The sequence below is a fragment of the Pipistrellus kuhlii genome, unplaced genomic scaffold (genome assembly GCF_014108245.1).
Source record: "Pipistrellus kuhlii isolate mPipKuh1 unplaced genomic scaffold, mPipKuh1.p scaffold_m20_p_12, whole genome shotgun sequence".
NCBI lineage: Eukaryota > Metazoa > Chordata > Mammalia > Chiroptera > Vespertilionidae > Pipistrellus > Pipistrellus kuhlii.
Genome location: NW_023425427.1, coordinates 10,729,407 through 10,800,405, shown reverse-complemented (window position 1 = coordinate 10,800,405; position 70,999 = coordinate 10,729,407). Strand labels below are relative to the sequence as shown.

The following is a 70,999-nucleotide window of genomic DNA, read 5'->3' as shown; positions in this document are numbered from 1 at the left end:
TATCCTTGGTCATGTGGTTTGGACCCCCTGACCTTTACTCCTTAGAGATAACATCTGAGCCTCAGATGTATTTCAACTCCAGGCCCAGAAAAGCAGCAAAACCAGACCAATAACCCTGCAGCTGACCTCAGGATTAGTTGCATTGAGTAATGACCCTCTTCTCTGGCACCGGCCATTCCATTAGTGGAGACATAGACTCAGAAAGGACACACCTGGAGAATTGTTGAATCTTCTATTGAGATCTCCCCCTAACTTTCCACCCTTAAAACCCTTACGACAGAGGACCCAGCAAGCTCTTCCTCCCAGAGCAGCCTGCATCTTTCCCTTCCCCCTACTCTTTACCCCTCCCCTTTCCCCAGGTGTGTTACCATTAGCTTCCTCACTCCCAAACTCCAAGGGCCCTTCCTTTACCTCTATAACTTGTTTCATAAGCTCATTTCTTCTAGGAATTACTTCTTCTACCTCTGATTTTATAAATAAACTAGAGGCCTGGTGCATGAAATTCGTGCATGGGGGGGGCCCTCACCCAGCCTGTACCCTCTCACAATCCCTTTTGCAATTTAGGACTGCTGGCTCCTAACTGCTTGCCTGCCTGCCTGATCACCCCTAACTACTCACCTGCCTGCCTGATCACCCTAACCACTCCATGGGGGCAGGGCCACCTGGGGCAAGGGGCTATGGTCATTCGGGTCTCTGGTCATTCTGGTCATTCCACCATTTCGGTCGCTGGGCTTTTATTATATAGGATGTTCTCTTACAGATGGAGTTTTGGCTCTAAATTCTTGCTAGAAGAATGGTATAAAAACTAGCCCAAACTCAAGTACTGAGGAGGTTGCTGAACCCAGGTTCAGTCTGCCCCCACTGGTCCAACATCTGCTGTCTTCAACAGAGCCATTCAGCCTCTCCGAGAGGGACAAAGGAGACACTGCTAGGTTGTCTGCAGCTCTTTGGAACCTAGGGAAGAAATTGAGTCTGGGGAGACAGGTAGGAAAATAATTCCTATCTGCTCAAAGCTGAAGTAAGCACGTAGAGACCTTAAAAGTGAGAAGAGGGTCTGGAGGCCTGATATTCAGGAAAAAAAAAGATAAGAAGCAGATCAGGGGAAGGCCCGAGAAGCTCATTAGCTCTGACAGACCTTGGGCTATGGGTCAAAACAACTATATTTTTATACATCATCTTATGTAGACAGAGTGATTAAATGGCATAAAAGGAAGTGATTCAAGGTGTCCTTAGTCAGACAAGATGCTCTGCTTTTCTTTAGTAAAGGTTCCTTTTGAAAAAGTCTGACACTTTCATAGATATTTTACATCACAGTCAAGCTAAGGATGGAGAACATAACTTAGCAGTGTATGAAAAGACAATTACACTACAACCAAGTAAAGATTTACCTCAAACAATGCAAGAAAATATCTTCATAGTATATATCCTATATCCTTTTGATATTGAAAAAACCTTTCATTAAAATATATTACCTGGTCCTTAATTGGGGGAGGAAACAGTGAAACACCAGCCCTGTGCAAACCTCAGCCTCCATCACGCTGGTCTTCCCTCTCTCCAGCTTCTGGTTGGCAGAGGCAGGACAGAGGGTGGAGGAGGAGAGAGGACGAGGTATTCATGGTATTCCCTCTCCCCTCCCCTCCCTCTGCAACCAAAGCTCACCTCAGGCAGCCCCTCTGATGGCCACACCTTGCTGGGTTCCAGTAGCACTGGGGATACCAGAGGAAACTTGGAACCTGCCTTTACCCAGCTATCTCTTTCTGGGACCCCATTTTTGAGATAAGCTGTTCTGAATTTTTGTTTCTTGGTGTTGATTTTTCCTTCCTGTTTTTGGACCTTTCTTCCAAGTAAGGGCAAAATCAATCAATCACTTGAAACACAACATTTTCTGCACACATAGATTGGCATTCCATTCTCAGTTTTCAAAATAATGAGTTTCAGTTATACCCACAAACGGTGTACAACAGAGTAAGAGGCACTCAGTCAAAAAGTCCCTGCTTCACCTATTACAAGTTGATTGTTGAGTTTTCCTTCTGTGGTTTCTAAGGAAGCACACATTACCCAAAGGCCTAAGACAATGGCTACCACCGAGCATTTTCTCTCTCTCTCTTTCCAGAAATAAAGGAAAGATACAGACATCCCATTCAGAAAGCACTGAAATCATCCAATGAACTTTGTTCCCTTACAAGTAAACCCCTTATCAGTCTCTTGCAGAGATTCTAAAACGCTTATCTTGATAGACCAGATTATGGGGCTGACCCACTCTCAATGCTGAGTAGGAATCAAATGGGCATTTCTCTTCTGTCAGCCACCCCCGCTTCGCCAAATCCAGATAAATCAATTAATGGGATGCAGAGCCGCTGTCTTGCCTTTCTCTGCCCCACGCTTACCACCCCGAGCTTCCCCCCGAATCCTCAGCGCCCTGCTTAATACCATCTGAGAGTCCTTATTGACAAGAGGCTTGTGCAGGTGCAAGCGTTCAGGCCGGCAGCACCCGCGCGATTGTGCCCTCTCCTCCCCAGCTCCAGACGCCCCTCTTTGTGAGACACTTTCCTTTTCTTTGCTTTTCAGCCCAAAGACGCCCCTCAGCAGCTAGCCTAATCGGATTATGCTAATTTCTGCTTCATGAACCCACGCAGCAGAGCTAGATCTGCAGAGGGATAGGGCCAGGAGGAGAGGCGCAAAGACTTTGTGGACTTAGCTGGGAAGCCTGGCCCAGAAAAATGCAAAAGGAAGGTCCGCCCTGTGGTTAGCCACACAAAGCTGCTGCTCCAGGCTCTCAACAGCGTAGAATAAAGGCGGCAAGAGAGGGCACAAAGAGGACCAGTGGCAAGGCTGTTCTTCCCTCTTATGAGTACGGTTCCTCTTCTTCCTTCTTCCCAATTTACTCACATCTCCTCTCTTGGCTGATCAATGTAGACATTTGGAAGGTCCAATCCCACAGACATTTATTGGCACCTCCTACCCTTTAAGGGTGATACGTGGTGCTACGGGCTGCACTAACGTGGCTAAGGCTGCGTGGTGCCCTCCAGAATCTCTACTCTGGTGGGAAAGACAGTTCGGGTACAGCAATCAGAAAGCACCCATGTTAGGCGACGGCGGTTTCTCTACTTGTTCTCTTTGCCTCGTGCTAGTCATCTTCTGCAATCTTTCACAGATGATTTTAAAAAGCAACTTATGTTCACATAAAGCTTTATGTTTATTGAAAATATATTACGTAAGTATGTAACTTAATCCTCATAGCCACGGTCAAATAAATAAAACCGATATTTTCTATCCCATTTTCAAGTGTTGAAATGGAGACTTAGAGACCTTCAACAGCTCATCCAAAAAGAATCATCCAGTTAATAATTGGGCTTCTGATTCTGAATCAAGTGTTTCCTGAACCCCCTCACCCCCATCCCCAGCAAGTTGCCTCACACAAGGCTGGAGGGATTCTGAGGAGGCCCACTACTGCATTCTAACACTGCACACAAATGTTAACATTTTACATTAATAGCTTTTTAAAAAACAACAACAACAAAACACCATCATGCATTGTGAAACTGGAAAAACTAGTTTGAATTTTCAAGTGGGTGAGTGAGATTGTTCATCTGGAATAATCCAGACAAGTGCTTTTTATAACCTCCAGCTCATTTTTAGCCCTTGACTTTCCTGTCACTGTTCTTGTGTATTTCTGCCATTCAGCTGCTTCCTTTCTTGGCCAAGACATCCACAAATGCTCCCTGACTTGGTCTCTCCCACCCATTCTGGAGTCAGACCCTTTCACGCATCAGGTTCTTGCTGCCTTGGGTGGTTAGCACTTGGCACTTTAGCTAATTAGTTTCTAAGCCCATCATACCCTTGGGTGACGAAGCCCTAGCAGTTGCAAAACTTTTCCCTGGAGATTGCCACATACCGGGCTCTGTCACAGTTTGCAGAGGAACTTGCCTTTCACTTATTCCAAAATCCTCATTCCCTCTGGGAGCTCACACTGAGTTCTTGTATCTGGTCTGTAATTCACAGCTGATTTACAGGCTGAAAGGATTGACTGCCCTGAAATTAAAGAATGAGTGAGGGCTTCTCAGCTCCCAGGTTCATTTCACCACCTCTCCCTCACCAGCACCCCTAACATAGCCCAAATATGCAGCAAAATCGGTCTCCCTCAAGAGAAGAACACAAACAAAACTAAAAAAATAATAATAATAATTTTATAATCTCATAGCCTGTTTAGGGTAGAGACTGGAAGGGCAGAGGGTTAGAGGTGGAAGATTTCAGATGTGTTTAAATAAATAATTTCTAGAAAAAATTACTACTCAGTTTACAATTGATTTAAGATAGGTTTTTGAAAAGCTTGCAGCGGTAGTTCTCAATTAGTTTCCTTAAATGGTTGAATATTATAGGCCAAGCAAGTTCAGACTTCCTTTTGCTAATATGGAGCAATCTAAACAATAATGAATATTTAAATACCTTAAACTTGGTGTTAATTTTGCTGAAAATGACTTTTTGTGTGTGTCATTGTAATTATTCCCTATTGGATTTTTAGTGCTTTAGCTACATTCTTCTGTCATATTCTCATAATGAACTAAGGGTTAAGGTAAATGTGGGCTGAAGTCTTAAGACTCTGCCAAGCTAACTGCCTTGACCTCATTCAAATCAAGTATTACAGACATGGCTCTGAAAAAAAGATGAGTTCTTTATGAAAATTGTACTGAAATAGATTTTTTTTAAACTAGAAGATAAAAAAATGTGGCTATCAAAAACACGGATGAATAGGAAATGTTTATATGCTATAAAGTAAAATATTTATAAATTATACTAATATATATTGTTATACTAGAAAAATTTTTTACTGAATTCCTTCTGGCATTTCCCCCTGCTTATTGCGTAGATCTCATGCTTTCCTAAAGCCAGCACCCAGCAAATCTTTGTGTGTGGAATATCATGTGGATGATTCTGCCCACTACAGTTATATAGTGGAGTACAGTCTCTAAGAGATGCTGCTGTTGAGCAAAGCACAATCAAGACAAGACAAAGACTGGGAAAGGAGTTATATGTCAGGTTAGAACACACAGGAGACCAAAACAAAATCCTAATACCTTTTTGTTTTGACTAGAATCAGTTTCTAGCGTAGCACAATGGAAATTATAACATATGGAATAAAAAATGCAAATGCAACATAAGAATCATATTACACTGTCACACTTTGGTTTAAAGCCAGAAATAGGTAATAGAAAAAAAAATCAAAGGAAAAGTATCAATTAGATGGCAGAAGAAGAAGCTCTAGTCTTTTCTTCTCCTACCCCAAAACAATTTAACAACCATCCATCAATGAAATTACCTTCCTTAGAGCTCTGGAATCCAGGTGAGAGGTTACAGCACCCCAGGGAGCACAGAAATGAGAAAAGATGCAATGAAGGGGTAAGAAAAGCACTGCCACTTTGCACATGTCACACCTCTCCCAAGCTAGCACAGCAAAATGCTGAAAGAGATCCCGTTGGCTCACGAGGGAAGAGAGAGCAAATCGAGTGCCTGATTTCTCCAGCCTTTCAGGGTGCTACTTGTGAGTCTCCTTCTGTCGCATCTCACCTAGAACACTGAAAGAATCTAGATAACTGGAGTAGCTGAGAATAAAGGAAAGAGGTGGAGGCCCTCACCAACCAGTGCTCAGATCTCAACAGCTGGCCTGCAAACCCCAGGAACAGTCTGTTCTTGATGCTGGTGGACTCTGGCAGCAGGCACACCTGTAGATCCTGCCATCTAGTCCACACAGAATCTCTGGCTGGGCTGATCAGTGGAGGACTTTCCCTGACAAAGTCAATCTGTACAGACTGGGAAAAAATGACTGCTTTCTTCAAATGTGCAAACACCAATGTGAAGATCAAGAAAATAAATACCACCAAAGGAACAAAATAAAGCTCCAGTAACTGACCCCAACCCCAAAAATGAATTGCCTGACAAAGAATCCAAAATAGCCAGGACCGGTTTAGCTCAATGGATAGAGCGTCGGCTTGGGGACTGAAGGGACCCAGGTTCGATTCCAGTCAAGGGCATGTACCTTGGTTGCGGGCATATCCCCAGTAGGGGGTGTGCAAGAGGCAACTGATCGATGACTCTCATCGATGTTTCTAACTCTCTATCTCTCTCCCTTCCTCTCTGTACAAAAATCAATAAAATATATTTAAAAAAAAAAAGAATCCAAAATAATTATCTTATAGGAGCTCAGTGAGCACAAGAGTACACAGATAGATAACTAAAGGAAACCTGGAAAACAATACATGAACAAAATGAGAAGTTCCACAAAGATATAGAACTTCATAAAAAAAAGAACTGAACACATTCTAGAGCTGAAGAATACAGCAAATAAATTGGAAATTTAAATAAACAACTTCAATATCAGACTCAATCAAGCAGAAGAAAGAATTAGCAAACTCAAAGACATGGCATTTAAAATTATCCAGTTGGAGGAACAAAAAAATAAGAATGAAAAAAAGTGAAGAAATCTTACAGGACTCATGGTATATCTTTAAGAGAACCAATATACATATGTTGGAAATCTCAGAAACAAAAGAAAGAGAAAGGGACATGAAGCTTATTTAAAGAATAATGGCTGAAAACTCCCCATTCATCAAGAGATGACTAAATAAAGAATGTGATACAAAGAATATTATTATTATTTTAAAAAATATATTTTATTGATTTTTTTACAGAGAGGAAGGGAGAGTGAGAGAGAGTTAGAAACATCGATGAGAGAGAAACATTGATCAGCTGCCTCTTGCACACCCCTACTGGGGATGTGCCCGCAACCAAGGCACATGCCCTTGATCGGAATTGAACCTGGGACCTTTCAGTCCGCAGGCCGACCCTCTATCCTAGGGGTGTCGAACTCAATCAGAGAAGGGGCCAAAATCTAAAATCCAGCCTAAATCGCGGGCTGAATGGTTTACTGAACAGTCATAAACTGTCATTGTGATGGAAACGCAGCGGAGTGCAGTGATGACAGCGCGGTGCGGGCCACATTGCAAGGCCTGGCGGGATGGATTTGGCCCGAGGGCCTTGTGTTTGACACATGTGCTCTATCCACTGAGCCAAACCGGTTTCGGCATGAATATTATTTAACTAAAAAAAAAGAAAAGAAATCTTGTCATTTGCAACACCATGGATAAGTCTTGAGGGCACTCTCCTAAGTACAATAAACAGAGGACAATTACTCCATGATATTGTTAACATAAGGAATCTACTGTGTTTCCCTGAAAATAAGACATCCTCTGAAAATAAGACCTTCTTACAGGTTTCCTTCTGAGTGAAATATAAGGCATCCCCCCGAAAATAAGGCCCTCCCTAGGCTCTGTCTCAGAAACTTTGTGAAATCTAACTGCAAGAAGTTGTGACTTGGGTGAAGAATTCATGGGAGAAAATCACTGACAGTTGCATTGCAAATGCACTGCGAGCAGGCTACCTTGACAAGAAGTACTCATTTAAAGACAGTGCTATTGCTAAACATGAGAGATTTGGTCCACTGATTCTGAAAGAAATGGAGTCACAAGAAATTCACCAGGAAATTCAGAAATTGGATTGTTATGATGATGTTCCAGAAGATGATGACATGATTGTCATTGAATAAATGAGTAAATTCTTAATACTGTAGGATTCACAGTTTGTCTGGTTTGTGTTGACAACTACCATACCGTATACAGGTAATAAATTTCCTTTATTTTCATGTAACAATAAATGTGTACCGTATTCTTCTTCATGGAAAAATAAGACATCCCCTGAAAATAAGACCTAGCGCATCTTTGGGAGCAAAAATTAATATAAGACACTGTCTTATTTTCGGGGAAACAGGGTACTAGTAAACTATCGTAGTCAATCACAGGAACAGAGAGTAGAATGGTGTTGCCAGGGGCTAGAGGGAGGAGGAAACAGGGAGTTATGAGTCAAAGGGTACAAAGTTTTACTTATAAAAGATAAAGAAGTCCTAGAGATCTACACTGCAATTTAGAGCCTATTGTTAACAAGAATATGTTACATACTTAACATTTTGCTAAGAGGGTAGGTCTTAAATTAAGGGTTCTTATCGAAAACACAAACAAAATAAAGAGAATGGGAGGCCCCCCCAGCATGCTTAATGGGTTGAGCGTTGTCCCATGCACCAAGAGGTTGCTGGTTCGCTTCTTGGTCAGGGCACATGTCCAGGTTGTGGGTTCGATCCCCAGTGGGGGGTGTGCAGGAAGCAGCCAATCAATGTTTCTCTATCATCAGTGTTTCTATATTTTATTCCTCTTCCTTCCTCTCTCTCTTAAAAAAATCAATAAAAAACATTAAAAAAAAAAAAAAGAGGACGGGAGAATTTTTAAAGGTGATGGGTATGTTTGTGACATAGTTAGTGGTAATAGTTTCACGGGTGTATACTTATTTTTAAATGTACCAAGCAGTATATATTAAATATGTACAGCTTCTTGTATGTTGAGCATACCTCGATAAAATGTTTGTTTGGTCAGTTTTTTTAATTTATTATTTTAAAATATATATATTTTATTGATTTTTTACAGAGAGGAAGAGAGAGGGATAGAGAGTTAGAAACATCGATGGGAGAGAATCATCGATCAGCTGCCTCTTGCACACCCCCCACAGGGGATGTGCCCACAACCAAGGTACATGTCCTTGACTGGAATTGAACCTGGGACCCTTCAGTCCACAGGCGTGCTCTATCCACTGAGGCAAACTGGTTTCGGCTGGTGTGTTTTTTTTAATAGGAAAGGTCATTAGTTGCAGATTTAGTGGTTTGGTGTATTGGGACTTCTTAGAAAGATATGGAGGTATTTACCAGTTTTTGTCTGTCTTTCACTGATCATGAAGACCTAACTCTCTGCACTAGTAGGTGTTACTAACTTTCCACTATGGTGTTCTTTCCCGCAGCTCTATGCCAGTTCTCCAGGCCAAGTAGTCTCTAATCTTTGGACTTTCTGGGAAGGGGTAGTGGAAGGATGCCATATGTTTGAGGTATTGCAGAAGTTGGCAGCAAGTTTTCAATTTCACTCTTTGTCCACTTTCCCAGCTCCCTATCCTCGTCAGCTAAGAGCTACAATTGCCTTGGGGATCTTTGAGCTTTTGGCCATTCTGAAGGACATACAACATGACCTGTTTTCTGAGCCTAGTTTTTGGTAGATGACTATGTCATGGAACAGGGGTCATATGAGGTACCAATAGACATAGCAGTGAACCTTAATATGATGCTGGGTGAATCATGTATGGAATACTTGGCCCCATGCTTCTGGGGGGGCGGGGGATAATATAAAAAGGAGCATGAGAAGTAGGCTGTTCTAAAAATAGTTCATCAAATAGTAACTGACTTGCCTAAAGGACAGTTGTCCTTCCACCTACTTTACACAGAAATTGTTAATATCTGTTCATGAGCATGAACTTGGCCTTTTAGGAGACAGCTGTTCCAATTTCTAGACTAGAGACCTGGTCAAGTTCCAATTTCTTATTTTAGTTGGAAGCTGGACACACAGTGAATTAAGACCTGGGAGAATGTCTACTATTCAGTGGCCTAATTTGCTGCCGTGTGATTGGCTAGTAGCCTTCCAAAGGAGATCCTTGCTTCATAGCCACCGATGGCAGGCAAAATGCTACAATGTACAAAATGGGGACTCTAGAGCATTTGCTAAATAGCTATAAAACAAACAAACAAAACAAAACAAGGTAAGTCATGCTTGCAGTGCATACTCCCATGCAGCTCTTACCTATCTAGCAAGCAACTCATTATGCATTTCCAGTTTCCTGGGCCAGCATAATCTATTGACATATCAAATAAAAATATGTACCAAACGAAATTTGTGTTTTTCCTCCTGTTTCCAGCCGAAACTGGTTTAGCTCAGTGGGTAGAATGTTGGCCTGCGGACTGAAGGGTTTCCAGTTCTCTGAATGTAACCAAAATCCTACTCACCCATTCCCCATATCCAGATCTTTGACAAGTGGAGTTGACATCCTTATTCTGTTACTGCTGATTTTCCCCCACTCGGGTCTCTGCTCCTATTGTCCTCAGCCTCCACTCCCTTTTGCTTGGGCCAGTGAATACCCTCCATCTTCCCTGTCTCTTCTTAGCAATCTATTCCTAATTTTGTTGCTTAATTGCACCTCCCACTGTTAAACCTAGATTAGCATAATGGTTGAGTTGGATTTCTGGCTCTGATTTGTACTGCTAACATTTAGTGATCAAGAACTTAAGACTCTGGAGCCAAACCTCCTGACTTATGGTCTGCCTTTTAAGGACTTCTTTTCCAACCTCATTCTCCCTTTGTGGTCTACCCAAATACCTCCCACGGTCTCTACCCCAGCTTTTAAAGGCCAGTTCACCTAACCACTTCCCTGAAATAATCTTTTTCTCCTAGGAACTGCCTTGGCATGGCTCCTATACTTCTCACTACCTGCTCTGTACAAATTAAATAATTAAAAAAAGAATTTCTCTTGGGAGAACATAAGTTTCTTGAGGGCAGGATATTAATTATATTCTTTTTTTATATCTCCAATAAGTCATGGTGTGATTTATGCAGCTATAAACCTGTAGTTGATCAAGAAATATAGGTGAATGACATCAATTTGCAGGAATAAACCCAACTCCGAGGGTCCTTCCCTTTAGACTGCAGGTGTCCAACATCATCGGAAACAATAGATGAAAATGGGCGGATATAATGTATGCAAATGAAATCTTTAAAAAAGCTGACTTAAAAAATATTTCTTGAGGCTCCCACAAAGTTTTTGTATATGTGGGTTACATATATCGATAACTAGCGTATTAGAAATTATAACAGGAAAATTTAAAATAGTTCTTGATTCACTTAAGAAAACAATAAATGCACTAAATGTTAACATTAACAATGTTAAATGAATTCACTATTTATGTCTTATTCATCATGGCCTGGCACAGCTCCCAGCACCTAGAAAGTGATGGCCCCTTATTAGGAGAACCAGCTCAGGCCGCGCGGAAACAGCCAGAGCGCTCTCACCCCGCCCACCCGCCGACCGCCCCGAAAGCGGCTCTCGCCCCTCGGCCCCGCCCCTGAAGACCCTCGGCCACGCCCCTCCAGACCATAGACCCCGCCCCTCCAGACCCCGGCCCCGCCCCTCCGCGCTGGGACGCGGGTGCCAGGGCGCATGCGCAGGGCTCCCAGAGCGCTGAAGAGCGCGCCTGAGGCTGCCCCGCCCCCAGCTCCCACCGCGTGAGCCGGGAACCCGTCACCCCGGCTGCTTGGGTCGCCGTGGTTAGGTCGTCGTCATGGCCTCTTCGTGGGACGAGATGACCATGTCCTTTTCTCGCCTGCCCATGTTCCCTTTTTTTGACATCGCCCACTACGTGGTATCCGTGATGGCGCTGAAGCGTCAGCCGGGTGAGTGCGGGGCGCCGCGGACCGGCCCCCTCAGGTGAGGACGGCCGAGCCGCCTCTAGGCTGAGAGAGTCCCCTGGTCGGCTCCACCGACCCCTCCGGTGCAGGCGGGGAAACTGAGGCCGGGAAGGGCTCCCGGAACCGGTGCCTGGGATGGGGGGGGCATCAGTTCCAGGAGCTGAACCTGGGACCCTTCGGTCCCCGCTTCCTGCAAAGTGGTTACAAGTCCCTGGGGACACAGCTCCGGGGAGCGAGGCCGACTTAGTTGCTTGGAGGAAGGATAGTTTCGCATCGCTTTCCTTTTGGGAAAGTGTATAAACACTTAAATCAAAAAGCTCAAGTTGGGCACACCAGTCAGGCATGCCTCGCTTCACTGCGCTTTGCTTTACTGGCTTCCTGATGGGGCGTGTTTTGTTTTGTTTTATAGACTGAAGGCTGGACCTCACACCCGCACCCCAACAGAAGCCTTACCCTTAGCTTTATTGCTTTACTTGCCTTATTGCGGTGGAGGTCTGGAACCTGGGCTTGGGTCTTGAGGATTATTCTGTACCTCTTTTTTTTTATTATTATTTTTTAATATGTTATTGATTTTTTACAGAGAGGAAGGGAGAGGGATAGAGTTAGAAACACCGATGAGAGAGAAACATCGATCAGCTGCCTCCTGCACACCTCCTACTGGGGATGTGCCCGCAGCCAAGGCAGATGTCCTTGACCTTTATGGAACCTGGGACCCTTCAGTCCGCAGGCCCTCGCTCTATCCGCTGAATCAAACCAGCTAGGGCTGTGCTGTACCTCTTATAGACCACGGTTTTTTTTGTTTTTTTTTGTTTGTTTGTTTGTTTTTAACTCTTGTACCTCACGAATATTTTAAATTTCACTGAAGTTTATAGCCCAGTCTAAATCATTGTTTGGTAGGAGTTTTGACCTGGAAAAAGGGAATCTTACTGTATTAAGATTAAGGACAGATAATCTGCACAAGATTTGACAGATAATCTGCTTCCTGATTTGAAAAGAAGTACATTTTTCTCCTGCCCTATTCAGTAGTTGGTATTTTCTCGTGTAGGCTAAATCAGAGATTCTCAAAGTGTGGTCCAGGAACCCCAAGGGTTCCTCACACTTGCAGGTCAAAATTATTTTCATAATATGCAGATGTCTTTTTCACACTCATTTTCTAAGTGGCGTTTTCCAGAGGCTACATAACCAGTGATACTGCAACATTAAATGCAGAAGCAGATACATGACTTCCGCTGGTATCTGTTTGAAGCTAGACCTTAAAGAGAGTAGTAAAATGTAAAAGTGTGGCTTTTCCCTCTAAATGGTTTTTACTTTGGAAAATAGCTATTTTTTCATGAAAAAATACAGTATTTATGTTAACATTTAGTACGTTTATTATTTTTAAAATGAATACATAACTACTTTAAGTTATTTTATTATAATTTCTAATATTCTAAATTTTGATATATGATACCCATATAAGCCAAAGATTGTTGAGGTTTTAAATATATATATTTTTCTTTTTAAGGGTAAACATTTTAATTTTAAGGAATTTCATGGTGCACATTTTCAGTGAGTCACATAAGAAAGCAAAAATGTGCCTGGCTGGCATGGCTCAGTGGTTGAGCATGGACCTGTGAATCAGGTCACAATTCAGATTCTCAGTCAGGGCACATGCCCAGGTTGCTGGCTCCATCCCATTAGCGGGTGTGCAGGAGGCAGCAGATCAATGATTCTCTCTCACTGATATTTCTGTCTCTCTCTCCTCCTTTCCTCTTTAAAATCAATAGAATATATTTAAAAAAAAGAAAGTAAAAATGTCATTCTCCCCTTATCCTAGAAATAAATAAGGGCATAAAATTTCTTTTTAAATCACATTGGAAGTTTAGCACTAGCATCCAAAATGAACAGAAAAGGAGGGGAAAAGCATTTACTATATATTTCAGATTTCTTTGGTTGGGATTCTCTCCATGTGGTATTACTATTTCTTCTTTCAAATCATATTACTGAAACAGTAAAAACCATGAAAAAAAATATAAACCTAGTGGTTACTGAAACTGGGGAGGCTGCTTTTTTGTCTTCAGGGCAGGCATTCCCAGAAAACTAGCTGACATTCTCCCTTTTGTGTTGGTTTCGTAAACAGTAATCATAAACATTCTAATGTCCACATCTTGTTTTTTTTAGTCTTTTTTTTTTCTTTTTGCCTATTCTTTCACAAAATACTTCGTGCATCTGGCTAGTCTTCCTCTTTATTGTTTGCATATTTCTTTGGTGTTGGTAAGGTCATGTTCCGCTTTTTGTTTTACTGCTTGAATGGTCATTATTTCTTTAGGTCACTTGCTGTTGGTGAAGGTTTCTGGGGGGCCTGGTGTTATGAAGCACTGCTCTGGCTAGGTGGCTGGAGCAGGGTTCTCAGAGGGCACTTCACCTGCCTTGGTCTCTTTGCCATCTGGTGAGGGAGCCTTAGTAGGATAGTTGTATGGGCACCAGTATCCGCAGAGAGAAGATGGCTGGTTTGTACCGTTAGCCGCTTGTTGATTCTCTTTCTTTTCAGCCTCTCCCACAGCTGGGGCAGGTCATGGGTGAGGAGGTCCCTTACGCTACCTTGGACAGTAAGTTGGATTTCCACGAACAGGTCCCTCTGGGACACTCCATCTTTCATCTCTCTGCTAGCATCACATCCAAGGAGATATGGCGGTTCCCTTCTTTTCTTTTCCCATGTGACCTGTGCTGCTTAAGCAGATATCAAGGTATTTAATGAATTTGTTTGTGTTTTTATTTCTTGATCTGCATTCTGTTGGGATGAGGAAAGACCCATGAGCGATGGTCAGAGGTCTGTTCCACGTGGAGAGGCAGGAACCACCACCGGTGCTGACATTCTTATGGCCCTTGTAGGTAATTGACTTTTTTTTGTTTTGTTTTGTTTTTGCTGCTTTTAAGTCTCTTTCTTTGTCTTTAACCTTTTACATTTTAATTATGATGTGTCTTGGTGTGGGCTCTTTGGGTTCATCTTGGTTGGGACTCTGTGCTTCCTGGATTTCTATGTCTATTTCCTTCAACGAGTTAGGGAAGTTTTCCGTCATTTTTTTTTCAAATTGGATTTAAATTTCTTCCTCCTTATTCTGGAACCCCATGATGCAGATGTTGGTACACTTGAAGTTGTACCAACTTCAGAGGCTCCTTACACTATTTTCATGTTTTTGGATTCATTTTTCTTTTTGCTGTTCTGATTGGGTGTTTTTTGTTTCCTTGTATTCCAAATTGCTAATTTGATTCTCAGCTTCATCCATTCTACTGTTTATTCCTTGTAAATCATTCTTCACTTCAGTTAGTGTATTCTTCATTTCTGATTGGTTCTTTTTTATGGTTTCCATGTTCTTTTTTATGCTGTTGAATTTCTTTGCAAGTTCATCCACTTTTCCCCTAAGTTCATTGAGCATCCTTATAACCAGTGTTTTGAACTCTGCATTTAGTAGATTGCTTGTCTCCATTTTTTTCTCCTGGAGATTTGTTCTGTTCTTAAATTTGGTACATGTTAATTTTTCTCCTCATTTTGACAGCTATTTTATGCTTGTTTCTATGTATCAAGTAGAGCTGCTGTGTCTCCTGGACTTGATAGAGTGGCCTAATATAATAGGTATTCTATAGGGTCCATTGGGACTGGCTCCCCTTTTACCCCATCCAGGCATTCCAGGTGCACCCTCTTATGTAGGCTGTATACACTCTCCTGTTGCAGTTGAGCCTTGATTGTTGTTGGCACATCAATGGAAGGGATTTACCCCCAGGTTGATTGGCTACAAGGACTGGCTGCCACCACTGTGGAGGATCAGTTGTGCTGGTGCCCACCCCACAGTGCAGGACTTACTTCAGCAGTGCCTGCTAAGTCTACCTCTTGAGTGTGTTCTTTATGGAGGTGGTTGAGTAGTACCTTGACAAGAAGCTGTCCACTGGGTATGCTGGCTCTGGGGTCTCCCAAGTGGTATAGGCCAATGTCAGCTAGTGCCTATGTTTACCCTAGGGCCACCTGGTATTAGCTACAAAGTGAGCTGCTGATGGTTGCTATTTATGCTGGGCTTGGAGGTGCCCAGGTGAGGTCAATCTGTAAACCAAGGTTGGCTGCCTGTAGTGCCAGGCCTGTAGCCAATTAGCGAGGGGTAAGGGCATGCCAAGGCCAAGTGCTACTTGCTTGAGAGATTTCAGGGAAGTCTAAAGCATGAGCCAACACATGCCTTTTGTATGGAAAAGCCACTGAAAAAAAAAGCTTGACTGAGCTCCCGAGTTGGGTGGGATGGAGTCTCAGGAAATCAATAGGGCAGGGTGAACCGTGTTAGCCAGGTTGATGGAGACTCAGATATGGTGCCCTCCTGCTGGCTCTGTGGGGGAAGAATTCATAAAGTGGCCTCTGTTAGCACTTCTGTCTGGGAGAAAGCTGGCTCTCCAGTTCTTGCCTTGGCAGATACTTTAGTTCTTCCCTTTGTGTCCCTGGTGTCTTTCAAGCTGCTGCCCCCATGCTAGAACTCAGTAGATTCAAAGCTAGCCTATTTAAGAGGAACTGCTTGGGGCTCTCACAGCCCTCCCTGTCACTCAGCCACAATCCCTGCTGTTCTTTACAGCCAGAAATTATGGAGACTTATCTTCCTGGCACTGGAACGCTGGCCTGGGGTGCCTGGAGTGGGGCTGGGACCCCTTGCTCCTCAGGGGGCATCTTGCAGCAGAGATAATTGTAATTTTTATCTACCAATATGGATAGCCCATTTTTCTCTCTGACCCTCATACTAGTCTCAGTGTGTCTTCTTCTATATATCCTTAGTTGTAGGACTTCTGTTCATCCAGATTTCAGATGGTTTCAGTTTAGTTATTTTTTATGTGGTTGTGGGAGGATGGGAGTACCGTATTTATCTATGCTGCCATTTTGATCGAAAGCCTCTCATAATGAAAATGTTTTGATGTTAAAGTTCATATATGTATGTATATTAAACATTTTATACTTTGAATTATATAGATTCATATGCCAATGTGACAAATTTTGCTGAGAGTTTTCTATTGAATTATTATCATAAATATTTACATTCCAGATAGGACAGAATTTTCTTTTCTTTTTAATTTTTAGTTATTAATAAAAAAATTTTTGAATCTTCCTTCATCTGAGGATATGTTTTTATTGATTTTTAAATAGAGAGGCAAAGAGAAAGAAAGAGAGGGAGAGGTGAGAGAAACATTTATTAGTTGCCTCCTGTAAGTGCCATGACCATGGATTCAAAGCTACAACCTAGGTATGTGTCCTGACAGGGAATTGAACCTGCAGCCTTTTCGTATACAGGACAATGCTCTAATTAATTTATCCATTCAACCAGGGCATGAATTTTCTCTTTTAAATGTCAGTATATTAAAAAATAAAATAATGTATTCTAATTAACATACTTGTTTCTTAGGTAAGAAATACATATTTGTTTTAAAAATGTGAAGAAATTAAAAATACCACATAAAAACTATTTTTTGTTATCAAATATTTTTTGTATGCTCTAGAGCACATGTGTCAAACACAAGGCCCGCGGGCCAAATTCGTCCCGCCAGGCCTTGCAATGTGGCCCGCACCGCGCTGTCATCACTGCACTCCGCTGCGTTTCCATCACAATGACAGTTTATGACTGTTCAGTAAACCATTCGGCCCACGATTTAGGCTGGGTTTTAGATTTTGGCCCCTTCTCTGATTGAGTTCGACACCCCTACTCTAGAGATATGCAAGGTGTTTCTGTCTAACTTTCTATATTTTCATACTTTAACTTCACATTAAACTAATTCTGAAACCAGTATCGTATAACAAAGAAACATAGCATCCAAAGAACTTCATCATAAATTCCTCTTACTGTAAAATGTGTTAACATAGTGTGTATACTGAAAAGAGTGTTATAAAAAGACCAATTTGAGTTAGAGAAATTTTTCCAGGTGACATATTTTGAAAATTAGGACTGAAGTGAGGGGAACAATCTCTTCAGCTCTGTTCTTTTTTCCCTAAAAGATCTTAGTTTCAATGATTTAAGACTGGCTGGTGTTATGAGTACTTTTTCAGTGCCATGATGTGCCTTTCTCATCCCAGCTTTGCAATAAGAGCTCAAAAGAATTATATTGATAGCTTAGGCTCAGAAAACTGAGTCAGAAGTAGCCTAAGGGTTGCATTTTGCATACCTCTTTTTTTCTGCTGTCAATGATCAATCCATTCAACAGATAAATCAACAGAGTCTATGCCATGAACTAGGTAATAAATACATGTTTTTATGTATATTCACTCATCTTAACTTACATTCCCTGTAAGTTATGCATTATTCCCATCTTATGAAAGTTGAAATTTAAGCTTAGAGAGGTTAGAGGGTGTATAAAAAGATCACAAAACTGGTGTACAATCATAGCAGCCTTTCTCACTTGTGATACAATTAAGGGAAATTAATTGTAATGTGAAACAAACAAATGAACAAACAAATAAATAAATAGGAAAGCAAACAAACTGTTACATTAACTACAAAGGGAAAGTACTGGAACCAGGACTTATTTGTGGGTAATTAAGCTCTAGATGACATACTCATAAAAAAATATGTTTTTATTGATTTTTAGAGAGGAAGAGAGAGTGATAGAGAGATAGAAACACTGATTGGCCATCTCCTATATGCCACCTACTGGGGATTGAGCATAATCCATGTGCCTTGATCGGGAATTGAACTGTTAACCTCTTGGTTCATGGGTTGACACTCAATCACTGAGCCACACTGGCTGGGCATAGACTCCATACTAGTAAATACTCTATATTGTTTTTCACCATGAGGATTGCTCAGTATGGCAGCTAGTGTCCATTGACCAGAAGATTACACTGTGCTGATTAACCATGTTGTAATCAATCATCACTGTATGTGGCAATACTGAACAGTGCCTATACACGTTCAGTATTGCCACAATACTGAACGTGTATAGGCACTGTTCAGTATTGCCACATACAGTGATGATTGATTACAACAGTTAGATAACAAAATATATGTATTTAGGGAAATAGCGGTATTAGCTTTAAAAACTGCATGATTGTGTGTCATCAAAATAACTCTAAAAAATTCTGTGATTTATTGCTTCACTGAGATTGACATCCTGTCTTTTAGTAAGTTTATTGTAACTAATTTTTCTTCCAGATTGGAACAGGTCACCATTTCTTGCGTTGTCACCAGATGGGTATCATTAAACCTTGGCATCACTTCTCTTGTCAGGATGTGTATACCACAGAAAATTCACATCTGCCAATTCATGTTCATTCCTGGGCACATTTTGTTGTGTGGAATGGTGGGTTGCACTATTTAAATATTTATATCTCTTTTGTTTTTTTCTCCTGAGTACATACGAATGCATTCCCATGTTATACATGTAGGATGATGTTACTGCATTTGCATATACATTTTCATAGTACTGAATTTGCTTATACATTTTCATAGTTACTTTGTTGTTCATTTTTGCATAAATGGGCTTTCTCCTAAGAGGTACCAATAGTTAATAACTTGACCACATATTATTGCAGACCTAATTTTATGTATTACTTACATGTGTATGTACCTATAGAAATATTTGGTTTTCTGGTTCCTCCCTCTCCCATTAATGATTTCTTCCTATACATATTATTTATATACATATGTTTTTCTTTTTGTCATGTAAAGTTGCTACTTCTTTAGGATATGACATAATGTATTAGAATTTTGTTTAAATATGTGGATAATAAATGAACATTTTATTTTAAATAATTCAAATACAATTAAATAACATAATCAAAATAAATTTAAAGCCGCATTGATCATCTTCCCTAATCCCAAGCTTTTCTCAAGTGATAAAAGTTAATATTTGGTTTATTGCACACCTATTCTGGGCATTCGGTGTATCTGTATGTCCCTAGAAATTTAATTACAAGAAAAAAACTGAAAAACACATTCACATGAATAACATGTTACTGAACAATGAATTGGTTGTCAATGAGAGCAAGGGAGACATTAAAAGATACCTTGAGAGATATGAAAATGGAAATACAACCACCCAAAATCTATGGGACACAGTGAAAGCAGCTCTTAAGAGGGAAATTTATAGCAATACTAGCCTACCTCAAGAAATAATAAAAGTATCAAATAAAAAAAAGCCCAAAATAAAGAAAAGGAAGTAGCCAAAATTGGTTTGGCTCACTGGATAGAGCATCGGCCTGCAGACTGAAAGGTCCCAGATTCTATTCCAGTCAAGGGCATGTACCTTGGTTGTGGGCACATCCCCTGTGGGGGGTGTGCAAGAGGCAGCTGATTGATAATTCTCTCTCATCGATGTTTCTAACTCTCTATCTCCCTTCCTCTCTGTAAAAAAATCAATAAAATATATTAAAAAAAAAAGAGAAGGAAGGATATACAGATTAGATAATATATAGATTAGAATTGAAATAAACAAAATAGAGTCTAAAAAAACAATACAAAATATCAGTGAAACCAAGAGCTGATTCTTTGAAAACATAAACAAGATTGACAAACCTTTAATCAGATTCATCAAGAAAAAAAGAGGACCCAAATAACTAAAAAAATCAAAAGTAATAACTGACACCAGAGAAATAAAACGGATTATAAGAACATATGAATAACTATATGTCAACAAACTGGATAATCTGAAAGAAATGGATGGATTCCTAGTTACTACATACATTCTTCCAAAACTGAATCAAGAAGAAACAAAATCTGAACAGAATACAACTAATGAAACCAAAGCAGTGATCAAATACTCCCAGCAAACAAATGTCCTGGACTAGATGGCTTCACAGGTGAATGCTACCAAAAATTTAAAGAAAAACTCACACTTATCCTCTAGCTAGCCAAAAAAATTCAAGAGTGGGGAAGACTTCCACAGGTCATTTTATAAGGCCAACATTATTCTAATTACAAAATCAGATAAGGACACTACAAAGAAAGAAAATATAGGACAATATCACTGATAAAAATAAATGCAAAAATCCTTAGCAAAATATTAGCAAACTGAATCCATCAATTCTTAAAAAGATCATATGCCATGATCAAATGGAATTTATTCCGGGGATGCAAGGTTGATACAATATCCACAAATCAGTTATTGTGATGTATCATAAGTAAAATTAAGGATAATGATTGCTCAGTTTGCTCAGTGATTGGAGCATTGGCTCATGGACCAAAGGGTCTTGAGTTTGATTTCTGGTTGGGGTGCGTACTGGAGGCAGCCAAACGATGTGTCTTTCTTATGTTGATGTTTTTCTCTCTCCCCTTTCCTATCTCCCTCTCTCCACTCTGAAAAATCAATGGAAAAAATTCTTGGGTGAGGATTTAAAAAAAAAAAAAAGATCATATGGTCATATCAATAGATGCAGAAAAAGTATTTGACAAATGCAACACCCATCTATAATAATCTATAATAATATCTATAATAATAAAAGGTTATATGCTAATTAGACTGAATGTCCTTTTGGATGAAGCTGTGGAGGGGGGGAGGGGGGCCTAAGGCAGAGGCAGCTGCTGTGGCTGCGGGGACCGAACCCTTTGCACAAATTTCATGCATTGGGCCTCTAGTTTATGATAAAAACTCAGCAAAGTGGGACTAGAGAGGAACATATCTTAACATAATAAAGGCTATTATATAAGACAAACCCATAGTCAACATCATACTCAGCTGGAGGGGGAGGGTGGTGGAACCAAAAGTGTTCCCTTCAGATCAAAGAACAAGACAGGGTTGTTCACTTTCACCACTCCTATTAAACACTAGATGCCCGATGCACAAAATTCATGCAAGAATGGGCCTTCCTTCCCGCGGCTGCTGGCATTGGCTTCCCTCCAGCACCCAAGACCGGACTTGCTTTCCTCTGGCCTCCAGCAGGCAACTGGGACCTGGGCTTTGCTCCAGCCCTGGCTTTGTCCAGAATGATGCTGGAAGGACATCCCATTTAATTAGCATATTATCCTTTTATTATTATAGACTAGAGGCCCGTTGCACAATATTTGTGCAAAAATAGGCCTGCCTTCCCCTGGCTTCACTCCCAGCTGCCTGGGAGCTGGCACGTCTTCATTTCCCGGCCTCCCAGGAGCCAGCAAGTCCTTGCTTCTGTCCAGAGCCCTGCTCCAATAGCTCCCTCTGCAGCCCCCCTTCCCCTCACAGCAGGCGTCATGCCCCTCCCAGCGGCTCCGTGTCTGCATATGCAAATTAATCTCCATCTTTGGTTAATTTGCATACTCACTCTGATTGGCTGTGGGCATAGCAGAGTGATGGTTAATTTGCATGTTTCTCTTTTATTAGGTAAGATAGTACTGGAAGTCCTAGCCTCAGCATTCAGAGACATTTTGTGATGATGTAGATATCTGTTCCTAATCAACTTTTGCCTTTGGGTTTATTTTATTCTATTTCTAGCCTGTCATGTTGAAAGCTTTATTTATTTAGACTTTCACTTTTTTTAAGTACTTAAAATTATACATTTTTAGTAATATATATTTTTGACATTCAACTGAGAGTACTTATCGTAGGGTTGGGAATGAAAGGAAATATTAGGTGTGGATATTGTTTATACTATTAGGAGACTGGTGGTTAGAGCCTGAACAGAGTATTTTAATGTTGCCCCAAATCACCTATGTCTTAACAAATGTTTTTAATCTTGATTTAAATAACAGAAGATATTCATAATGATTGTGATTGTCATACCCATGAGTAATGATAAATTTTGAAATTAAAAAGTTGCTATTTTTTTTTTTTTTTTAGTACCACTGGTACTTTGAGAGTTATTTAATACAGTGTTTTTCAACCTTTTTTGGGCAAAGGCACACTTGTTTCATGAAAAAAATCACGAGGCACACCACCATTAGAAAATGTTAAAAAATTTAACTCTGTGCCTATATTGACTATATATAAAGTAATTCTCTTGAATAGGAATCAAATAAACACAAAGTATTTTATAATTACTTTATTATGAAATATTAAGTAAACAAAATAGTGAAAAATTATAAAATTCTTGTCTTGTCTGCACCTACGGCACACCAGGCAACATCTCGCGGCACACTAGTGTGCCGCGGAACAGCGGTTGAAAAACGCTGATTTAATATACAACTCCCTCATATCGTTTTTACTTTACCATTTCAGGAGCAGCGGCGGTGGCATGGCAGAATCCTATTTCAAGTTGGTTTACTGCTATGCTTCACTGTTTTGGTGGAGGAATTTTATCCTGTTTACTGCTTGCAGAGCCTCCATTGAGGTTTCTTACAAACCACACTAATATATTACTGGCATCTTCAATCTGGTAAGTTGCCTTTTGGTCAACTATTAGATATTTAAAACGTTGTTTTGTAAATGATTAGTAAATGGAGTTTTTTTCTTTAAAAATATTCTATGTTATTGAAAAGTTAATGCATATGCAAAGGAAAGAGCTCAAATAATCCCAAAGGTTTTATGTGAAAAGTGTGTTTCTTTCTTACCCTTCTTCTCTCCTATCCTCTCCCAGAGTCAGTTATTGTTACCATTGTCTTAATGTATCTTTAGTGGAAGCATTTCAAGTATGAAAGACCATCAATTATTTGGCCCCAAATAGTTTATCCTATGAACGTAACCCATACACACGGACATACCACAGGGGAAAATCAAGAATGCGACCACTGTATTCCAAAGTCATACTCTGTTGGATTTTTGGGAGCCTTATCAGATTTAACATTGATTTGTTTTGAATATAGTTATGAAGTGAAGAAAAAGCAATCCAAATTGCTTTGGATTCTTACAACGCAAATTCATTGTCTTGCTATCTTCTCTCTTGCTAACATTTCCTAGAAGCTTCATATTTTCTTTTTTTCAGACAGAATGAAATAGCACCTCTCTTTCATGATTATCACATCATCCTTTATTTTTCTTCTTAGACTGATTACTACCTGACATATTATCTGTTCATTTCTTTTTATGTTAGTTTGTCTTACTCCCGTAGAATAACAGCCTACCAGAGCAGGGATTTAATTTGTTAACCAGAGGCCTAATGCACAAAATTTGTATAAGAGTAGGCCTTCCTTCCCCTGCTGCCAGCATTGGTTTCCCTCCGGGACCAGGTTCCCTCTGGCTGCAGGCACCCTAGACCCAAGCTTCCCTCAGAGGGAGGCCCCATCCACCCGACGCTGGTTGGTGGCTTGGGCCTTTCTCTTTGGGGCGATCGTGGGGTAATGGCTGGGTCCCCGACAAATCGCATCTCACCTGCCTTCCTTGGCTGCCCTGGCACCAGTGGGTGTCGTAGCATTGTCCTGGATGGTCATCTGGATGGTTATTCCACTGCGGCTGTTCAGTTGATTTGTATATTATACTTTTATTATATAGGATAGTGTACTAGGTACAGTTGTAGGTTCAGTAACTACATTGCTAAAGGAATGGATTTTTGTATGTTGTTAGTTAAGGGATTTCTGTATTTGAGTAGCAAGGAATTTTAGATCATGGCTAGTTGATGGCTTCAATGAAATAAACTTGCTTTTCTAAAAATAATATTATTTCATGGCTTAAACTAAAAGGGATGTTACACATGGAAAATAAGAAATGCATTTAAAAATATATTTTGTATTGATTTGAGAAAGGAAGGGAGAGGGAAAGAGAGAAAGAAACATCAACGATGAGAGAGGATCATTGATCAGCTGCCTCCTGCACGGTCCCACACTGGGGATCCTGCAACCTTGGGCATATGCCCTTAGCGGGAATAGAATCACGACCTCCTGGTTCATAGGTCAATGCTTAATCACTTAGCCATGCCGCTGGGCAGAAATGTATTTTTATTTAGTGAATTAATAGTATAGTGTTTAATTATTTGTTAATCTCATATCTTTGATTATTCCCCTTAACATAAGAGAAAATTTAGACTTAGATTTTTTAGACTTAGTCACATGCATTTAGATTATGATTTTTTATTTTTTATTTTTTTTTAATGAGTGAGAGAGGGAGAAGCATTGATGTGAGAGAGAAACATCAATAAGTTGCCTTCTTCATGCCCTCTATTGGGGATCAAGCCTGCAACCCGGGCATGTGTCCTGACTGGTAATTGAACCAGCAACTGTACTATGGTTTTCCATACTATATGCACTCTTCTTAATCCTTACTTAGTCTTAGATTCATATCTAACTATGTATTTGATGCTTATCACCAATCCTTATGTCTTTGTCTCTCTTGTAATTTTGGTTGTCCATAGCTTATTCTCTAGTTGATTCATCAAGAACAGTAGTAGTCCCTAAATTTTCACATATCCATAAGTTTTTATCTTTGGTACTTGAAAGTGAATTTTATTGGATAAAAGTCATTGGATCACATTTTCTATCTTTGAATACTTTAAATGTTACTCTGTTTTCTTGAAAAATCTGATGATCATTTAATTTTCTTTCCCTTATAAGTCACATGCTTTTTTTTCTAGATGCCCAAAAGATTACTCTAATAATAATAATAATAATAATAATAATAATAGATTCCTCTAATAATATTTTAATTAAATTTATTGGGGTGACATAAGTTAATAAAATTATATATTATATTCACCACCCCATATTATTTCCTTCCATTACAATTTATTCCCCTTTTACCCTCTCCTATTTTCCCCTGTCCCCTTTCCCTCTGGTAATCATCATACTGTTGTCTGTCTGAGTTTTTTGTATTTTTTTTTTAATTCCTTCACTTTTTCCACCCAATCCCCCTTTCCTCCCCTCCCCTCTGATAACTACTAGTCTGTTCTTTGTATTTATGAGTCTGTTTCTATTTTGCTCGTTGGTTTTATTCATTATATCCACATGTAAATTAAATCATATGATATTTGTCTTTCTCTGACTGGCTTATTTCCTTTAGCATAATATACTCCAGGTCTTCTATGCTGTTGCAAAAGGTAAGATTCCCTCCTTTTTAATGGGTGAGTAGTATTCCATTGTGTAAATATACCTCAACTTTTTTATCCACTCACCTATTGATGAGTACTTGGGCTATTTGTATCTTTGAACTAGCAACCATACTATACTTTTCCATACTATATACTATTGTAATAATCCTGCAGTGAACATAGGAGTGCATATATTCAAAGCCTAAAAATTTAAACAAAATATGTCTTAGCATTGCTTATTCTGGGTCAGTATTCTTAGGTGTGTGATATATCTTTTTAGTAGCTACACATTTATTTTTTAATTGAGAAAGTTATTTTAGTATTTGTGCTCTTCTCTTTTCTTCAAGAACTCCTATTATTGGTATATTATCATTATTCATAAGATATGAATGCTTTTCTTTAGTGAACCTTTTATCTTAAAATTTAAAATTTTTTCTTTTTTTGTATTCTGTATTTTGAAGACCCTGTTATATTTATTTATTTTTAGTTTTCTTCCAGTTTGATCTTCATTTGTGAAATTATTTTTTTCCTTCATGAGTATTTTATCTTCAGTTCTCGGTTTTTCTATCGATAATTGTGATGTGTGTTGTTCTTTTATGTATTGTTACCACTTTCATAATGTCTTTAGCTTGTTTTAAAATAGTAGGTTGCAGTTTTGATATTTTTATGGACATATTTTCTTGAGTGATTTCTGTAGGGATTTATTGTCTGCAGGGATTTATTTATTTTTTTCTTATAATAAATTTGTATGGGATTTTACCTTAATCCTTTTCTGTTGATCACTTTTATGGGTAGTTTTATTTAACTTTTAGCATGAGGTGGAATTCAGGGAAGTTGTTCTGACTTTGTAGAGCTCCGCCTCTCTTGTTTGTATCCAGTGTTCTAAAGAGGTTGGCCTGCATTCTGAGATTTCCTAGGTCTTTTCTCCTGCCCCAGTTTAGTCTGGGTCTCCTCTTTCTTCTGCTGTTCTACTCTCCTCGGTTTTGATTTTACACCAATAGTTTCTTCTTAGTGCGGGGCTTGTTCAAGAATATAGTCTGGGTAGATCAGTTTTGGAAGTCCAAGGTGATTAAATTGATTCAACCTCATTTCAGATCTTCTTATTGTGGACCTTTTGTCTCACACAGTGTTAGAGGTGCCAGAATCCCTCCTAGTTTCAGCTACTGTCAGTGTAATTGGCCCGATAGGCTTTGCAGTGACTACACATTAGGTATTTTGGAGTTGTTATTAGTAGGTTCACTAGTTGCCACCTTATTGTTTTGTTTTTCCTTTCAAACAATGCACGCCTTGTGTGTGTTGGTGAATTGTCTCTGCATTTGGGGATTTGAAAGGGTACCTTGCTGCATAGTTTGTTTTAGGTGTTATGGATGGGATTTTGGTTTTGTTGTCTGGATGCCTTGTCTGTTTTTATGTGGAGATTTGAAGAGATCAAAATCTATGTGGCTCCTGCTGCTACCATCTTCCCAGAACTCTTGCCATTAGTTTTGATGTTCCCTGTGTGGTAAGTGTACTCTATGATGTTTGCACAACAGAATTGCTTAACGACACATTTCTCAGAACATATTCCCACTGTTAAGTGACGCATGGCTGTATATAGTTTTCTGGGATTGTTTTCTTCCCTGAACATTATTTTACTAAGATTAATCTGTATTTTGTATGTAGCTATAGTAAATTCCCTCTCACTGCTACATAATTTATTATATTAATATCTATATTTTATTTATTCTTCTGCTGGTGAGCATTTTAACAATTCTAGTTTTGTTGGTCATTACAAAACAACAACAATAGCAACCACTGTATTCTATTTACTATGTCCCATAAAGTTTTCTATGTGCTTTACATATATTATCTCTCGTAAACCTCACAAGAAACCTGCAAGATAGATACTATTTTATTCTCTTTTAAGGGTAAGGTGAAGCAAAAAGGGTTAAATAACTTGCCCAAGGAGCCAGAATTAAAAACGTAGGGTATCTAGTCCTTTCGTCTGTGCTAATGTAGTAGATTGTTTTGGATTCTGGAAATATAAGTATTATCTCTGTTCTCATAGACCCTTAATTATAAAACATGATACTTGTTTAAAGACACATTGTATTTTACTATTTTTTAAGGTTTTAATGTTGAGAACATATAATCTTTGTTCATTTGATTTTAATTTGAGAGATAAAGTGATGTTTGGAATGTACATTAAACTCTAACAAGTTAAACTAAGGGATTCTATGAATGCACTTATTGGAAAGGTCATCTTTTTTTAGTACAGTAGCTGGTGGTGCTCACATCTGGAGATTAGCACCATCTACTGGCAAAGGGAAACAACTGTTGTGAGGACAGTATACACTTTCATAGGATTTTTCCTTTTGAAACTGTTTCTGGGGGAAATAAACATGTTGTAATTTTTCTGTGTGTTGATTATTGTATCCCTGTTTGTTTTCTTTAAACTTCAAATATTTATTATATATTGCATATTTGCATAACTGCATTTTTATGAGGAAAAATACAAGAAAATATATAGTTTTATAGTCATTCTGCAATAGTCTTTTTCAAATCATATAAGGTTATTATTTTTTTTTTTAGAGCAATACGAGCAGAACCTAAGGTGTCCAGTTGTGCTAATATGAACTGTATTTAGTTTATAGTTCTGTTTTGGCTTGGTTAAGTAATACTATCTTTATAGAAGTATGGAATTAACAGTAGAATGAGAACAGTGGCTAACCAGGGGAAGCTTCTTTCTGCTCAACTCTTGGTATTAACTTAATTTCTATTTTAATCTTTACTTAAATTGGTTTAGCTTTCATTTGTCAGTGGCTTAGCATTCTGTTTGTATCTTGTTTCAGATTAACTTCTATTGCTTAGCACTATTCTTTGTCATTTTTTTTCCTCGTCATTAATTGAAATGACTTAAAAGTGGATGAGGAAAAAAAAAAGGATGAGAAATCAGTTGCCCTTTTGTTCCATTTCTTATTCAATATGTTCCATTTCTAATTTTCTGATATGTTTTATATAGGCACTTTACAAGTTAAAAGTTTTTAAGATGTGATAATTTTAGTTATTTGTGAAATGATCATTTTTACAGAAGGAGGGATATAATCATTGCTTAATGAGTTTTGGTTGAGTGTTTCGTTAAAGAAATTTTAAAAAGCTAACTTGTGTTATAGAGCAGGAATGGTTGTTCAAGGAATCCTTAGTCAGATATGTTCACTTGTAAGTGTACTGAACACATTAAAAAATTGTTCTTTTTGCCCTGTGACTACTTAACACTTGAAATAAGAGCTATTTTTTTGTTTTAAATGTTAGCTTATTATAGGTATATTTTAAGAGTCTCATGCTCTACCGACTGAGCTAGCCGGGCACTCGCTATAGGTATATTTTAGAGATACATGGAATAAAGACTTATTTATTAAAAATAGCAATAATTACAAATTTTGGATTGTATGACCTAATGTTACATAGTTGAATATAAAAGATCCAAGATGCCGAAACCGGTTTGGCTCAGTGGATAGAGCGTCAGCCTGCGGACTGAAAGGTCCCAGGTTCGATTCTGGTAAAGGGCATGTACCTTGGTTGCTGGCACATCCCCGGTGGGGGGTGTGCAGGAGGCAGCTGGTCGATGTTTCTCTCTCATTGATGTTTCTAGCTCTCTATCCCTCTCCCTTCCTCTCTGTGGAAAATCTATAAAAATATATTAAAAAAAGAAAAAGAAAAAGAAAAATTGATGAGAGAGAAACATCAATAAGCTGCCTCCTGCACACTCCCCAATGGGGATGTGCCCACAACCAAGGCACATACACATGACCAGAATTGAATCTGGGACCCTTCAGTCCCCAGGCCGATGCTTTATCCACAGAGCCAAACCAGTTAGGGCTGTATTATTTTCTATATGAACCCTACATTTGCCTCACCTTGTGTATTATCAAAGAAAAATGTATTAAGAGGGATCTATGTTTAATTATAGGAACCAATTGCTTTAGTTGTACAGAGCCATTAGAATTTAGTCTGAGCTGAGAATATTAAATAAAACTCCCAGAGTCAGGGTATATGGTACTATTTGAGTGGGACCTTGAAGAAAGAGAAGGAATTGATAGGTGGAGATAGAAAGAATTAAAAAAAGAAGAAGAAGAAGAAAGAATGCCTCAGGCTGAACAACCCATAGCATCTTGTGTAGGGTCTCTGAAGCAGTATTTTGGCAAATAGATTTCATATTCCATGCATAGTTTTGGGAATTCTTACTTTATGAACCATGAATTGCAATAAGATTATCGACTTCTTTTTTAAGAAATATAATACTTCTTTCATACAGTGTTTCCATACCACTCCCTTAGAAAGAGGATAAGTTCTGTTTTAAGCACAAAATTGTCAGCTAGAGAGTATTTTTAGGAATGGGAGGGGGGAAATGTAGAGTGTTTTCCAATTTAACACTACTGCTAAACTGTTTGAACAGATGCTTAGAACAAATGAAGCTTCAAAAAATAATTCACCTGAGGAGGAGTGAATTATCTTAAACTAGTATCACAATTTAATTGGTTAAAACTTAATCTTGCTCAACTGAATTGAAGAACAAGCTTCATATTCTTTCAGCTGTATGAAACATGTTTTTCTTTAATACAAATCTGTATCCTTGAGAGCTATGACCTTTCTTGTACAGATTGCAGTTTATGTACTGCACAAAAGAGCGCAAGTGAAGATGTTTGGGCGTAGAAATGCAATCCTTGCTCAGCTTTCCTGGAGTAAAAGGCACTCTACTAAGAGGAGCCCTTACCCTAAAGTGATTATACATTTGCTTAATTTTTTAAATGTATTTTTATTGATTTTTTTACAGAGAGGAAGGGAGAGAGATAGAGAGCTAGAAACATCAATGAGAGAGAAACATCGACCAGCTGCCTCCTGCACCCCCCCACCGGGGATATGCCCACAACCAACGTACATGCCCCTGACCGGAATCGAACCTGGGACCTGTCAGTCCGCAGACCGATGCTCAACCGCTGAGCCAAACCGGTTTCGGCTGCTTAATTTTTTTAGTGGATTCAGTACTGAGCTTTTAGAAGAGTACAGGCACAAATTAGGAACTCAGTAAATACTTTTTGCATATACAGAATATTCAGAAGTCCAAGCAAGATGAAATTTCCCTCGGACCATGACTTTTTGGCAGATCATTATATGTATTTCATGGGATTTTTAAAAAAATTGATTCTACTCAATCTGTAGTCTTCTTAAAGTAAAATTCCATGTTTATATGGAATTTATATTTATGTTTGTTGTGTTTTGCCAAATTGTTATTGCTGACAAGCTGTATTGTTATTTTTGTTCTGATTCCATTTATAAAAATATTTAAATTTTAATTTCAGGTATATTGTTTTTTTTTGCCCATGTGACCTAGTTTCCCAGGGCTATTCTTTCCTACCTGTTCAACTCTTGGCTGCAGGAATGAAGGAAGTGACCAGAACTTGGAAAATAGTAGGTGGAGTCACACATGCTAATAGCCATTACAAAAATGGCTGGTTAGTCATGATAGCTATTGGATGGGCCCGAGGTAATATTAACAGTATATGTTCATAAATGTTCTGTCTGTTATTGGTGTACTACAACTACTGAACAGTTCTCTAGTTATATTAATGAGGACCATATACTTTAATTATGTCTTTTTGGAGGATGGAATCCTTGTTCCTGTTAACTGTTAAAGTTAGTTCAAAACTAGCATTTTTTACTAGTAGTAGCCATCAGCCATTATTTTGAGCCCAACTGTCTTACAATATAAATTTTTAAAAATTTATTTATTTTTTATTAAATTATTATCTGTGTACATATTTTTACAATTGGTTTTTGTAAAATTTTATAAATTTAAAAAAAATTTTATGATTGGTTTCATTAGCAGCCCGAGAACCGGAGGGATTCATAATTAATTAAGGTGTAGTGCCATCATAAATAAACCAAGTTTACATAAGAAATTATGTGCTGCATGTAAAAAAAATTGTGTTTTTTAAAATTTTGAATAACTGGAAATGGTAAATATGATTGATTATGGGTTCATATTTACTTTGCATTGTTTACCTTTATTGTTGAGTTCTTTTGTATGTAGGGATTGAACAAATTTCTCCAATCTCCTATTATAGTATATTTTACCTAAAACTAATATCAGGGAAGGAAATAGTAAAACAGAGGATTTTATTTTTCAGATCTGAAACAAACCTCTAGCCACATCTGTGTGCCTAAGGACCCAATTTTAATTTAATTATTGGACAATAGACAGTTGCCATATGCTGAAAGGGAAGAATTCCAATAATGTCAGTACCATTAGTGTACAAGGCAACTTTTTTCTTTCCCAAAATTACATTTTGGGGGTCCTCTCGGGATTTTAAGTCAGGAAGTAAAATTATGATTTTGTTTTAAATATTTCTCTAGAAAATTTGGCTAAATATTCTTGTTTTATTTTCTTATTTTTAGGTGCAGGAGGTAGTATTATCACAAATTTTGAGCTATTGGTAAAAGGAGATTGGAAACCACAAGCTGATGAATGGATGAAGATGTCCTAGTGAGTTGATATAAACTATACTGAGAATCTGGCTTTTTATCCTTAGATCCTACCAAATTTATTTTTGGAAACATTTTGTGGATTCTAGATATGGATGAAATATAGGTGAAAAAAATAAATAGTGATGATAATGGGAAGAAAAATAGGAAACTTTATTCTTTCAAAAAGACTGCTCTCTCAAATGTAGTTTTAAAATATATATATTGATTCATTTATTTGTGGGTTCCTTTTCTTAGGAAATAAAATAGAACAAAAATTTCTAGATTGTTATAGAATTGTGAGAAGAGTATGAATTTATGGAGAGAGAATTACATAGGCACAGACTTCTCTAAATGGAAATGAATCAGTTGCAGGCTCTTGGTATTTTCATTAATGAAATCACCTAGATTTCAAATTTACATAGTTCTGTAATTTAAATGTTAAATTTAAGAGAACAAATCGAAGCATTGTCATAAAGCCCTATTAGTTGCTTTAAAAATGAAAGACGAGTTTAATTGTACATAACAATAAGAAAAAGATTAGAGGAAATAACCCACGCTCCACTTGTTGGATGCTTGCTACTTTTTGTGTCCACTTAAGAAAATCTAATTGTTAGATATTCTTTAATGACATTGACCCAGTATTAAATAAGTCACAAATGTACCCCTAATGTACCTGATAATGAAACAAAGAAGTGCAGTTTCCGTTCCCACAATTCAGGAAGGGAAAGGATTAGTGAATAGTGGCCATAATAAGCAAGGCAAGGAAAGACTTCGTGAGAAAATACACTCATTAGAATGGATTAGAAATGAAGGTGAAAAAGCAGTATGGATGATGAGGTATGTTTGAGAACCAACAAATTTCAGGATATATAATTGGAAAGTACTCTTTAAAGCTTGAATTGAGGCAGTTCAGAAATAGAACAAAGAAGGTTTTAGATGATAATGGTAAGTTATAAGTCAGGCATTAGTGTAATTAAGGGGAAATTTTTTCTCATTTTGAGTGCATGCCTTGAAATACTTTTATAAGCCATTTTGAAACCAAAATCAAATTATGTTTCTCCTCTGTTCAAAACCTTACAGTTATTCTCTGGAATGGCCAATAAGGCCCTCCAAGATCTGTCTCTCCCCCACACCCAATTTGCTTTGACTTCATCTCTAGTGCATAGCAGAGAAAACCTATTTGGTCTTAGAGAATACATATATTGTCATAAACAGAATTTTGGTAGATGTATGAATATTAGAGGTGCTGGAGAGGGCTCTGAAGGAAATGGGAAACATGATATTAGAAACTGAAGAGATGATACAATTACCGTATATAATGGCAGAAAACTTAGCTGAATTGTGGAAAGCATAACATGTAAGCAATGAACTTGATTAGTTAGCTGAGGAGATGTAGAAGCAAAGTCGAAGTTATGGACTAGATTTTTCTTGCTGCTTATGATAAAGTGTAAGAGGAAAGATTTGACTTGAAGGAATAACTGCTAAATAAAGAAACCAAGACTTGATGATTTAGGAAATTCTCAGCTAATCCAGACTGGAAAAGATGATAAAATTAGTAGACTTGTTCTTAGGAAAGCCTGCAGTGGAGAGAAAGTCTAGGGTGTTGCTGGATAATTTTTGCTAATGTTAGAAGAGATTAGGCATGGGACACATGGATCCATCCAGCTATCACAACAGAAACCAGGACTAGAGATGGGATTTTAAAGGACCATTTTGACTAATGGCATGGATTCCTGTGTCATACACAGGAGACCCATAAGTTCTTTGAAAATGTTATTTCAGCAGAAACATTGCCACCTTGGACTGAAAGGGACAGAGATAAGATGAAATAAAAGAAGGCTGTCAGACTCCTAACATTCTACAGGCAGGAAACAGGCTGATAAAAGTGCTCAGCTGCAAACATGTGCTACCCTTCAAGGAAAAGGAAGCATTATTTTAAGGTGAGGCTGTGGGCCTAGAGGTCTGAGGCCAGGCACACAGGCCGGCGTCACAGGTGTAAAGGCTAGAGCTTTGAGTGCAGAGGTTGGAACTGCAGTCTTAGAGGACACAACTTCAAGCCATTGAGGATAGCTCAGGCCTCAAAACCTAATGGAATTTGCCCTGCTGGATTTTGAACTTGTGTAGGACCACTTTATTATTCTGTTTTTTTGTTTCCTTTTGGAATGAGAATGCCTATTAACTGTTATTCTGTGCCTATTCCACCATTGTATTTTGGGAGCAGGTAGCTTATTTACTATTTCACAGGGAACTACTATAAGAATTTCCTAAATGCTTTCTGATCTTCCTAACCAACCTCATTGACTTTTTCCTAAAGCCCAGCCCTTTTCCAATTTCCTGTCCCAATTTATTGTCTACAATCATTTTTCCTCAGATCCTTGCCTTGCTTAAGAATGGAATGTGTGTGCACTAGAGGATGCCCAGGATGAGGCACTAATGTACAGATACCAAGTTATTAGAAACAAAGAGTAGCAAAATGACATGAAGACAAACCTACTTTCATTTGTTTTTTATCTCAACTTGTTAAAATACCAATTTGCTGTACATTTTATAATAACAGTTGTACATTTATATAATTTACAAATTAATTGATAAATATATTTTAGAGATACTTCTTTATCTTTTTTTTTTTAAACATTTTATTGATTTTTTACAGAGAGGAAGAGAGAGAGATAGAGAGTTAGAAACATCGATGATGAAAGAGAATCATCGATCAGCTGCCTCTTGCACACCCCCTACTAGGGATGTGCCCGCAACCAAGGTACATGCCCCTGACTGGAATTGAACCCGGGACCTTTCAGTCCGCAGGCTGATGCTCTATCCACTGAGCTAAACCGGTTTCGGCGGATACTTCTTTATCAATAGAGCTGGATGCACAGTAAAACGTTTTTAGAGACTACTTTTCCAAAACAGGAATGCTGCCCGATCATTGTTAAGCAAAGTCCAAACCCCTGTTGCCCAAACCTAACCCTGGTTTGAACTCAATTCTTAGCTTGTAATAATGAAATTAATAACCAATTTTTCATAAAATGGCTGATAGGGGCTTAAACATTCTAAGTTTATTTTATTTATTTATTTATTTTATATTTTATTGATTTTTTTACAGAGAGGAAGGGAGAGGGATAGAGAGTTAGAAACATCGATGAGAGAGAGTCATCGATCAGCTGCCTCCTGCATACCCCCTACTGGGGATATGCCCGCAACCAAGGTACATGTCCTTGACCGGAATCGAACCCGAGACCCTTCAGTCCCCAAGCCAACGCTCTATCCATTGAGCCAAACCGGTCCCGGCTCTAAGTTTATTTTTTATCTTTTTCTAGTCATCATAGAGAGTTAGATAATGATCTGTTACTGAGATATGCTTTAAATATGTGGCAAACATATGACATTAAAGTAGTGCTTCTTATTTGTAAATTCACATCTTAAACTAGTAGACTTGAACTGTTCAGCATTAATTTATTAAGATATTAGCTAATGCAAATATTCTATGCTGGCGTTAGCTAAGTAATGTGCTAGAGCAAGCTCATATTGTTTTATGAGAGCCAATTGTGTATCTCTCTTCTCTTTACACAGCAGCCTGAAGTTGGTTGTGGTGGGAATATTTACACAATGGAAATGAGAAAATACTACAAATGGGGGTTTTCTTTTACATCCCTCATTCCATCCAAGAAGTCTGTTTAGCATTATAAGGTTTTTCAGGACTAATCTACTTGTCCCAAATTATGCTGACAAACATGGGACTTCCAGATCCTTTGTAAGAAAGTGTTATGTGGTTAAATATGTTCCAGAAATATTGCATAAAGAAATGAGATAAGTTTATATAACTTAGCATTTCACAGGGCTCATTTTTGTGTTCTATCTATTAATAACTCATTAAATTAGTATTTTGTAGAGTACTCTTTGAGAAATATAGACATAGATCATGTTAATTACTTAAACTAAACTTGACTTAAAGTGTGTTTTGTTTTCAGCCCTGCCAAGGTAACCCTGCTGGGGTCAATTATCTTCACACTCCAGCACACTGAGCATCTGTTAATATCAAGGCATGATCTTGTGTTCCTCTATACCATGTTTCTTGTGGTCACAAAGGTAAGAGTTCAAAGTAGCAATAAATCAGTATCACAGATCCTGTGTAATCAGAATTCTGCATATGAAGCTAGTAACAGGAACATTTACTTTTTATTGTTAGTACAGTCTAAAATGATGAACTTTGGAGAATTTATTCAGCAAATCCATGACTTTCTGAAACTTATTTCTCATGACTCCTCATTTGATTTATGCTGAGGCTATCAGGAAAGACTTGAAGATAGTCTCAGAATATAGTAGAGGTCAGAGAGTAGTGAAAATGGCCAAGATGATGAGAGACTGCTGAGACAGTGTCATCTCATTTGGAAAATGAGGTACTTGGGTAGATGTTCTCTGAGTTTCTTTAGAATTTTAAAAAATTCATGTTAGGCATTTGTGATCTAATTTGTTTGTCTGGTTTGAAGCTTTATTCGTTCTTGAAGATAGGAGATAGTATGAGATAAGATCAGTTTTTTGAGTCAGGATGTCTTAAGTTCACACCTAGCTTTATTCTCTAATCCCTGTATGGGCAAGTCACTTAATGTCTCTAAATCCTGATTTCCTCATTTTCATTGTTTGATTGTTGAGAGGATTGGAGATGATATATGCTATTCTATTACTACATCTGACACATCCTATAAATTCTACTTCTAGCTCTATCATGAGGCTAATTCTGATTATTGTTATTCTTGCCATTATTAGATACTAGAGGCTTGGTGCATGAAATTCATGCACTTGTGGACAGGGCGGGGGGCTGGGGAGGTTCCCCTCAGCCTGGCCTGTGCCCTCTCACTGTCTGGGAGCCCTTGGGGGATGTCCGACTGCTGGCTTAGGCCTGCTCCCCATCCCCACTTAGTGGGCCTAAGCCAGCAGTAGGACATTCTTAGTCGGACATTCACAGAGGGAAGGAGGCTCCTGCCACTGCTGCTGTTCTCGCCAGCCATGAGCCCAGATTCTGGCTGAGTGGCGTTCCCCCTGTGGGAGCACACTGACCACCAGCAGGCAGGTACTGTGTTGAGTGTCTGCCCCCTGGTGTTCAGTGCACATCACAGTGACCTGTCATTCAGCTGTTCAGTCGATTTGCATATTATCCTTTTATTATATAGGATTGTTTCCTAGTCACAGCTAAGCAATGGATTTTAAAATAAGTTTACTATATAGGCCTAGAAAAATTTTATAGCTGTTTCATTGCCTAGATAGTTTTGGCTAAAACTTTTCTACAGGATTCTTAAAAGGAAGCAGTATATGTTACATACATTTATGCCTTAGAAAGAACTAAGCCACTATGGGGATCATTTATTCCTCTTTCAGTAGTCTCTGCAATGGAAGTGATCTGTGGTGGTAATTCAAGTAATGCATTACTTGATATCTGAAGCAACATCTCTTCACATGTGTCTTCCTCTTCCAGTCTTCAAATTTGGGGCTGTATGTATTTCTTTGTAACAGCTCTACTGAGAAATATTTTACATGCCATACAATTAATCCATTTAAAGTATACAGTTCAGTGTTTTTTACTATAGTCACAGAGTTGTACAGCCATCACCACATTAGAACATTTTGGTCACCCCTAAAAGAAACCTCATACTCATTAGCAGTCACTTCACATTTTCCTTTAATCCCCCAGCTGTAGGAAACTGCTAATCTACTTTCTGTTATAAATTTATTCATTCTGCTATTTTATGTAAATGGAAACATACAATATGTGGTCTTGTGACTGATTTTTTTTTTCACTTAACATAAGGATTTTGAGGTTCATCAGTGTTGTATATATCCGTACGTTATTCCTTTTTATTGCCAAATGATATTCCATCCTATGGATATACATTAAAATCTCAGTATAATGGACTGATTCAAGTGAGGGGTTGTCCTTTAAAGCCGAAAAAGTCCGTTATATAATAACAAATGCATATGTTAAAAAATTGACAAATTAGTTTACCTGTTTTTACTTATGTAGACATGTTTGTGTAATTAAAATTAAGTATGCATGAAAAATTTCTTTTTACAGAAAAGATTTCTGTTTGTATTACAGTAATTTTAAATTTATACCGAACAGGTCTAGTAAATGCGTGCATTCATAAGTCACTGTGAGTAACACGGCTGGGGCTTGGCTTAGTGCACATGGGAACATCAGCCTGCCTGCACAAGTTAAAACAGCTGCAGGAAGTCATTCCATGCAACAACAGAACCAATTATATTGTGTATGATGTGGTGTGATCATATGCTAATAGTTTACCAAACATTGTATACCGAGGCGACTCTTGGATTTAAATATGTAGACCATGGTTATAGATATGTAATATTTATTTATGTCGGTGAAATCACTACAGTGTTTTTTCCAACATATGGTCTATACGTTAAAATTTTTTAAAATAACAGTGAATCGCTTGGCCAGTGTGGCTCAGTGGTTGAGTGTCAATCTATGAGGTCACAGTTTGATTCCTGTGGTCAGGGCATATACCTGTGGTGCAGGCTCAACTCACAAGGTGGGGCATACAGGGAGCAGCCAATCAGTGATTTTCCCACATTGTTGATACTTTTATATCTCCTTTTTCCTTTTTCTCTGAAACCAATACAAATATATTTAAAAAATAACAGTGAATTAATAACAAAAAATAACTTATTAATTTAATTATAAGCAAATCTTGGTTAAAAGCATTTTCACCTGTTACATTTGGACCAGAAATTTTGTCCGTTAAATATGAAGTCCATTAAATTGAGATCTGCAAAATCAGAGGTTTATTGTACTAAATTTTATTTATCCATCATTGATAGCTATTTTTGGGTTCTTTTACTTTTTGGCCAATATGAAAATGAGCTATGAACATCCACGTTCAAGTTTTTGTGTGGACATGTGTTACATTTCTCTTGGGTATGTCATATAGGAATGGAGTTATAGGTCATATAGTAATTCTAAATTTAATCTTTTGAGGAACTTTGAGGAATTATCCAAAGTGGCTTTGTCATTTTACATTTCTACCAGCAATATATGAGAGTTCTAATTCACCACATCTTTGCCAATGCTTACCTTTTTCATTAGAGTCATTTTAGTGGGTATGTGGCATCTCATTGTTATTTTGATTTACATTTTCCTGATGACTAATGATGATGAGCATCTTTTCATGTGCATGCCGACCATTTATATATCATCTCTGGGGCAATGTCTGTTCAAACCTTTTGCCCACTTAAAAACTGACTTATCTTACTGAGTTGTAATAGTTTTCTATATATTCAGGATACCAGACCTTTGTGAGATATATATATCCCCATTATTTTTCTCCCAGTTTGTGGCTTCCTTTTTTATTTCCTTAGCATTGTCATTAAAAGAGCTGAAGTTTTTAATTTTGATGAAGTTCAGTTTATCATTTTTCTTTTATGGTCCTGCTCTTTTGTTTCCTAGCTAAAATATTCTACCATATCTCAAGGTTGTAAAGATTTTTCACCTGCATTGTTTTTCTTATAGTTTTATTGTTTCTGTTTTTACATTTAGGTTTATGATCCATTTCTTTAAAAATATTTTTATTAAATTTATTGGGTGACATTTATTAATAGGATCATATAGGTTTCAAGTATACATTTCTATGATACATGATCTGTATATTGCATTCTTTTTCAGGGTTTCTTTGTATAGTCTAAGTCTTACATTTCCATATATAAATATTATAAGGCTGTCACTTGAAGTCACATGTTATTCAATTTAGGTAATATGTTTTTTTTTTAATAGTTTGCAAAATAAGGAGATAGTTTTATATTTTCTTTGTAAAAAAAAAAAGGGGGGGTCATTCAATTTTTCACTATTATATTTGTATCACCTTGCTGAATCAAGGCCTAATAAGAGTCTCAATTCACAGAAGCCTGTCCTTGAACCTCCTGAGTCTATTTCAGCAATAACTCCTGATGTTGCAATATTTCTTGGATGAGTGATGACTCTACTGGGAGTAGAGCTTCTATTAAAACACTCGATTTGAAAAATACTTACTATAGTTCACATTCTCAGGAAATACTTTAAATCATAGCACTCTTCTCTTTTGTATATTGTTTTAAAAAATGCTGTTTTTCTGACAGTAGGCCATTGTTTTTATCTGAATTCTTCTGTTTTTTTATTAATCCTATCCTGAGGCTATTTTTTCATTGATTTTTAGAGAGAGGGGAAGGGAGCAGGAGATACAGAGAGAGAGAGAGGAACAGCCACATGATACATATTGACTGCTTGCTTCCTCAGACCAGGGCCGGGGATCAAGCCTGCAACCAAAGTATGTACTCTTGACCAAAATTGAACCCAGGATCCTTCAGTCATAGCCAACACTATATGCACTGAGCCAAACTGGCTAGAGCTGAATTCTTTTATCTTTTATTCACAGTCCATGAAGTCAATAATTTTGCTAGTACCTCTTATTGTACTAAAGAATAGTTTAATGTAAGGAAATTTTTCTTAGATAGTACCCAATAAACTTGGAGGTGAACATTCTATTAGGATTTTTTTTCACTATTTTCTCCCCAGGTGAGCACATTCATATTCATGCCTTTACCCTCTACTTATATGGTAATGATTTCCGAATCTATATCTTGTACTTAAATGTTTCTGGGAAAAACCTGTTACTGCACTTCTCTTTACTGTTCTATAATTATTGATTTACTTGCTTGTCTCTGACTAGTCTGTAAGCTCCGTGAAGGCAGGGATTACATTCAACATTTTTCTAGCAGCCAGGTATAAGGCGCAAACAGATTATTTAAATCCTCTTGATGGCTACTTTTAGTCTTTGTTAGTGCTGTTCTGATGTGACCCTTTTGGGACCTCAATTTAAACCTGAAGTGCATTTCTAGACAGTTTCACCTTGCCTAGCCCTGAACTTCAAACTGTCTGAAGTCTCTGCTCTGTTCTTTAGCATTCCAGCTGTGGCTGTTTGCTAGGCAAAGAACCTAAATAGATTTTTTTTCTTTACAAAGAAGAGATACAAATGGCCGACAGGTACATGAAAAGATGCTTAACATCATATCAGGGAAATGCAGATTATAACCACAATGAGATATCATCCCACACCTGTTAGAATGGCTATTATAAAAAAGACAAGAAATAACAAGTCTTGGTGAGGATATGGAGAAAAGGGAATCTCGTACCCTGTTGGTGGGAATGTAAATTGGTATAGCTACTATGGATAACAGTGTGGAAGTTCTCAGAAAATTAAAAATAGAACTACTACCAGATGAGTTAACATTTTACTTCTGGTATTTATCAGGAGAAAACGAAAATGCTAAGACAAAAATGATACATGCCAGGAGGTCAGGGTTCGATTTCTGGTCAGGGCACATGCCCAGGTTTCAGGCTAGATCCCAGTAGTAGGTAGAGGGTGGGCAGGAGACAGCCTATCAGTGATTTTCTCTCATCATTGATGTTTCTGTTTCTCTTTCGGTCTCCCTTCTCTGAAATTAATAAAAATATATTTTAATCACAACAACAAAAATAGTATATGCCAACCCCATGTTCATTGCAGCATTGTTTACTGTAGCCAAGATTTGATAACAACCTAAGTGGCCATCAAAAGATGAATGAAGCCGAAACTGGTTTGGCTCAGTGGATGGAGCATCGGCCTATGGACTGAAGGGTCCCAGGTTCGATTCTGGTCAAGGGCATGTACATTGGTTGCGGACACATCCCTGGTAGGGGGTGTACAGGAGGCAGCTGGTCGATGTTTCTCTCTCATTGATGTTTCTAGTTCTCTGTCCCTCTCCCTTCCTCTCTGTGAAAAATCAATAAAATATATTTTAAAAAAAGATGAATGAATGAAGACTATATGATGAATATGTATACAATGAAATATTCAACCATAAAAAGGAGTGAAATATTGCCATTTGTGCCAGCATGCATGGACCTTGAGGACATTATGCTACATCAGTGGTTGGCTAACTGTGGCTCGCGAGTGGTGGCTGTCGAGCTGCAGTTTGCCACTCTGTTGACTAATGAGTTTGCCGACCACTATGTTAGGTGAAATAATACAGAGAAAGACAAATACAGTTTAATCTCATTTACATATAGAATCTAAAAATTAAGAAAACACACCAAATTCATATAGAGGGAAGAGAAATTAATGGTTGCTATAGGCAGGGTGTGGTGATGGGCCAAATAGGTGAAGGGGGTCAAAAGGTACAAACTTAGAGTTATAAATTAAGTTATTGGGCATGGTGACTATAGTTAATAAAACTATACTGCATATTTGAAAGTTGCTAAGAGAGGAGATCTTAAAAATTCTCATCACAAGAAATAAATTTTTTTGTAACTGTGTATGATGATGGATGTTAACTAGACTAATTGTAACTATTTCCCAGTATGTACATATATGCAATCATACGTTGTACACTTGAAACTAGCATGTTAAATGTTGATTACATCTCAATAAAAAAATATTTTGAAATTATTCTTTTTTTTTATTTTTGATTACTTATCCCTTTTACTTTGAGGACAAACATTTGTATTTAAATTCAAACTTGAACTTTTTTTCCAGATAATCATGATGACTACAGCGACCCCTATTCTGCCTTTTGCTCCTTTTGAAGCTACAATAAGTCGGATATTGTTTGGCTGGCAGCAACAGTTCTTACCATGTGAAAAGAAAAGTGAAATAAGCACATCGACCTCAAAGTCTACAGCTGTTATTTCAGATAAAGTTAAAAAGAAGGGCAATAAGAAGACTGACTAAATTTACTCGATGAATTTTAGAAGGCAAAAAAAATTTCTTATCTACCTAGCAGACTGTGATAAGTATTTCTATTGTAAATGATGTGAAATAAAGATTACACATAAGGAATGGAGGTGACAAAAAGAAAGAACTTCTTTCTATTTCAGGGAGACCATCCCTTTCTGGATTGTAATTCTCCAGTGTTGTGAGTGTATCATGTGAAATTGTTCTTCTAAGTTATAAAATATTGTGGATATTTTATGGCTTTATATTGATAAAAGCAGGCTATATTTTTTTAGTGTTAGAGAAAGTGAACCTATTATCATTGCAAAATTACAAAAATTAAATTCTTTTTGTTTTCTTTAGATATTGATATTTTAAAATTTATTTGAGCTTTAGTTTAGCAAAATTAAACTTCTACTTCACATTACCATTATAATTTCTAGATATGGAAAACAATTCCTGTTTAATTTTGAACACGGGGAAAAGCAAACTTTACCTAAATGACTTTACATTGCAAAGAAAGTAAATAACTAGTTTATATCTCAGATATAAATATTGTATATTTTGCCCCATTAAATGGAAATATCTGAAATTTTATTAGTTTTTTTCTAGTAGTTTTTTTCAGTGAGAACAGAGTATTAGCATGAGTCTCAAAGTCTTTTTCATGCCCTTGTTTATACTGTTTCTTTTGTCTCAAAAAAATCAGGGGTATAATTTTAAATAAATTACTAGGTCTATGTTTTGCTTAGTAAGTTTCATTTGAGAAGCTACTATTTTTTTCTCTCTCCTTAAAACTCATTTGTTTTTAACTGTAGAAGAAATTATTTTCAGAATTTCACATGTTCTTTCTGATCTTAGTTGGTTTGAATATACTGATGGTACTATCATCTTAATGATTCAACAAAAAGTATTATTTTAATTAAAAAATTTTCCCTTTATGTGTCTTTTCTAAGGGGAACTTTTCAGTTTTCTAGTTGAAATGTCTCTATGTGTTTGTATTGTATTTTAATCTGTATGTACATATATTATTAATTTTATTTTAAATTAAAAATAATTACCCTTATGCGAAAATGCTCAGCTTTTATGAGAATTATCCTCATGCCTTCGGCAGTAACCAGCTAACCAAGAAAAAGAAACTAAAATCTCATGGTAATTCACTTGAGTGAAAACTGATGACATTGTATCTGGTTTCTTTTATATTTTCTTGCTTTATTTTATAGTTTAAAAGTCCAGTTATGATTTTAAAATTCTGCGACTGACATTTCTTCTATCCAGACTATAAATCTGCCTACCTGCAAAGAATTAGTATGTATCCAGCATTTTTGGATGGTGAAGTACTCAAATCACATTCAAATTAAAAGTTTAAAAATATTTTTAACAAATACAATACACCAGCAGGGACTATACTTTTACTTGCTAAAAAACTTTTTTGGGGCATGGGGTAGGACCTTTGATAGCTTTTGTATACTAAGAAATTTATTTTTAATATTGTGACAAAAGGCATTAAAATATGAGTTCTTTGTTACGTTTGATACTCTTGTACTTTTCAAAATTAACATGTTACTAATTGTTGACTTAGTTTTGAAGTTTGGGTTTGACTGTGGTTGAAATGGCAGTAATCTTGTTTTACACTTGTGTTAAAGACAAAGCTATTAAAATAAGTTATTTGACACCAATGAAGTATTACATTATTTTATGATTAAAAAAATAGTTTTCTTGAGTTACCCATTCAAAACTCATTAGGTGTATTGACTGATAGAGTATGTACTAAATAATTACTGTCCAAATGGGACATTGGTACAGACTTTTAAAATCTATGCAAGCTTCCTAAAACCTTCAGTTCAAGGATCTTAGGAGAAAGATGTTCTGGAGAACATAGCTTAAGCCTGAATCTACCCTTGCTGCCAGAGACTTGAGATTTGCAAAGCAGATTGTTAGACTCCTTACCCAACTTGTAGCATAAATGAGACCTTTTGACCAGCTTAACAGCCTATTATTGGTAGTCCTGAGAAAGTTAAGTCCTGGTAGATCTCCTTACCTAAAAGGAAATAAGAAGCTGACAAGAACATTGGCTGGCTTAACTCAGTGATCTCACATTCTAATAAAATGTGGCCGAATTAATACCAATTCTGACTTTTTAAATTAGTCATTCTTCCTTGCTGAGGGTAAAGGCTGGAGGAGCCAAATATGTGGAACTGGTATATTTTTTGTTTACTCCTTTAAGGCCTAACACCATTTCATTAAAATTACTTCAAATCACAAATTGATTACAATTGAGTTTTACACTTGTGCTGCATTTGTTTGTTAAAGACTCCAAGAGAGTAGTGGGGGGAGGTTGTCAAACATTTTAATTTTGTCTGTTTTCAATGAGTAATTGGGATTCTTATGTTTTGATTTGCATTTTCCTGATGATTAATGATGTAGAGTACTTTTTTGTGTATGCACATTGACCATTTGTTTTTCTCCCTCTATAAAGTGTCTCTACAGATCTTTTGCCCATATTTTATTGGATTTGTCTTTTTATTATTAAGTTGTAGGAGTTCTTTATTTATCTTTGGTATTTATCCTTTGTAAAACAGGTATTTTCTTTCTGGGCTGTAGCTTACCTATTCACTTTTATAATGATGCCTTTTAATGATCATGGATTTTTAATTTTGAGGCAATCTAATTTTCCAGTATTTTATTCATAGTTATTATTCCCTGTCTTAAGAAACTTTTGCCTACCTCCAAGTCATGACATTATTTGCCCATCTGAGGAATCTGCAACAAGGGAGAAACACTTAAAAGAGAAACCCTATACTGTTCTGTAAATTAATAATTTTGGCACTCAGCAAGTCACTTAGCTCTAATTTTTGATTCTGCTTTTTGAAAATAATTGTACACCTTATATATCGATAACTTTTCCTGAGTTTGTGCTACATATTATCCGTTAAAGGAATTTAGGACTTTTCTATATGTGTCTATTTAAGGACTTTTTGTAGTCAGGCTTGACTTTAGTTTGTAACAACTCTGATATTTCATTTAAGAGATGGTAAATAAGAATGTGGTAACAGAAAATATTTTAAAAAATGAAGTAAGTTCTCTAAGCTCAGAGTTGGTATGGAACTGGTTGGAAAAATAGTGTTCCAAATATATATCCCATTAGTGCATATGTGTGGTGAGCAGTGGTCTGACAAGAAAATCAGTAGACCTTTTCTTAGATTAATTTACTTGTAGGCTGTCTGGTAATTCATGACACTTAATAAAGAGAATTAAGATTTCTTTGGGATCAAGAAAAATTATGCAATTTATATTGTATGTTGGGATTACTATCAGCAAACAATGGTTTAGTGAAGGGGAGAGAAAGAAAGGGACTTCTGTCAGACAAATTTATTTTTATTTCTGTAAAGTTGTATTTTTTAAAGAGAATCAAGTTGAGGATAGATATATGTATTTTTACAAATATTTTGTGTAATCCCGCAGTTTGACTTAAAAATTCAGCCTAATCTCAATAAAAATAGACTGTTGACTGAACCTTCCTTGAGAATAATATGAAGTAAAAGGAATCTGCTACAGGGGCTGATAAGCAGCATGATTGTATTGACATCTTAATGAGCTGTGAGAGGAAGTGCATAGCATCTTGATTAAATTTTCAAAGGATGGTAGGTGTTATGAAAGCCTGTGATGACAGGAAAGATGTAAAGGATTAAAAATATGCTTGGAAAAATGACTCAGCTTAAAAAAAATATAAGTATCCATCTGGGAAGAATTATATAAGGCTCAAGCCTAAGGAAATATGCATGCATTTTGTAGTAAACTTTGAATAACAAAAATTATGGAACATTAGCAGGTTACAGTCTTTATTTTGAGCAGCCTGACATTTTGGAGTTATGTGACTGAGGAAGAGAGAGTAATTCATGTTAGAGGATAAATAGCAGTCTTTGCCATGACTGCTGATCTGAAAGGACTGTTTTGAAGATAATGTATGTTAAAATGACTACTGAGAAGAGTAGTCAATTTAGGTGAAACCAGAGGTCTATATAGGTTGAAGCCCAAATAATGTGTGCCAGTCATTTCCCATGTGTAATACCTGAACCTCACAAGCCAATAAGATAGGAAGTTCAGAAGTCCACTCTCCTCCTGACACTGTTGCTGTGTTTTATTGTTGTTGTTACAATGGTGTGATGATAGGATGGTATTATTACAGAGGAGCCCAGTCATTGTGTGTGGCCTTCTGACTGGTCTATTTAAATAATTCTATCATTTAAAAATTTTTATTTTATTTTATTGTTTAAAGTATTACAAATAGTAATACATATGTCTTCCTTTTTCTCCCATTGACCTTCCCCTGGCCTTCCCTACCCATCGGCACATGCCCTCCCTGCCGTTCCCCCACGACCTAAAGGAAACAAACATCAGTTCAGTTCAGGCAAGGATATGAGGAAACTGCTAAGGCAAGTAACCTTTGTTAGAAACAGTAACATTTCTTCAAAACAGCACTTACCAGATTCACATTGAGAACTTTTTAAAAAAATATATTTTATTGACTTTCCACAGAGAGGAGGAGAGAGGGATAGAGAGCTAGAAACATCAATGAGAGAGAAACATCGACCAGCTGCCTCTCGCACATCCCCTACTGGGGATGTGCCTGCAACCAATGTACATGCCCTTGACGGGAATCGAACCCGGGGCCCTTCAGTCCGCAGACCGACGCTCCACCACTGAGCCAAACCGGTTTCAGCATACATTGAAAACTTTTAATTGATGTATAGCATTCTGAAAATTGAGCAAAATTTGTTTGTCAATTGATCGTAAAGAGAACATACCCATGTGTTTATCATGGAGTGTCTGGTTTATTTTCTGTGCATTATGTTCGTGAGGTTCATAGATGTTACTTAGTGTAGCTTGTAGTTCATTCATTTTCATTACTAGTATTGTATAACTGCACCTTAGTTTTTAAAAAAGGTTTTTATTGATTTTTAGAAAGAGGAAAGGGATGGGGAATAGAGAAAAACATTGATCAGCTGCCTCCTGCACACCTCCTACTGGGGATTGAGCCTGCGTGTGCCCTGACTGGGAATCAATCTGGTGACCTCTTGGTTCATGGGTCAGTCTACAGTGAGCCACAATGGCTAGGCTACATCTCAGTTTGTGTATCTGATCCATTGGATTGATGGAAATTTTAGGTTGTTTTTCATTTTGGGCTATTACAAAATACTGCTGCTACAAATTTTCTTTTGCATATCTTTGGTGCGTATGTGTTGTTTTATTTGTTTTTGTTTTGTATATTCTTAGGAGTGAAAGTGACAATGTTGGGTCATGAGGGTGTGAATATACTCAGCTTTTGTAAATAGTTTCAAAAATTTTTCCAAAATAGTTGGCATCTATCCTGTTTGGTATTCTGAGTTTCTTGGATCTGTGGATTAGTGTTTGACATTAATTTGGGGAAATTCTCAGTCATTATTATCTCATATGCTGTTCAGTTTTCTTTCTCTCTTTTTTTTTTTTAATCTCCTGGTATTTCCATTACACGTATTTTATACTTTTTGTGGTTTTCCCACAGTCCCTTGGATATTGTTTCTTTTTTCTTTTTCTTTTTCTTTTTGTCTTTACTCTGTTTGCTTTTTGTATTTTTGGGATTCTGTTTATATATTCTCTAGGTTAGATTTTCTTTCTTTAGCCAATCTCATCTAAATAAACTCATCAAAGGCATTCTTCATTTCCATCACAGTGTTTTTGATCTCTGGCATTTCTTTTTGAATCTTGGGGTTTCCATTTTTCTGTTTATACTACTTGCCTATTTATTTTTGCTATTTTCTACTTTATCCATTACAGCCCTTAGCATAGGGATTATTATTATTTAAATTCCTGGCCTTATAATTGCAACATCCCTGCCATATCTGGTTCTGATGCTCTAGCCCTTCAAATTGTTGTGTGTGTGTGTGTGTGTGTGTGTGTTTTTAATATTCTTTTATTGATTTTAGAGGAAAGGGGAGAGGGAGAGAGATGGAAACATAATGAGAGAGAATCATTGATTGGCTGCCTCCTGCACACCCTCCCTCCCCCTACTGGGGATTGAGCCTGTAACCAGGAATCAAACCAGTGATCTCTTGGTGCATGGGTTGACACTCGACCACTGAGCAACACCAGCCAGGCCAAATTGTGTTTTTTGACTTTTGGTATGCCTTCTAGTTTTTTCTTGATGCCCTGACATAGTAGGCTGTATAAAATGTGGATAGAGTTTCAGTTTTCCACCCTCTCCTCTGCAGAGTGACACTGACGTTACAGACTCACACTGTCCTCACTGAGGGATGCCAGTCAAGCCATCTCTGGGAGAGCAGACGGAGAGAGACAGGCACAGGGCAGTGCACGTGCTCATTCACCTCCTTGCCCTAAACCTAGCTTTCCCATCCCTGAGCCCAGAGTGCTGTGCTTATTTAGATGGGATGGACAGATAAGATGCCGGGATCTCAGCCACACATGGTAGAAAAACCCAGCAAGTGAGGACTGAGTACAGGGCCAGGGACCTCATCAATAAGAATAGGAGGTCCTTGTGGAGGACTCTCTAGAGGGCATTCGTAGATTGGGACTTGATCTATTTATATTAGTTGGATAGTCCAACTGCAGTTTGTATAATGACTCAAATACATTCAAGTTCATTTTCACTTATGTGAACAGCCCAAGACTTTTCCAGTTGGTGGGGACTGGGCACAGGCATTCCCTCAGGGACCCAGGCTGATAGGCTCTGCCATCTTTAGTGAATGGCTCGCAGTGATGCCCTGGAAATGAACACCCAGTCTCGGGAAGGGGAAAGAGGCACACGGGAGTTTTCCTGGGCTAGACCTGGGAGCCGAGCCCACTTTCTCACTTTCGGTAAAACGGAATCATATGACCACATGGAACTGCAAGAGAGACTGGGCTAGAAGCCCAAGAAGCAGAGGAAATGAATTTAGTGAGGACTGGCCGTGTCAGGCGCATCTGCATCTGAGGGCCAGTGGTGTGGTGTCTGGTGCAGGGCAGCAGGAGCTAAAGCCAAGATTTTACTGAGGCAGCATTTGGCTTGAACGGTTCTGCCCTGTAGGGAGTGAGGCATTAGCCAGCTGCGATGTGGAGAGGGTGTTGGTGGTGAGAGTTATGAATGCCAGGCCCCAGGCCCTGGGCTCCTAAGAAATAAGTAGCTTAGGATTCTGGGACACAGGTCCAGAGTCCAGTGGTGAGACGGGAGGCTAGTTAATATGGACAGAGAGGTGGAGAAGGTCACATTTCAGGGCTTGCCTTGGGGCTTTTCTGCCTGTGACAGCAAGACTTAATTCCAGATTCCCCTGTTGGGCGGCCTGGGATTCTGTGGGCCAGGCTTGGCTCTGTGGTAGTTTGGGGGTGGTCCCCCTGAAATTTTTTTTAGCACTTCTTTTAGGCGAGCACCCTTGTTTCTAGAAGGGTACTCCCCTATGCCTATCAAAGAGCTTACTCTGCTCAGAGAGGGGTATCTTGGCACCCGTGGCTTTCTCAAGCAGCCCTACTCACAATTCCCAGCTTGTAGGATTGTGCATTAAAATAACACTACCTTCATCGTCCCGTGCGCCAAGAGGTCACCAGTTTGATTTTTGGTCAGGGCACACGCCCAGGTTGCAGGCTTGATCCCCACTACGGGGTGTGCAAGAGGCAGCCAATCGATGCTTCTTTTTCATCTGTTTCTCCCTCTCTTCCTTCCTCTTTCTAAAATAAGTAAAAACATTAAAAAAAATAATGCTACCTTGTTTTTAGGCTCCAACTGGTTTTGGGATGACAGAAACACACTGTTGTTTCTGAACTTTTCATCTCCCCCCTCCCCTCTTCTGCCCCAGAGTGACTTTGCCAAAGTCACCGATAGCTATAGCAGTTGTTCTGCTTAAAAAAAATATTCAAATGTACCGACAAATTCCTTACTGTAAAATAACGCTAGGACACAGGTCACAAATTTCTGATGTCCTCTGATCTTACAGCCTCCGCATGTAACCGAGGGGCTCAATAACTACTAGGTTCTGACTAACCTATACATTCTATAGAGAGTTGGATAATGAATTGCTTGTTTTGTCTGCTTTCCTCTTTGGAGGTGGCCAAAAACATCTTAACAATTGTTCAGGGCTTTCTGAAAATTGTCTTCTAAGGATGATACTGCATGTACTGTCTGGAGATGTTGTTGGAACAGATGTTGTGAGAGGCTCTTACACTCTGATATGCTGAGGATGCCCGTGTATCCCCCAGGCATTAGCGCAGAGAATCCTCAAACACATTCACAGCACTTCGGGGCGTTGCCTTCCACTTGACCCTTCTGTTCTCTTGATTGTTCAATGCACAGGGGTTATTAAGACGCTGAGAGATGATTATTACACTGCATTGTGGTTGCCAGCGATGTGCTGGCAGGTTTTTTGAAAACAGATTCAGGAAACCACTGTAGGTTAATGACATGATAAGTTGTGGAAGATTCCTGGAGTAAGCTAGCCAGCCTATTTCATTGAACAAAATATGGGATGGTAAAGGAAGCAGTATATTACAGCGTTTGGACATAGACTCTGTCATAAATCTGCCATTTAACAGCAGCTCCACCAGGAGTTAATTTTCATCATTTCAGTGCCTCATCTGAGATGGGGGTTATAATGCTATTCTCTTCCATAGGGTTATTAATAGACCTCAAGGAGCAGTGTATGGATCGTGCTTAGCAAAATGCCTAGCATACAGTAGGTCCTCAAAAAATGTCACCTATTTTTATGGGCTAAGGTGTTTTTTATTTTGTTTTTTAAAACAACTCATTTGAATAAGAAAAAGTGGGAGATTGGCCATCAAATCCAAGCACTTATTCTTAACTAGAGGCCCGATGTATGAAATTCCTGCAAGGGGCTTGGTCCCCTGCTGCCCCTGCCTCAGCCCCTGCCCTCTAGGGCAGCCGCCTCGACCCTCACCTTGGCCCTCGCAGCCCCAGCTTCGTCTGGAAGGACATCTGGTCTAAGCATATTATGTTTTTATTATTATAGGTGGTTAGAAATAATCCTTGAAATTATGCTGGTAAATGGGAATATTTGTGGTCATCTTCACTTGTATTAGCCCTTTAGTTACCCACCCAGAGGAAGTCTCAGATCAGGGGGAGAGGGAGGAGCACAGCCTAAGCACAAGTTTAGAGCCAAGATTTCCATAGTGGGGGCTCCAGGTCAGCCACATCAGCGTCCCAGGGCACTGGCTAGAAATACACATTTTGGGGCTGGGTATCCCAGACCTCCTAGCTCTGAAACTCTGGGGGTGGGAGGCAGCAATCTGTATTTAACAAGCCCTTTAGGTGAGTCTTAAGCTCAGATTTGAAGGCCACTGACAAGGAGTCCGCAGAGATAAATGCGTTGATAAAATGCAGCCTCCTGTCACTACAGAGAACCTTTGGGAGTTCGTGAGCCCAGACCCACCCTTCCACCCTGCAACCCCCACCTGCGCCCTTCATGTCCCTCCTCTGCCTCCTGTGGCATCCTGCTTAATGGTGTCACCATCCACCCAGTTGCCCACTCTTCCAGGTTCTCCTCCTGTTTCTCTGTTCATCCCAGATGCCAGAACCTGTGGATTTCCCTTCCGGGTGCTGTTGTCTCTGCTGCTCTCTCCTGCCTCGCCCTGGGTTTTGGATGACAATGAGGGCCACACTATTGTTTCTGACCCTTCCCTCTTCTCTCCACACTGCAGCAGAGTGGCTTTGCCAAAACATGGCTAGGTGAGCTGTTCCACTGCTGAAAAATCTCCAAACGCACGGACAAATTCCTCACTCCAGGCTCCTCACCACCCAAGCAGGGACTTCCCTTCTCCCTAGCGCTCCTCTCCCACCAGGCACTCCAGCCATCTATCCCCCTTTGATTCTTTTCACTCGGAGCCCTTGCCCCCTTGTCTGCCTTTGCATCTCTTCTCTTCCCTGCAGCTTCTTCATCATCTGCTAGTTGAGATTCCCGTTCACAGGTCAGCTCCAACATCCCCGACCCTGGGCATCTACCGTGGCTTTTCCAAGGAGATTGAGAGTCTTTCTTTGTGGTTCTCCAGCTATGTTCCACTTTTAATGGCCTTTACTACCTTCTATCAATGGATTTCAAACAAGACCGCCAGCTTCTTAAGGCCCCCCCCAAAAAATGTATTGCCCCATTCATGTTCATGCTCCCCAGCCACCTCCCGGTGCTCAGCACAGTGTGTGGCACTGATTAAGTGGCTGCTTAAATGTTTGCTCAAGAAATGAAGGAACGAGAGTCAGTGTCTTGTTGCAAGAAGGTTTCCTTTTAAGGAACAAAACCTCAGCTGCCCTGGCATGGAATACCGCCTTCTAGAGAGTATTTACGTTCCGGATCGCGGCAGCCATGGAAGAGAAATGCGGCTCTCGGGGGGAGCCAGGGGGAGCCGGGCAGGTGAAATGCAATTATCCCAGCTGGCCTCGAGCCAAGACTCCTCGGCGGGGCAGCCGGGCCAGGGCTGAACACAAACGGGTACGACCTTCATCTCGCATCGCTTCTGCAGGGCTGCTCCTGCAGCGGCCCGGAGCCCCCTAACAGCTTGTGGGGCCGGGGTCAGTCTCCCTCCCGGGGAAGGGGCCGCGGAGCCGGGCGACCCAGCTCAGCTGAGCCTGCTGCTTGGTTCTCAGCCGCCTCTGATCTCTAAACACACAGCCTGCGGTGGGAACAGAAGCTGGCCGGTGATCCTGCCCTCTTCTGCCGCAGGCTGCGTTCCTTCCAGCTTAAGTTAGCAACACGTTAGCCCTGGAGGACACCAGACCCCAGCCTGTAACAGTAGCTGCACCTCGAGTGACTGGCAGTCTGTGTGTGTGTGTGTGTGTTTCTAAAAACAATAAACCTCCCTATTACCAGGTAACACATGCACAAATTGCACAACATCGAAAAGCCTTCTTGCAGAGGATCTTACATCGTTTCTGGAAGAAGGAGCAGGTCACACAAAAAGTGGCTGAGCTGGGATTTAAGCTCCAGGTCTGAGCTCTGAGACCCTGGTGGCAGAGGGTCCATCTGGGAGGGGGAGCAGCAGAAGCCAGCAAGCATAGCCGGGACTCCCCCCCACCCCGGGTTTTTAATAGAACTAAAACCCCAGCGCCGTGGCACATCCACAAGGAAGCGGCCTCGGAGGCGGCCGTGCGAGGCGGGCGGGAGACTAGAACGAGGGTGAAGAATGGGGCGCGTCCTTGACACAAAGCAATCTCACGCGGAGCCCCTGTTGCGCCTCAGGACCATTCTCCAGACAAGATTTTATGCCCCGGGCAGAGACTTTCCCCTGAACAGCAATATTCCTGTATGTTCTACTTTTCATTTCCTCGAGTCTCCCTCCAAAGGTCTCCAAGCAATTTACAAACTCTGGGCTGTGTTTGCGATTCGGACTCCTAAAGTTTATCCATCTTCCTCGCCCCTCTCCCTGTGCCTTTGTCTTTTATGATTGTGATTGAGAGAGGAAGAGTTGGGAGACCCAGGCTCATGAATGTATATGAAGCCATTACCGTTGTGGGTGGCACGCAGGCGCAGGCCCTCTCTTTGAAATGGTTATCTCTGCATCACCAGGGCTGCTTGGGAGCGTTTCCCTCCAATCGCAGATTCATTATTTACTCTTTTACTGCCTCTATTTACAAGTCTGCGCGGACCCTCCGGGGAGGCCCCTGTTGGGCCTGGGAGCTCTGGTAATGAAGCCTGGCTCACTCCACCCCACAGATCTCACACTGCGGCTGCCTGGGGGGGATGGGGAGGGTGTGCCCACTTCTGAGGACAGAGGATGTTAAATCGCGCTCTGTGGAATCCTGGAATTCCGAGCGGACTGCCAAGAGTTCTAGGAAATAGCAATAATAAAATCAGCCATGGGCATTCTTTTCTTTTTGAAGGCACTATGATTTTTTTATTTGGTCGGTAAACTTTTTTCTAGGGTTAAACTATGTATCTAGTACAAGTGGCCTGAACTCCCTGAAGCTTGTTTTAAGAGTTAACCACCGCGCAGCTGGTGTGACTCAGTGGTTGAGTGTCAGCCCATGAACCAAGAGGCCACCTGCTTGATTCCCGGTCAGGGCACATGCCCAGGTTGCAGGCTTGGTCCCTAGGAGGGGGTATGCAGGAGGCAGCTGATTGATGATGTTTCTCTCTTACAGATGTCTCTATCTCTTTATTCCTTTCCCTTTCCCTCTCTCTAAAAATCAATAAAAACATTTTTTTTTTTAAAGAGTTAACCACAAGTGTGGATGCAGGGTCTATGGAGGAGCCAGGGATGTCCTGTGGTGGTGACTGTCCTAAGTGGAGGTGTCATTTGACTAGGATGTCAGCTCCAGGAGGGAGAGCAGAGCCCCTGACAATAGAAGGCACCGCAGTCAGTGTCTGTTGAGTGAATGGATGGAGTGTGCTGGCTGCTCTGTCTCCTGATCTTGCAGGCTTCACTCTGCTCCGAACCTTGTGCCCATTTTGAACAGGGGAGCTATTTTATCAGCAGCTCTGCTGTAGGCGCCTCAGGACCCCCAGGCCTGACTGCGACCAGGTGACCCCACTGTGTCCATTGGCTGACACCATCATTGCTTCCCAAGTTTCCTTTGCTGCAAAGAAGACTTACTCTCAGAGGAATTCCTGGGTGCGTGGCTCAGCGATGATCCTACGTCTCCCTCCTCCCCTCTGGTGGTCCAGGCCCCTGCTCGCTAGTCCTCCTGATTCAAGGGCAGAAGCGTTCAGGTCCTGCACCCTTGGGTTTTCTCCAGGTAAAGGCCTCTTCTCCTAACTCCAGAGTCTGGGCTGCCAGCTGAGATGGCGAGTTCTCTGGAACCAAAAGCTTTGTAGCCTGGCTGCTCCCTGCGATAGGCTTCTCTAGCCAGCTGAGCACCTCAGTATGGGGTGAGGCTGTCAGGGTTTGACTCAGTTTCTCTTCTCTGGTAACCCATAATGCTCGAGTACCCCAACCTCCAATCTCCCCAGAAAGGTCAAGGTTCTCAATTAGTGTTTAGAGGGAAGGGAGGTCTTTAACCTCCACCCAACTGGTCACAGAGACGTTAACAAGGACAGCACAAGCGTCTCAACTAAGCAACATGGTGACTCCTTGGGAAAATATGGGGGCCCTTAGGGGGCCCTTAGCCTGCTTGCTGTCTGAGGTTGCATTTGTAACAGACAAAAGTATTATTAAAAAATCTAAAAAATGTATTTATTACAATCACTTTGGGAAAAACATGGAGAGAGAGAGACAGAGAGAGAGACAGAGACAGAGAGAGAGAGAGAGAGAGAGAGAGAGAGAGAGAGAGAGAGAGAGAGAGAGAAGACATCTTGCTTTTTGGAGGACTTGGCCCACTTGCCTCCATCAAGAGAGACAAGGCCCATGGGGCCCTGACCATCCTCGTGGCTCAGTGGTGGTGGAATCAGAGCCCTGATTGGTGAGGCTGTGGGGGGAGTGGACCATAAGGGAGGAAACCTGAGGAACCCACATGAATAGAGAACCTGGGGACGGTTCAGGGAGAGACGTGGAAGTGAACGTGAGAGGAAGCAGCTTCTGGAATCTAAACATAAAAGGGTGGGAAGGAAAATGCTAAGAGGTTTCCCTTGGGTTGTGATTGATTAGAGTTTCAGATTATCTGTGGCTGCTGGATTCGTTTAGTTCCATGGTCGGCAAACTGCAGCTCTCAAGCCACATGCGGCTCTTTGGCCCCTTGAGTGTGGCTCTTCCACCAAAATACCACAGCCTGGGTAAGTCTATGTTGAAGAAGTGGTGATAGAAGAAGTTTAAAGTTTAAAAAAATGTGGCTCTCAGAAGAAATTTCAATCGTTGTACTGTTGATATTTGGCTCTGTTGACTAATGAGTGTGCGGACCACTGGTTTAGTTGAATGAGACACTGCACTAGAATCAAATTACTTGAGAACCAAGGCTCTCATTCCACAAATCCTGAGTGCCAGCTACGGGGAAATGGCAATAAACAAAAGACCACAACCCCTTCCTCATTGGGAGAGAGAGAACGTAACAAGGTAAGTGAAATACGCCATCTATTGCAAAGTAGAGACTATGGTGGGAACAATAAAGCAGGAGAGGGAATTCTGAAGGAGGATCAGGGGAGTCCTCCATGAGAAAGTGTCACGTGAGCAAAGATTTAAGGGCTGGGAGGGGAGAGTGGGCAGGGGTCTGGGACAAGGTCCCAGAGGAGCTGCAATACCAGGAAGCAGTGTGGTTGGAGAGGGTGAGGGACGCAGTGCGTGGTGGAGTTGAGATCAGAGGCCCCGTCATGCCGGCGTTTGTAAGCCATGATGAAGCCTTTGGCTTTTCCTCTGGAGAGCTCTGGGCAGAGGAGCGGGAAGTGTGCCTTGTGGTAAAACGGAAGGGGAGACAGATATAAGGAGAACAGTTAAAAGCCACTACAAAGGTCCAGGTGACTAATAACGATGATGACAGTGAACACAGTGGGAGGGATATGCCTTTGTTAGCATCACACACCCATTTGTTAATTATTAATTGAATAAATCATCCAGTAAGTGGGTTAATAACTATTTATTAGTCCTCACAGAAATTGCAATCTGAAATAGAAGATAATTAATTATCATAAACACATCCAGCTCCAGAATGCTAGGAGTCTAAGGAACCAGTGAATATAGCATTGGGGAGGGAGAAATGCCTTGTAACTTGTAATGGAAAAAACAAAGTCCTCTACCAATCTGCATTGCTTTGTGAGTTGTATATGGGGCTGCCTCTGATACCAGCTAAATTTAGCAATTGCCCCTGCAATACACATATGTTGCCACCAGGTGGCAGGAGAAACCTGTGGTGCATTCAAGAAGAAGAAGAAAAAAATGTTTTGGGAGATAGTAATACATTCTGGTTGTTAAAAGCCGCCAACTCTTTAGTGATTATTAAATAAACAACAAAGCCTACTTATAAATCACAGCAGCCCTGAGTAAACCAAGTATAAATACTCGAATACACTGTGTTTCACACAGTTTTATTAGGGTATGGTAATCATTTTCCAGATGGTCTTACCCCAAACCCCAAATATATAAAATAGGTAAACGTGGCAATAATTTTCTGAAGTAGGGCGGGAACACTGGGAGTCTTTTTCTTCCTCCTTCTCTTTTATCCTTGAGTCACTTCTTCTGACCCTCAGGTCTCCATGGGACAGAGTTTTAAGCCATTATTCTGATAACTATATTTTTCCAACACCCTCTTAAAATATTCTTTTATCATTATGAAAAATATCTATTACTTTAAAAAGTATTGCATTTTAAAGTTTATATAAAATATTAATATAGTTCTGGATGGTGTTGCTCGGTGGTTGGACCGTTGTCCCATACCCAGAAGTCATGGGTTTGATTCCCAGTCAGGGTGAGTACAGGAGGCAACCAATTGATGCTTTTCTCTTACATTGATGTTCCTCTCTCTTCCTCTTCTTTCCTCTCTCTAAAATCAATGGGGAGGCATGACCCTGGCAAGGATTAAAAAACCAAACAGCCCTAGCTGGTTTGGCTCAGAGCGTTGGCCTATGAACTGAAGGGTCCCAAGTTCAACTCCAGTCAAGGCACATGCTGGGTTGTGGGTTTGGTCCCCAGAAGGGGATGTGCAAGAGGCAGCCAATCAATAATTCTTTCTTATCATTGATGTTTTATCTCTCTTTCCCCTCCTCCTTCCTCTCTGAAATCAATAAAAATATATATTAAAAAACAAACAAAATATTAGCATATTTATATAAAATGTATATAATCACAAAATGTAAATGACAAAATTTATATAATTTATAGAATATATAAACATAATTTTATAGACTCTATATAGAATATATGCTATCTAAAGTAAGCATTTTAAAATTTTAGAATAAAAACATACTTATTTAAGACACTTAAGAAAAGTTCCTTAAAAGAATGAAACATTCTCAGCTGCTAACTCTTGGAAATCCTCTACCAGCTTTCAGTCAGGTGGCAGACTGAGAGACACAGTCAATCTCTGTCACTCTGAAAAGTATTACCAGGAATAAGTTAGTTAAATGTAGAGAAGTATTACAATAAATCAATTCATTAAGAAGAATTTGGTGTCACACATTAGACAGTGGTTCTCAACCTTTCTAATGCCACGACTCTTTTAATACAGTTCCTTATGTTGTGGTGACCTACAACCATAAAATTATTTTTGTTGCTACTTTATAACTGTAATTTTGCTACTGTGATGAATCGTAATGTAAATATCTGTGTTTTCTGAAGGCCTTACGCTCTATAGCAGTGGTTCTCAACCTGTGGCAATGTTTTTCTCTTTTCTGAACCTGGGAATGTGAGGAATTGGGAGGGACTCTCTTCCCCTTCCCCTCTGCCTTGTCCGAAATTCTTTCTTGCTAATGCTTCAATCCTGCATGAGTATATGTCTCCCTCATAAAGATGAAACCAGAGAAAAGTCACTCTAAGGTTTATAGAACAAGTCTGTAATGCCAGAGAAGCATGGTAATGTACTGTGACTACATAAATCCACTTTCCTCTGAAATAGTTCTTACAAGAAACTGAAAACATACACACACACATACACACACAAATAAATAAATAAAAGACCAATTTCTAATAAAATCCATGTGGATATTTGCTTCTAGTAAACTGACCAGGCTGTTATGGGGAGAGATAGGAGTTAGAAAATAAAAGGATACATAGAAGTGGAAAAAAAAATAATAGTGAAAATGAAATCCACACAGTAATCAAGAAAATGGAGACAGGATACTATTAAAAAAAGCAATTAATTGAGGTAGAAGACAAAACTTTATATGTTCTCAGACTGCAGAAGAAAGGGGCAAAGATATTAAAGCGATGTCAAAGGACATGGCAGCTATAAACAATAGAAAGCAGAAATTCCCTTCAGGATGAATAGGCATAATGGAAAATAAAGGAATCCAGAACACACTGAATAGTGGCAAAAAAAAAAGAAAATAAAAGGGGGGGGGAATGAAAAAAGGACATTTGATTAAAAAAAAACAAAAAAAAAGCATTGCAAAAAAAATTATATATATATATCCATGCAAGCATCATGATAAGAAAGGAAAAAAACCCGTTTTCTCACAAATGAGCAAAAAGCAGATGTTAGAAGTCACGGCAACAATAATTGCCAGAAAACAATGTAGTGCTGTGTGGAGAACTTACTGGAGAAGGTTGTGGATACTAAGTGAAAGGTATAGGAAGACACTGAGATATGCCGGTTTCTGGGGAAATATACCACTCACATAGTATAGCTTCACAAATTAGTCACAAGGTGTACCAGATCACTGAGACATGAATTACAATGCAGTGAGCATTGCATAATTAAACTCAGCGATATAACTTAAGCAATACTGATATAAGTAGTGGCATAGAAGGCAGAAGGCTATATAAAAGACTATTATACACATTACATATATAAAGGAGAAAATAATATCTGAATCCAAAATAAAAGCAGAAATAATAGAGGGCAAGAGAAAATGCAAGTGCTACTTTTCATATTTTCCGTGGTTACAGCAAAAATTACAATATTCATATTAGATTAAGTAAATGCAGATTTGAGAATGCCTTTGAAATTTTACATGCAATTTTTCCAAAGTATTTATAGGAGAGTAAATTAGTTTAAACTATAAAGAAATCTAGAACAGAAAGGGAATTTCAAAGAAACAAAAACCAGAAAGCTTAAGTTGGCATTAAAAAAAATGAACAAGTCCTAACCGGTTTGGCTCAGTGGATAGAGCATCAGCCTGCGGACTCAAGGGTCCCAGGTTCAATTCTGGTCAAGGGCATGTACCTTGGTTGTGGACACATCCCCAGTAGGGAGTGTGCAGGAAGCAGCTGATCAATGTTCAATGTTTCTCTCTCATTGATGTTTCTAACCATCCCTCTCCTTTCCTTTCTGTAAAAAAAAAAAAATAAATAAATAAATAAATAAAATATATATATATGTATATATATATATATCAATAAAATATATTTTAAAAAGTGAATAAGTATAACAAGTATGTGAATAACTGGCATTTAAAATTTTCTGTGTTTTCTTTTAATTAAAGTTCAACTTAATCCGATTTGATTATAAAATTCAGTAGTTTCTATGTTCAACAATAAAATAATAGGCAAAATATGTTAGGAACACAGAAATGGAAAAGAAAGCAGGTGGTTATAGTAACCATTCAATGAGTAGTTTAGAATCATGCTGTACTTCTACAAGGCCTGACATAGATCCGTGGTTCTCTAACTTCAGGGCCTTCAGAATCACCTGAGGGTCTGGTGCCACCCACAGACTTTCTGGTTCCTTACCTCTGGAGTGGGTGGGGCAGGAGAGCTTACATATCTGACAAATTCTCAGATGATCACAAATTAGTATAACTTTATAGACTTTTATAAATATCCAGTATAAAGCTCATGGGAGAAAAAATATGTGATTAAAGTTTTTGAGAAAAAAATATTTTTATATACCAAGGAACTAGAAAAAGAATAAAATATTAACATTAAAAAGGTATAAATATGATGAATTATAAAGAAATATATAGACTAAAAACCATTTAATTATGCAATTTATGGATTAGTTACATGGTATGTGCATGATATCTCAATAAAACTGTTATAAAGGCTAGAATATTGTAGACATTGGGGTCGTACATAGACTGAATCTCCTCAATATATCCTTCATGTCTTCTTACATTTAAAAATGTTTATTTTTATATTAGATTTTAAATTTTTCATTTCTCTTCTACTTGGTGATTTGATTTTTTGCAGTATCTATTGCTTAGGTTACAGATTTAATTTGATAGTTTGTTTTCATCTCTATCCAATATTTCTTGATATCAAATTATTATTTCTACTTTGCTGTAGAAATAGATGCAATATAGTCTTGAATCTTGCTGAGAAAATGATTCATAAATGCTTCAAAATTTCTTCTGCTTGGAGTAAATCTATTTCATTAAAGCATATTTTATGAAAAAATCTATTTCATAAAAGAAAAAAATTTTCTTCTTCTTGCTCTGACCTGTATTTCATTGGAAATTTTGGAGTGGAGACATCAAATGTTTGCTATAGTCACTACCTTCACCAGTCTCCTTTCTGGTCAGATTTATTTGCTAAAAAATTCTAATGTTGAATTACCTATACATAGTTGAGGAAGATTGAGACTCATGGTTGTATTGGCAGAAATTTAAATTATTGCAAAAGTATTTGGAAAACTTTTGTTTTGAGAGAAAAATGCCTTATCTTGTGGTAGTAATTGCAGGAAGAGGCAATAAGGAGGCTTTTGTCAGAAACAGTGTTAGCTAGACCCATGGATCTAAAATGTGATGACTACCATACATCAAAATGAATTCCAGATTGATTCAAGAGTTAAAAGAAGGTACAGCCAGAAAGAAGACCAAAGTAGAATAGAGTTGCTATCATCCCTCCCCCCTCCCCCCACCTCCCATAGTAGAATAACTTACCAAGCATTGAAGTCACAGAAAAATAATCTTAAGAAAAGGGTTCCAAGTTTGGTCCCATAAAATGAAAAGCTTCTGTCCAAAAAACAAAAATAATCAAAAGGCAAACCTATTTTGGATGCATTTGCAATGATAACAGCAAAGTCATGGTCATAGCCCTTCATATGTGCACGTAACCTTAGGAATTCCTTAGGTCAGTTTCCTCCTGACAGGCACTGTGGGGGTGTAGGTCCATGCTGGGCTTGTGGCTATGTTGCTATCAGAAGGCCCTCAAGCATACTGGCTAAGACCACCGTCTTTGGAGGCTCTAGAGCTGAATTTGGGTTTTCGCTTTGCCACCTACTAGCTATGTTACCTTGGGGAAGTCATTCCCCTCTGAGGCTGTTTCTTGATCTGTTACATGGAAGAGGATGATAATTTCTACCTCACAAGGTTATAGTGAGAATAAAATGAGATAAAATATTTAAAGTACCTAAAGTTGCCTGGCGTATAGAAAGAGCCCTCCTTCTCCAACCCCTCCTCCCCATTGATCATTACCATCATCATCATACTCATCATTGATCTTCATCTTCATCCATCTTCTTTTTCTTACTCCCCCTACCCTCCATCAACATCATCACCATCACCATCACCATCACCATCACCATCACCATCACCATCACCATCACCATCACCATCACCATCACCATCACTACCTGTGGTTGAATCCTGAATCAGCTTTCCTGAGTGCCGGAAGCTTTCTGGAATATTCAAGGTGCCTTTGAGGAAGTCAACAGGTGGGTGAAGTGAAAAGGAGGCCATCTTGGGCAGAACATCTCATGTCCCTGCTGTTGATGTGCCCTGGCTCCTCTCTCCCCTCCATCAGTTTCCCAGCTCAGTGCTACTCTCCTAACCCAGACTCTCCATCCCCTGGCCAATCCTGACGTGCTGGGACACTATATGACACCCGGAAGGTGACATAACTCTTCTTCCATCCAGTTTCCTTACTTGGGAATTAGAAATAGTAACTCCTATATCCTCACAGTTGTTATAAGGATTTTAAGAGGTGCATGCTTATGAATGTTAGCATAGTAGCCGACACGTCATAGATCCTCCAAAACTCTTAATGGATTTTAACGTCACATGTCTCATTGAGCCAAGGAGTGCCCTTGGGCACAGCGTCTCACCATTGGAACATCCAGGGCCTGGTCTCCCATTAAATGCGGAAGGACAGGCTGTTGCTTGGATATGGTATGCTTGACCCAGTTCTCCCAGCACCGTGTTCATCTATTTCTGAAATTTCTAGAGTGTTTTTTTTTTCCTCACCCAGTAGTAAAAGCCTTTTGACTTCTTCTGATAGCTTTCTTTTCCTTCTTTCTTTTCAGATTACTTATGACCACTTGTTTTTTGTTTTTGGTTTTTTTTTAAATACATAATTTAAAGAGCCAAAGCTGACACCCCTCCCCCATGGAACAGTTGGCAGAAACACTAAAAATATGCCAAAACTTGATTTTATGTGTGTACTTTTTCCCCCTCTTACCCTCTAAGAAATAATAAAAAAATTATACTTGCAAAACATGTAGTGTGGGTCTTGAATCAAGGAATCAAGTCCCTTTTGCCAGATGCCTCTGACAGCACCCAGGAAGGTCTAGATTCCTAGGGATTGCACCCCTCATGGGGACCCCTCCCAGCGTCTGCCCTTCCTGTGCCCGCTGTGGGCTGCACTTCCTGTGCCCACTGTGGGCCGGACGCAGCCCACCTTCCAGGACACACAGCTCCTGTGTTCCAAGGCAACACCAGGACATTTTTTTTTGTTTTGTTTTTTTGTTTCAAGCAGCATATTTTATTCTCCACAGTCTGATGCGGAAGCAGACCTCCTCTGGAAAAGCAAGTCTGTTTCTAGTGCAGCCCCTCCCACCCTCGCCATATGCTTTTCCTATTCGACTCCCATCTCTTGGGTGCCATACGGTTTGGCAGAATCTTGGCATGGGGCTCAGAGATCTGCTGTTCTGTTGGGTGTGATGTCTGACCGTCCTCCCCTTGTCTGTCCAGCCCTACCTTCTGTGGTGGTGTGGAGGCACACGGTGTTTTGGGCTTGGTGTGTCCCTCCGGCAGTCGCAATCAGTTGCCTCTCATTGATATTGACCGGCTCGGTGTGAGTGCGACACTGCCTTTTTGTGTAAAGAATCTTATTCATATGCTCCCAAACCACAGGACTCTTTTGTCGCTGTGATGCAGTGGGAGCTAGATTCAGTAGGAGCTGGCTCCCTGCCCCCCGGATGGGATTCTCAGCCTGCAAGTTGTAATGCCTCAGGAGGCACCACTGAGGAAGGGCTGCCCTTGACTTATGTAGCACAGATGCCCTGCATGGTCATGGCCCTCCAGGGTTGGCTGTGAAACGGTAGAAAGACCAAGGATCAGCTGGCATTGTATTTCCCGGGACTCTGCCTTCCTCAGCACTTCCCACTGCGTTCCTTGACATCTACCCACAGGGTCTCTCCTTCCTATAATCCTGAACTTGTTATGCCTCAGAAAGCTCCTGCACTCCTTTCCCCTAAAAGAGGGATTCAGTAGCCCTCCAGATCCAGGTTCCACCAGCTAGCCACCACTGGTGGTCTCCTCTTGACTCAGTCACCCCTAACCTGCCTGTTAAAGTCTGTTTGGGGCTAACCAAATTCTGGGCCTAGGTACCACCAGGAGTGAGTTCAAGGTACCTACATAGCCAGTCCTTCCTCCTTTCCTTCCCCTTCCTCCCCTTCCTGTCCTTTTTTCCCCTCCCCTCCTTCTCATTTTTCCCCTTCCTTCCTTCCTTCCCTCCTGAAACATTTACTAAACCCCTGTTCTCAGACAGGCTGTTCCCCAGGCCCAGTGTGGCAGATAGGAAAGTAAGGGGACAGTTACACTACAGGATGATAAGGACTGAATTGTAAGAAAGCATAGAATGCTATGCAAACGAAGAGGGGATGAAAACAAAGAGGAGAGGAAAACCCATTCAGTAGCTGAACTGAGAAGAGGGGGTGGTTGGGATGCAAATTCGGGGAACTGAGTCTCTGTTATGAGAAGCCATCTGACTCCACCCAGGGACTCTGCCTTAACAGAAAGGCTTTGCTAGCTGTACTTTCTAGTCTTCAGTCCCACCTCTGGCTGGGAACCCCTCTAAGAACCGCAGTGAATGTGATTGGAACCCGGGTGCCCTGCCTACGCCCTTTGGCATCCCCTTTCCTCCGGGGATGGGATGTGCCTGGTCCCTTGTCCACTATCTGAGATCTCCAGCTCCAGGTCCACCTCCTCTTGGCTCTGGAGTGTTTGACCTCTGAGCCCTGGACCCCCATTGCTGCATCCGCCTCCTGAATAGTCAGACTGCCCAACCCAGGAATGTGGGGAGCCAGACCTCGGGAGCTGGGCTGGGGCCCCCATACTGGCCCACGCCAGCCTCCATCTGGGCCAGCTTAGCTTCCCTAGACCCTTCCCAGTGGTGCCATCTTCTGGTCTCTCCTTCCAGCTCATAATCCACCTGTAATACCTCTCTCCCCAGATTCCAGCATGCCTTACCTCTGAGCACGTCGGAAATGCAAGCATAACTTACCTGTGTGTCGAATGGGCTGAACTAGGTGGAGTGAAATCCAAAAATAATTGTATTTCTCCTCCAACCACTGCTCTGTAAACTGGCTCTCATAGGAAACAGGGAGCAGGGAGCCCTTTTCCTATTCCTAGCTAACCTCTCAGATTCAGATACTAACGTTTCTGGCAATTTCAGGTATCAGAAAAGACTCATTTTGGAGTATTAAAAACTTCAATTGGATTTTAATTAAAATTTCACTCTTTTACCCAATACTGAGTTTGTCCTCTGGTCCCCAGCTCAGGGAGGACTCTGCTCAAGTCTTGGGGACGTGGTCTATGCTTTTACCCTGCCTCACAGCTCCGGTTCCTCTGTGTCTGGGGGAGGAGGGGGGGGAGGAAAGGGAACTTTGGCTCCAGGGCTCCATGGTGCTGTGTGACTCACAGGTGCTGGGAGTCCAGGGGAGAAAGGACGCGTGAGAAATGGAGGTGAAGGGTGGGAAAGAGAGGCCCTCAGTAATGCGCTGAAGGTGAGCGCCGAGCCTTATTTTTTAAAGTCTCGGGCGTTATGGTTATTGCTGTCAGTCCTGGTTGTGAATCAGAGCCAGGAACCTTTGCCCCAGGCTGCCTTCCTCCCCGTCGCTCTCATCCTGAAGATTAACAGCCGGATTGCAGCAGCTGCCCCTGTGGGAGGGAGCCCAGGCAATGAACTGAGAACTGGCCACTTTCGTGTGGTCACTGGGGCTGTGCCTCTGGGGCTCCTGCCTCTGGGGAAGGAGTCTGACAGGAGGGAGGGGAGGGGGGAACAGAATCCCTGGGGCAGGGAGGCGTCAGCCTGAGGCAGGAGCAGGTCTAGCCTTCCCTTTCCCTGTGGGTGAGAGCCAGCGTCACTGCACTGGGAGGCAGACTGACCAGCCAGGACAGGAAGGCCCCCTTCTCCTGGCAGCTGGCCCTCCCCTCATCTCCCATCACTGCCTCCTCCCCTCTGAGGGGACAGGACACCTTCCCCGTTCGCTGGTAGCTTCTCCAGTAGAGCCCTGCCGGATGGTTGCCCAGGCCATGGCATTTTGTGGAAGAGCCACACTGAAGGGGCCAAAGAGCCGCATGTGGCTCACGAGCTGCAGCTTGCCAACCATGGCATTAGGGATGTTCAATGATTTGGTCAAAAGTACCTGAGGCCAAAACAGTAGACTCAGAGGGAGGTGAAGCATCTTGGAATCTGTAAGTTGGGTTTGACTAGTATTTTCTTAAATTGCCTGGTTTTAAGAATAACCTGGAGTGCTCCAATCAGCATCCCAGGGGATTCTTACCAGCAGGGAAGTTTGGAAAACACTTGTTTTATACACTTTTGATGCCTATATTAGGATTAATCACAAATAAAAGTCTATTTTAAAAGTTAACAAACTCAACATATGTTATTTCAACAAACCCAGTGTGTGATTTTTTAAAAATTAATTAATTAATTAATTAATAATTATTTTGCATATTTCCTCATATACTCACACACAGTAAAAGTGAAATGCATTTCCTGATAGCTAAAAATAAGAAATTTATATTTGGCTATGAGGTTAATTTAGTTTCTACTATCTTCCTGTTTATTCTCTTTTTTTTTAAAAAATGGAAAAATTGCCTGTTTATTCTTAAGCTACGAAAATAAAGATGAACTCCTTTGCTTCTTCAATTACCTGTCACCCCCCAAAATTTGGGAACTATTTCTTTACATCCACCATGGCGGTTAGAAGTTAGGTTATCATTTCCATGGTTTGTGGCAGTAAGGGACTTCCAAACTATTTCACCAGGGCTGATTGGAAGATTGTGGTGGAAAATAGGCACTGTGCTAGGTACTTCCCCACATGTGACCTCATTTAAAATACATAGCATTTTTGCAAGGTATGATGATCACCATTTTGTAGGCGAGCAAATAAAGGCTCAGAATTTAGGGAATTCACCCCCAAGTTACGTTGCTAGAGAGTGCCAGGACTTCCTTGAAAAGCTCATTAACAAGAATCACCCTTTTATCTGAAATGAATAGCTGTTGAGTGTAGAGTTGACTTTGGATGTGCTTTTTTGAGAGATTAATGATTAACCTTAGCACTGAGAATAACAGCAAGAATATTGGTAACATGCAGGGACATTTTTGCTGTAATGGAAGGAGAACAGGTTCTTATAGTCAGAAAAAAAAAATACCACTTAGGAGTTATGTGACCTTGAACAAATTACTGAACTTTTTTGGAACTTAGTCTTTGAAAAATGGAGACGATAATGCACAATTCACCCCTCCGAGAGAATTGTAAGAAGTGAGTGAGACAAAGGATTTAAAAGGTCTAAGGGTGTCTGTTGCACGGTTAAAGCTCAATAAAGTTGAATTCTTCTTTTCTCCTTCTGGTCAGAATTTGAATATCTACAGTTTAATCCTGTCATTTTACATTTTCTTCTCAAGCTTTCCACCAACCCTTTCCTAACTGTAATAGGATCCTCAATAATAATATTGAAGTATAACCTAATAATTAACACAGATTATGTATTTTACATGTACTGTCACTTTGAATTCTCACCACAACTTTTTGAGGAAGATATTATTACTAGAGGCCCAGTGCATGAATTCCCGCCCCCCCCCCAATTCCTGAGGGGAATGGGGGGGGGGGGGGGGGGGCATTGGGACACGACTGACCCTCCAGATGGGTGGTGGGATGCCCTAGCTGGCCCGGATCCATCCTGCTGACTTTTGCCCTGGTTGTCCAGAGTCACCTGGCAGCTGCTTTTATATCCTTTCTTCCTTGCAGAGGATTTAGGGAGGGGCAGCAGTTGTGGTGCCCAAGGCTGACTTCCAGGAGGCCAAGGCACTGTCAGGATCATGCCAGTGGCGCTGGTTCATTGGTGCCTGGCCCGTTCTCCGGAGATTGGACCTGCAGGACTACTGAGGGAGTGAGTGGCTGCCACCTGGTAAGCTGGGTCAGGTAAGCTGAGCTGCGCTCCCACTGTGGGAGTGCACTGATCACTAGGGGGCAGCTCCTGTGCTAAGCGTCTGCCCCCTGGTGGTCAGTTCACATCATAGTGACCAGTTGTTCACTATTATATACACACATATAATCATTTTCTTTCCTCTCTCTCTCTCTCTCTCTCTCTCTCTCTCTCTCTCTCTCTCTCTCTCTCTCTTTCTCTCTCTCTCTTTAAAATATATTTTATTGATTTTTTACAGAGAGGAAGAGAGAGGGATAGAGAGTTAGAAACATCGATGAGAGAGAAACATTGATCAGCTGCCTCTTGCACACCCCCCACTGGGGATGTGCCCGCAACCAAGAGACATGCCCTTGACCGGAATTGAACTCGGGACTTTTCAGTCCACAGGCCGATGCTCTATCCACTGAGCCAAACAGGTTTTGGCCATATAATCATTTTCAATTTATAGATTAGGATCTCCCCTTGAGTGAGGGAAGTGTCTAAGGATGCATGTGTACATCCTTGCATGGTACAGATGACCTGAGTCAGATCTGTCTTCTGTTTGTCACCACCGTCTTCTGTTGCCTCCTGAAAGAGAACCACTTGCCAGTTTTTCTAAATCTGAAGAGAGGGTTCCTGGACATAGATTTTTTGTTTTGTTTTCGTGAGCCCAGGACTGTCAACTTTGCTTCTGAAGATTGGGTCCACTTGGCTCTGTATTTCTTTGGGAACTGGCATCTTGTGATAGTTAATTTTATCTGTCAACTTGACCATGGGGTGCCCAGATCAACCTTTCATTTCCATAAGAGGGTTTCTGGATGCCACGAGCATTAAAATCAGTGGATTTAAAACCAGACCACCAATGGGTCTGGGCTGCCTGTCACTACTCGAGCCAATTAAGCAGAGACAGGGTTGAATCCTATATGAGCATTTATTCCAATACTGCCGGCAGTATGGGAAGCAGCCAGTCATCCACAAATATTTGCTCTGCCTCCCTCTCCCAAGCCAGCTGCATGTGGGGTACAAGGACAAAGATTGCCTGGGGAAGTGGGCTAACGGGGTAAGACTGGGTATGATTACAGGCAATGTGGACAACGTGGGCTGGGGGCCTACAGAGAGCAGGGGACACCCAGGACCCCATTGTTTTCTTCCTGCAACAAAGTTGTTGATTTCTCCATGGTAACAGGAGGCACCTGGATGGGGAGGACAGACTGCATTTCCAGGTGAGCTCCCAGGAGTGCACAACTCTAGTTTAGAATGCGCTTTCTTGCTAGCAAATCAGAACAAAACATTCACAGTTAACAAAGCATGATTAATAGTTCATATAACTAATAGCTAGTCCCCAATATTCTATTCCTGCCCCTAAGAGACCAGATAAAGCAGATTGTCCTCCCCAGTGTGGGCAGGCTTCATCCAATCCATGGAGGCCTGGATAGAAGGAAAAGGCAAAAGAAAGGGGAAATTCTCTTTCTGCCAGTTTGAGCTGGGTCAACAGTATTTCACCCTCAGGCAGGGTTGTATATACCTTCTGTGCTCCCGTTCTCAAGCCTTTTGTCTCAGACTGGAATGACCTCACCAGCTTCCCAGGTGGCTCTCCCACTTGCAGATGACAGTCTGTGGGATTTCCCAGTCTCCGTAATCACATGAGCTGATGCCCCATTACCTACCTACCTACCTACCTATCTAATCTCCTATTGGTTCTATGTCTCTGGAGGACCCTGAGTAATACATATCTAATAGGTTAATGTCTAGTATGATGCTTAAGTTCCTATCGTGATTTTCCTCACGTTTTCTTGTGACTTTTCTAAGTGGCAGCAGAACCAAAAGCAAAATGGTTTTGATCAAGTACTTAGAGTTTCTACACCTTTACCCAATGCTTCCAGAACACCCAAAGGACATGTCGGATGAGGCTGCATCAGTGTTATTAGAGCCAATGTTTTGTTACTGATTTCTTTGCATCTTTCATAAAGTTTACTTTTTCTAGCCGAAGCCGGTTTGGCTCAGTGGTAGAGCGTTGGTCTGCTGACTGAAAGGTCCCAGGTTCGATTCCGACCAAGGGCATGTACATTGGTTGTGGTCACATCCCCGGTAGGGGGTGTGCAAGAGGCAGCTGGTCGATGTTTCTCTCTCATCGACGATTCTAGTTCTCTATCTCTCTCCCTTTCTCTCTGTAAAAAATGAATAAAATATATTTTAAAAAAAGTTTACTTTTCCTAATGCAGCTACCTGTCGGATTCTTCCGCTTTCTCCACAGCTTGTTCCAGTACCTGTACCACCTCTTCTATAAGGCATTCTTGGCACAGAATAACAACCAATAGTGTGGAAGAAACTCTTTCTACTCTGCAAAGCACTTGCCACTCTGTAATCTCATTTTGTTCCTGCATCCTCATTGCTCCTGCTGTGTCTTCTGTCTGGAACAGTCTACCACTATGAGGTCTGACAAACTCCTATTTGTCCTCGAAGACCTACATGAAAAATCCTCTGTGGGAGGCTTCTGCCCCTCTGGCAGCGTGGCTGTCCTCGCACGTGGGCTTTGGGACCATGGCTCCGTCTGGAAGAGGCTCTCCGCAGACCCCTGAGGGAAGGCTCCTTTCATTTCACAGCTTGCTCAGGAACCACCTCTTCCCAGAGGCCCTCATGCCCGTGCGTTTAAAGATAAATCTTTGTAGACAT

General features: G+C 40.0%; 1 protein-coding gene across 6 annotated transcripts; it reads left to right on the top strand.

The window, feature by feature from the left end:
• Window positions 1-11,126: 11,126 nt before the first annotated feature.
• Window positions 11,127-42,721, top strand: TMEM38B (transmembrane protein 38B). 6 transcript variants are annotated; one of them, XM_036433121.2, is made up of 7 exons: window positions 11,236-11,366; window positions 18,530-18,677; window positions 22,506-22,662; window positions 30,582-30,766; window positions 31,678-31,765; window positions 35,715-35,832; window positions 42,306-42,721. In XM_036433121.2, exons 2-7 carry the CDS (start codon window positions 18,566-18,568, stop codon window positions 42,498-42,500), a joined length of 855 nt encoding a protein of 284 aa, XP_036289014.1. In that variant the 5' UTR covers window positions 11,236-11,366; window positions 18,530-18,565; the 3' UTR covers window positions 42,501-42,721. The 6 variants fall into 6 exon arrangements, with proteins under 6 accessions (XP_036289015.1, XP_036289013.1, XP_036289014.1 ...); XM_036433123.2 differs by having other exon boundaries at window positions 11,245-11,366; window positions 18,605-18,677; XM_045579942.1 differs by lacking the exon at window positions 18,530-18,677 and adding an exon at window positions 14,170-14,252 and having other exon boundaries at window positions 11,259-11,366.
• The last annotated feature ends 28,278 nt before the right edge of the window (window positions 42,722-70,999 follow it).

Bases quoted from the DNA above. Each gene is read 5' to 3' on its own strand.
- TMEM38B (XM_036433120.2), top strand. From the start codon at position 11,255: ATGGCCTCTTCGTGGGACGAGATGACCATGTCCTTTTCTCGCCTGCCC. The intron at 11,367-22,505 runs GTGAGTGCGGGG...TTACCATTTCAG, and splicing joins GGCGCTGAAGCGTCAGCCGG to GAGCAGCGGCGGTGGCATGG. The intron at 30,767-31,677 runs GTAATATTAACA...TCTTATTTTTAG, and splicing joins AGCTATTGGATGGGCCCGAG to GTGCAGGAGGTAGTATTATC.